The 51,049-nt window shown below is 45.2% G+C and overlaps 2 long non-coding RNA genes and 1 pseudogene across 2 annotated transcripts in view; all 3 read left to right on the top strand.

Annotated features, from left to right (window-relative positions):
• LOC116406552 overlaps positions 1–1,303 on the top strand; it is a 2,269-nt gene extending 966 nt beyond the window's left edge. The window contains exon 3 of the long non-coding RNA XR_004219559.1: positions 1,180–1,303. This is a non-coding gene — a long non-coding RNA (uncharacterized LOC116406552). The remainder of the gene's footprint in view (positions 1–1,179) is intronic.
• A 901-nt stretch (positions 1,304–2,204) lies between these two features.
• Positions 2,205–33,176, top strand: LOC116406783 (annotated as a pseudogene).
• A 4,597-nt stretch (positions 33,177–37,773) lies between these two features.
• Positions 37,774–39,053, top strand: LOC116406550. The gene is made up of 3 exons (XR_004219557.1): positions 37,774–37,827; positions 38,157–38,248; positions 38,995–39,053. It is a non-coding gene; the product is annotated as an uncharacterized LOC116406550 (long non-coding RNA).
• Positions 39,054–51,049: the final 11,996 nt, after the last annotated feature.

A 51,049-nucleotide genomic window follows, 5' to 3' on the forward strand; every position in this document is an offset into this window, starting at 1 on the left:
ATAGTGATATGTTAGTCTTGTGCCCCTTTATTCACATCCCCCTACAGCTGCATAAAATAAAACATAACGCACATTGGATGCAAACTGCTCTGGTACATTATCTACAGCAATAATGGTTGAGCTAACATGAACAAATGCATAAGAACATTTACTTAAATAAGTCACTTATATCCAGAGAGATGCTAAATCATAGTGAAGGAAAGACTAAAATGTGGGGTGCAAGATCTTGGCTAATGTAAATATTCCTTATTGGGGAGTCATAATGCACTTAGGAAGAAAAATTGTGTAATGGAAAGCATCATAGTAGTGAAGGGGTTGTTGGTATCACTTCATACCATATAAACAGACACACACATACACATTTCTGTCCCTTTACATCTAATTCCAGTGGCATAACTCCCATACAGCAGAATCTGTGACTGCCGGTAGGCCCATAGGAGAGGAGGGGAACCTGAATGGTTGTGGGGTTTGCTGTATGGTGCCACTGCTCCTTGCCGTTTGCCCCTTCACCAAAAAGAAATCAAAGTGTGAGACAATGGGCACGCCGGGAGGGGTGGTGTGGCAGAAGGTTGGGAACAAATGAGCAATGGTTTTCTCCTATACAATGCTTACTGTACATTAACATGAAAGTTCTGTCTGTTCTGTATTCAGAAGTGGCTTATTTTCATTCTGTAAAATCCTTAAGTGTCTGTGAGCAAAATTTAGTGCCAGGGCTGCCATTAGGGGCAATTTTATCCAATGAAACATGCCCCCTTTCTTAATGCTTCTTGTTCATGCCAGCTTTGGCCTGTTTTTAAACAAGTGTTGAATCAAGAGAGCCCTGCATATAATATTCTAGTATATCGATTAAGGTGTGCTACACGGTGGAGAAACAGCTTATTGTAGCCCCAGGTGTGCGCTGAACTCTCTGCCCGGGTAAACAATATCAATAGTGAAAATAGCAGCACTCCGGTTATTTTGAAAATAGTGACTTTTACTAAAGTGCAAAAAGCAACGTTTTGGGCTTCAATCCAGCCCTTTATCAAGCCTGGCTTGAGTGCTGCTGTTTTCACTATTGTATATAATATTCTCTTACTCCTCATTTTGTGTTGCCTTTCCTCTTCCTGTACTGCCTTCCCTCTCACCCTTTACTTTCCTACCCTATATTAGATAACAATATTAGTAACCATTGTCTTCCAGGGATTTAAAGCCTGATAATATTTTAATAAGCAAAGATGGCCACATCAAGATCGTGGATTTTGGACTGGTAGCAGAGGACGTTTCCAAGGGAATGAAGCTGAAGGCCGTCGTTGGAAACTTTAAATGCCGGGCTCCAGAGGTGAGAAATTCAGTTCTTACACAGTTACTAATGGGAATAGTGAGATGTGCCCTGACCTACCCCAGAGAGCCACCAAAGCAACTTACAGCCACAGGGTTGTATGTAGGAGGCCAATATGAGCAATAAATGGTTTTATTGACATTTGCCTTGCAGTGTATATGGGTATATGGTATACATTTTATAGATATTATATTCATAACTGTATAGTTCTACTAATTATATGCAAAGCTGCGTTATAAGTGTAGCCACTAAATTGCTAAAGTGCAGTGCCCAATAGCCTCCAATTAGTCAATTTCTTACCTCGTTATGGTCATAACACTGACAATATTATCCCACAATATAACCCCCCCAAAGCAACATAATTCTATACCTACTCTATAGAAGGAAGCCTGCGGGCAGGGACCTTATTGCCCAATGTAATAATATGTTTGTAAACTATGGACCCTTACGTACAGCGCTGCAGAAAGTGTTGGCACTTTATAAATAATTGTACTAATGATAATCAACCGCTCATTCTGATCTAATACAAGTAGAAAATGAATGCAAAATCCTGTGTGATTGCTATTGGCAACTGCACCTGTTCAAGTTAGTGCCTTTTGTTAGTGCCTATCACTGGGCATACGGAGTGGATTTTGGGCTTATACTATTCAAGTGGTATTGGCATTTTCTCTGCCAGTGTAACATTATCCTTAGAATAAATGCACAATGGGAGGATTTCAACCAGGGGAAATTGTCTGAAAGTGCACTCACTGTATGCTACTGAGCTAACTGGGATATGCCTACGCCATAGCACTTCAGCCTAAAAAATGTGCACTAGGCTGCTTTATGGCATATCCCAACTAAAATGCGCAATGTGGATAACATCAAGACTGCTGTTCACAGCCATGAATCTAGAGATGGCGTGGAAATGGTTAATTGTAAGATGAAGTAGGAACATGTTCCAATTTAGTAAATGATTTGCTCTTGCTTTTCTAGCTGTTTATGAGGGATCCATACGATGCAGGAGTTGACTGGTGGGCGTTCGGGATCATCCTGTGCCTGATGGCTACTGGTCAATTACCATTCGATGATCTATCTGGCATGAACTATCTGGCATATTTAGTGACCAGTACCAAGCCCCGCTATGCAAAAGGGCTTAGCAGAGACGCCAGGAGACTCCTGAACGAGGTGGGTATAAGCACAGATACAGCGATGTTTATAGGAAAGCCAAAATATTCTTGTTATGGGGCAGTCAGAGTGGAAACTGGAGTAAATGTTTATTTGCTGTCTTGGATATTGATGGCCCCACAGCAAGGTAACTGTAAGGCTGTAGCTTTATTCCCTGACCAAATGCAAAAGAGCAAACATGACTTATGTCTCCATTGATTTTTGGGTTAGCCACACATAATGGGTTAAACAGCCCAAATGTTTATTTTTAAAAATAAAATATGCTTTAATAGAACATTAATTGTTTTTAAAGCAGTATCAAACAGTATAGTACATAGGAGAGAATTAACCCTTTTGTGGGCCTTTGTGATGTACTGCCATGTATGTTGTCTGATTTCCCTAATATGCAACTGTTGTCTGGGCCTTTAGCTGCTAGAGAAGGATCCGGAGAAGCGTCTCGGCACAACAGGAGACATCAGGAGCCACCCCTTCTTCAGATCCATCAAGTGGGCAGAACTGGAGAGCCTGAAGGTGCCTTCGCCTTTTAAGCCAGAAGGAGTAAGTACAAGACTGCAGCTCCCGCTCCTACAGATCCCAAACTCCCAGAGCCTTTACTCTCTGTCCCTTACCCTAAGGCTTTAATTACTACATTACTGCCATTCAGTAGTTAGAACAGGCATACTCCGTGGGAGTCTATCCTACAGCTTTTATAGGGGGCAGCTAATGTTTCCCAAGCTGCAATATTCTGTAAGCCAAATTCAGTTTTCCCTTTATATTTACATTCAGGAAATGCAGCTGCTAAATAATGTAAGATCCCATATAAACAGATGTTATTATACAAGAAACAGATAAATGTATTTTATTCTTTCTCTATCCTGCAGTTTTCACCAGAGGAGTTGAAGGCAACATATACAGGGCCACTGCCATTTCTTGGAGAACCCCAAGAGCGAAGTTCCACCTTGATGATTCCAATGGTTCTTCCAGGAATTCTCATACTGTGAACTCCAGCTGGTAAGCTTAAACATCTGCCCACAACATCGGGCCCCTTACTCAGGCCCACAACATCGGGCCCCTTCATCAGCCCCCCAACATCGGCCCCTTTTTCAGGCCCCCAACATCGGGCCCCTTACTCAGGCCCCAACATCGGGCCCCTTCATCAGCCCCCCAACATCGGCCCCTTTCTCAGGCCCCCAACATCTGCCCCTCCTCAGGCCCCCAACATCGGGCCCCTTCATCAGCCCCCAACATCGGGCCCCTTCATCAGCCCCCCAACATCGGGCCCTTCCTCAGGCCCACAACATTGGCTCATTTCTCAGGCCCCCAACATCGGACCCTTTCTCAGGCCCACAACATCGGGCCCCTTCCTCAGGCCCCCAACATCGGGTCCCTTCATCAGCCACCCAACATCGGGCCCCTTCCTCAGGCCCACACCATCTGGCCCCTTCCCCAGGCCCACAACATTGGCCCCTTTCTCAGGCCCACAACATCGCCCCTTTCTCAGGCCCACAACATCGGGCCCTTTCCGCAGGCCCCCAACATCGAGCCCCTTCATCAGCCCCCCAACATCGGGCCCCTTCCTCAGGCCCACGCCATCGGGCCCCTTCCACAGGCCCACAACATCGGGCCCTTCCCCAGGCCCACAACATCGGGCCCCTTCCTCAGGCCCACAACATCGGGCCTCTTCCTCAGGCCCCCAACATCGGGCCCCTTCATCAGCCCCCCAAAATCGGGCCCCTTCCTCATGCCCCCAACATCGGGCCCCTTCCTCATGCCCCAACATCGGGCCCCTTCCTCAGGCCCCCAACATTGGTCCCTTCCTCAGGCCCCCAACATCGGGCCCCTTCCTCAGGCCCCCAACATCGGCCCCTTCCTCAGGCCCAACATCGGCCCCTTCCTCAGGCCCACAACATTGGGGGCCTGAGGAAGGGGCCCGATGTTGGGGGCCTGAGGAAGGGACCGATGTTGGGGGCCTGAGGAAGGGGCCGATGTTGGGCTGAGGAAGGGACCGATGTTGGGGCCTGAGGAAGGGGCCCGATGTTGGGGCATGAGGAAGGGGCCCGATGTTGGGGCATGAGGAAGGGGCCCGATTTTGGGGGGCTGATGAAGGGCCCGATGTTGGGGGCCTGAGGAAGAGGCCCGATGTTGTGGCCTGAGGAAGGGGCCCGATGTTGTGGGCCTGGGGAAGGGGCCCGATGTTGTGGGCCTGGGGAAGGGGCCCGATGGTGTGGGCCTGAGGAAGGGGCCCGATGTTGGGGGGCTGATGAAGGGGCTCGATGTTGGGGGCCTGCGGAAAGGGCCCGATTGTGGCCTGAGAAATCGATGTGGGCCTGAGAAAGGGGCCAATGTTGTGGGCCTGGGGAAGGGGCCAGATGGTGTGGGCCTGAGGAAGGGGCCCGATGTTGGGTGGCTGATGAAGGGGCCCGATGTTGGGGCCTGAGGAAGGGGCCCGATGTTGTGGGCCTGAGAAAGGGTCCGATGTTGGGGGCCTGAGAAATGAGCCAATGTTGTGGGCCTGAGGAAGGGGCCCGATGTTGGGGGGCTGATGAAGGGGCCCGATGTTGGGGGCCTGAGGAGCGGCCAGATGTTGGGGGCCTGAGAAAGGGGCCCCTTCCTCAGCCCTTCCTCAGGGGCATTGGGCCCCTTCCTCAGGCCCACAACATCGGGCCCCTTCTAAGGCCCCCAACATCGGCCCCTTCTAAGGCCCCCAACATCGGGCCTTTTCCTAAGCCCCAAACATCGGGCCCCCTCCTCAGGCCCCCAACATCGGCCCCTTCCTCAGGCCCAAAACATCGGGCCCCCTCCTCAGGCCCTTTGATTGGCTGTTGTTTGGGTCATCACAAATGTCGCTGTTTCATTTGGGGTGACCCATGATTATGTTATTCAAGTTTGGGGAGTGAAGCTGCAAAGCTGTAAGAGGCAGCAGTTTTGAAAATCTTCCCTGTCAAAGTCAATGGGAACATTGGGGGGTTGGGGGGGCGCCACAAAAAGACGGGGGGCGGGATTGCTTAGAAAAGCACAAGCAACTTGCTCCGCTATAGGGCAAAGAAGTGTGGGAGTTTGGGTGTTGTACCCCTAAAAACTGTAGGAGGAGTAGCGTTTAGAGTATGGGGGGGCGCTAAGATAATATAGAAAAACGGAAGAGAAGCCTGAAGTGGAAGAACAGTCGTGGTTCCAACCCAACAATAAAACTATAAGAAAGACTATTACGTTCGGGTTGTTTTTCTCTGAGAAAAGGTGCACGTCAAGGGTTAAAACTACATCTTTACAAGTCTTTAGAGGACATTTACAGACAAATATTGGGGTTCAATGAAGAACAAGAGGTCACCCCTTTAGTCTTGAGAAACTGAACATTCATTTGTAGCAGTGAAAATAGTTTTTGGCATTGAGGGCAGTGACAGTGTAGGGGCCCCCTGGGCTTTGTATTGCCTGGAAGAGTAGCTTCATGACTCTTCAATATATTATCAAGGCTACAATGATCTAACATTTAGTTTATATATTATATGTATGTGTATATATAATATATGCAATGCACACACAGGAGCCAAACGTCAGTCTTCTTTAATAAATCTGCAACTTTTTAAAATCCTGTGAGTGCTTTGTCTTTTTTCTTCTATTAATGTTGCTTGCAAATTGCAACCAGGCATTTGCTTTACGTTGAGAGTGCAACTATACTTGGTTTGGTGTGTATATATAATATACAGTGGGAACATAATTATTTGACCCTCTCACTGTTTTGTAAGTTTGTCAATGACAAAGAAATGAAAAGTCTCAGAACAGTATCATTTCAATGGTAGGTTTTATTTTAACAGTGGCAGATAGCACATCAAGAAGGAAAATCGAAAAATAACTTTAATAAAAGATAGCAACTGATTTGCATTTCATTGAGTGAAATAAGTTTTTGAACCCCTACCAACCATTAAGAGTTCTGGCTCCCACAGAGTGGTTAGACAACTTCTACTCAATTAGTCAACCGTCATAAAGGACACCTGTCTTAACTAGTCACCTGTATAAAAGCAACCTGTCACAGAATCAATCATCAGCAGCAGACTCCAATCTCCAAACATGGGGAAAGACCAAAGAGCTGTCCAGGATGTCAGAGACAAAATTGTAGACCTGCACATAGGCTGGAATGGGCTACAAAACCATTAGCAAGAAGCTGGGAGAGAAGGTGAACAACTGTTGGTGCGATTGTTCGAAAATGGAAGGAGCACAAAATGACCATCAATCGCCTCGCTCTGGGGCTCCACGCAAGATCTCACCTCGTGGGGTGTCACACTGATTCTGAGAAAGGTGAAAAGCATCCTAGAACTACACGGGAGGAGTTAGTTTAATGACCTCAAAATTAGCAGGGACCCAGTCACCAAGAAAACCATTGAAACACATTACACCCGCAATGGATTAAAATCCTGCAAGGGCTCGCAAGGTCCCCCTGCTCAAGAAGGACATGTGGCAGGCCGTCTGAAGTTTGCCAAATGAACACCTGAATGATTCTGTGAGTGACTGGGAGAAGGTGCTGTTGGTCTGATGAGACCAAATAGAGCTCTTTGGCATAACTCAACTTGCTTGTGTTTGGAGGAAGAAAAATGCTGCCTATGACCCCCAAAACCACCGTCCCACCGTCAAGCATGGGGGTGGAACATTTTGCTTTGGGGGTGTTTTTCCTGCTAAGGGCACAGGACAACTTATTCGCATTAACGGGAAAATGGACGGAGCCATGTATCGTGAAATCCTGACACGACAACCTCTTCCTCTGCCAGGAAACTGAAAATGGGTCGTGATGGGTGTTCCAGCACGACAATGACCGCAAAACATACAGCAAAGGCAACAAAGGAGTGGCTCAAGAAGAAGCACATTAAGGTCATGGAGTGGCCTAGTCAGTACTCCGGACCTTAATGCCAATAGAAAACCTATGGAGGGAGCTCAAGCTCAGAGTTGCACAGAGAAGCCTCGAAACCTTAGGGATTTAGAGATGATCTGCAAAGAGGAGTAGGGACCAACATTCCTCCTAAAATGTGCGCAACTTGGGTCATCAATTACAAGAAACGTCTGACCTTGTGCTTGCAACAAGGGTTTTTCCACTAAGTATTAAGTCTTTTTTGTTAGAGGGTTCAAAAACTTATTTACTCAATGAAATGCAAATCAGTTGCTATCTTTTATTTAAAGTTATTTTTTCGATTTCCTTTTGATGTGCTATCTGCCACTGTTAAAATAAACCTACCATTGCAACTGATACTGTTCTGAGACTTTCATTTCTTTGTCTATTGGACAAACTTACAAATCAGTGAGGGTCAAATATTATTTCCTCCACTGTATATATATAGAGGGTCATTTAGTGAAGACACATGGGGTCTGAGTAGCAGTACTTGTCTTAGCTACTAAACGCCACTAAAATACCTGCTATAGACAATTCTGAGAATGGCCTCTGCTTAAACACATGTATACAGGAGACAATTATCAGTAAATGATCAGTACAAGGTATGGGATCCGTTATCCAGAAACCCGTTATCAAGAAAACTCCAAATTAAGATAGCCCATAGACTCCATTTTAATCAAATAATTCAGAATTTTAAAATTGATTATCTTTTTTCCTGTAATAAAAAACAGTACCTTGTAACTTGATCCCACTAAGATTAATTAAATCCTTATTGGACACAAAGCATTCCTATGGGTTTAATTAATGTTTATATTGATTTTTGTAGAACTTAGATATGGAGATCTAAATTAATGGAAAGACCCTTATTCGGAATACCCTTGGTCCCAGCATTCTGGATATGGGTCCCTACCTGTATGGTCTGTTTTTGAAGCTGTGAACGTAGCTGCTACTAGTAGCTTTGTGTGTCTTTATGGCCTGACTCCTAATTCAGAGCACATAACACATAGCACTGGACTTAAAACATCTCTAATGAAAATGATGGTTATCGCACAACAACAGCAGTATCAATTTCTTCTCCTGCAATTTAATACCTGCAGTACTAAACTGCATATTGCTTTCTCAGGTTTCCCTTATTCATTTTTCTTTTTTTGTTTTTCAATTAGACAAACCAGTGTTCACCATTTTTGGTAGTGTCTAAAATAGCAAGTTCTTTACTACTTACTTGACGTGAGGTCTGGACTGGCATTCAGAATAGGCCCTTGCCGGCCCCCTACCAAGCCCACTATATAGTGTCTTCTATGGCAATCTTACAGCAGCCCTCTGGCATTTGCCAATAACCCACAGTCCTGCTTCAGTGTGCAGTATATTGGCAACTCACATATTCTGTTTGATTTTACTGCTTCTATTTACAGCCTTGTGTTATTCTTTTATGTCTTCTTTCCCTTAGGTGCAATTGATCACATTCAGTAACCACAAAAAGATGGCAAATTTCCATTAAAACCAGCTTGGACAAATCTCCTGAAGTCCCGCAGCTTTTTATAAATTAACTTGGCTAGTTTTCCTAGAGGTAATATGTATCCAATTTTACTAGTACAGGTATGGACCCATGATCCAGAATGCTCGGGACCTGGGGTTTTCTGGATTAACGGGTTCTATCCATAGTTTGATCCTACCTTAAGTTTGCTAACCCACTAGGATTGTTTTGGCCTTCCAATAAGGGGTAATTATATCTTAGCTGGGATCAAGTACAGGTACTGTTTTATTATTACAGAGAAAAAGGAACCATTTTTAAAAGTGTGAATTTTTTTTGTTTAAAATGCAGTCTATGGGAATGGTCTTCCCGATAAGGGTCCTTACCTGTACATGCATTAAATAAAATATAAAAGCTGTATGGCATGTTGTATGGGATGCCATAGCTGATAAAAGTGTAAGAAAATAGATTTAAGAACTGCTATATTAATGGGGGATGGAATATTGATAAGGACAGTTACATTTAAAGTCACTCGGGCTTATGTAGAATGAGTGCAGTTTGTCCCTATCTAGTAACTAAAGCAATTAAACACTCATCTTGTTTTTATTTCTAACACAAGCTATGCAGATTTTTACAAAAATAATATATAATAATATAATTTAACAAGGTTTACAGAATAAAAACAGCAGGACACAGAGGACCCTATGTCAGGACTTTACAAACTAAAGAGCAATTGAACATAATCTTGCTGGGAAAAAAAAATGCTTTTTGAAGGCTATAGGCTTCTTGGCAAGCCAAGGCAAATAAGTCATTTTGGGAGGGTCGCTGTTGGTTATTTTAAAGGTTACCTTTATTGCAAACAATTAAACTTCTCCATGTTCTATTATTCTAGAGTGCAACAGCAGCTGTGAATATTAAAGAGCCAGCCACATGAACTTGATGGAACAGTTATTTAGGGTTCCAGTTCCTCAGTAGTATTTAAACACTGCTAAAGCTATAAATCCATAGTTACATAGTAATGTTAGGTTAAAGAAAGACACACGTCCATCAGGTTCAACCTTAATGCCTATATATACCTGCCTAACTGCTAGTTGATCCAGAGGAAGGCAAGTTGATCAGTCAGTACGGTGATTCAGGGAGAGAATTCCCACAATTCACACAGTTCTCACAGTAAAAAACCGCATTTTCGAATATTTAGAACGGAACTATTGGAATGTTATGCCCATGTGTCCTGCTGGAAAGGGTCTACTGGTAAATAAAGCATTTGAGAGATTATTATATAATCCCCTTATTATTTATATATAGTTATCAATTACCCCTAAGCACCTCATCTCCCTCTGGACCTTCTGCTATCTCAATATCGGTTTGAGCTCTGGAGACCAAACTGCTCGCATATTCTAGATGGGGGCCTTACCAGCGCTTTGTAAAGTGGAAAGAACAACCCCCTCCTACTGCAAATTTAAATGGCCCTTTTAATCAGCTCAAGACCATTGTTTGCCCTTGCCACGCTGCCTGGATTGCTTGCTACAGCCATGTTTATTATCTACAAGGACTCCAAAGTCCTTCTCCATAATGGAGACTAGCGCAGTCCCATTAAGGGTTAAGAGGCTGACATATTTTTACATCCCGAGGCTGCATAACCTTACACTTATCCACATTAATCTCATCTGCCACTTAGCCCGCCAGATTACGCATTTGTCAAGATCCTGCTGCAAGGATGCCCACTCCTGGATAGAATTGACTGGGCTGAAAATCTTTGTGTCATCTGCAAAACCTGACCTATTTCTTATAATACCCTCCCCATAGTCATTAATGAACAAGTTAAATTAAAAGTTGACTCCACCAGAGAACCCTAAGGGGCCCCAACCTTATCCAAGTAGAGAATGTACCATTAACAACCCCTCTGTACCCGATCCTGTAGCCAGTTTCCTATCCATGTACAAACAACTTCACTAAGACAACAGACCTTAGTTTAAAAAGCAGTTATGGGGCACGTTACCTCAAACGCAAAAATCAAAATAGATCACATTTAACTGCACCCCCACTGTCCAACTTCTTACTAATCTCATCATAAAAAGCAATCATATTTGTCTGCATGACCTTTCCTTTGTAAATTCTTGTGCCAAACACAAAAAGAAGTGTGGGGTACAAGTGGATGTATCTGGTACTTCCACTAATATCACACATAATAAAAAGGTGAAATCCACATGCAATGCCAAAAGGTAACTGTGCAGGGTTGTTAGGGCCTTCTGTAGCTTCTCTCCATTCTTTCTTTGTGTGCGGGGTTCTGTGGGGTGGGGAAGGGTGAGTTCTCCCCTTTTTGTGGCTTCAGGTGCGGGTTGCTGTGGAAGGCTTGAGTATTGATCAATAGCAGCGTGTTATGTTTCTCCCTGTGTTTTTGGTGTAGCAATGCCTTACTTATGTTTCCCATTTTTCCGGTTTGGGTTGGTTATATAAGTATGTAAGGCCTTGTAGCCTGGGAGCTCTTGTGAGATGCATCTGTACCCTTTATGCCGAAACCACACCCCTTATTTTATTAAAAAATATAATTAAGCAATTACATCCTATGATGTGGTTGGGACGACTGTACCTGTTGTCAATAATGAAACTTAAGGGTCAGGCTTTTGGCCTGCTGTGTTTTGTTTGCAGGGGCTGAACGTAATGTGAGCTAGAAGGTCCCCCAAAACCTTGGCCATTGTTTGAATGGATGGGTGATTTCTGAGGCAAATATTACACACTGGGTGCCAGTTCTGTTAGACATATGGTGGCAAGTCCAGAGCCCCCCCTTTTTAACTTGAGGAAACTGGGACTTTCATTTACAGCAGCATTGTGGAGGTTTGTAGAAAGCCCTCTCGGGGATGTTGGAATGGCAAGTTTTATTAATGCCTTTAGTAGTGGCTTGGATTACATAAATAAAGCATAAAATCCATGGCTATTGTGATCATAAGACCTACAGTTAGTTTAATATGGTATCACCTATAATTTATAAATGTGAGTGTTTTAGCTAGGTCTGTGTAGGTAGGTGTATATATGTGCACTTGGGTCCTTTGGATTGGGTTAACTTGGTGGTCTTTCAAGCCCAAAATTAACAATGTGAATATATTTTAATGAAGAATGCTGTTGGATGGACTTCCCGCTGCATGTAAAACAAACATCCAGATATAGATATGCACCAGAGGGCATGATACAGATTATAAGATCCGCAATTTCTCCAGGCAGATCTATTTGCTACATTCAGCTCTCTCTGTCCAGTTGTAAAACTGAGACTTTTAATTTTTTTCCTTAACAAACAGGCTTCAATTGCTTGTGAAGATAAAGTTCTAAGGTACTGTAAGCCTAGTTACAGTGTGCCTCTTATATCGGGAGAAGGCAGCCTTTGGTGCTCCAGATTTTTCTGTACGTTCAGTCTCCGATTAATTTCCACTAGTTGAGTGGGCAGGGTATTGCTGGTATGTATACTCTCCTTAACACTATATTACTTGGTAACTCAACTACCATTATATATTTGTTAGGGTACGCGGGAAACAGAGAAAAATTACAAAACTTGCAAAACAACCACAAGGCCAAGGACTCCTACGCAAGGCTCGTACAGGGCAGTACAGGAAGTAAAAAATGCAAGGAGGGAGTGTCAGAAGACATAGTAAAACTGTTGGAAAAGCAGGTAATATAACAAGATTTATTGGTAGCCATTGATTGGTCGTTTATATACAAATTACGTTGCATCTACAGTTGTTCTTGTGAAATCATGGTCTAAAGCCTACAGGAAAATGGTTTTCTTTTTGTAGGGTTTATATTGGTTTGTTATTAAGTATATAGTAAAGTACAAAAATACTACTTTGTGCACAAACATGTCAGGGTTTATTTATGCTGTGTTTTCAGCTCTCTGCACTGAGATCCAGACCAACAATTAGGTGCAGTCATCCTGTTCTTACCGCTGCCTTAGGGGTCTTGACCTAGACGGTGCTCCTGTTAGGAGAAAACTGCACTGGACGGGGTATATTCAAGCGAGCCATCCTTCCTTTTGTTTCTGGTCTTCGTAATGCGCAGTAGAGTAAAAAGTCGACTTTAACAAAAAAAGCTGTCTTTTTTCTCAACTGCACTTGCGTCGGCCCCGGGATTCTAAAGAAAGAAGACAGGAGGAAGAAAACTCTCACTCACATATACCCCGGCTGTGCAGTTTCTACTAACAGGAGCACCAGCCGGGTATAAGGTAACCATTACAATCCACCCCCCCCCCCCAGTGATTATAGCCTTTTCTTCTCCTTTAAGGGCTCTGGCACAGCGGGGAGATTAGTCCGCCCGCGACAAATCTCCCCATGTTCGGGCGACTAATCTCCCCGGATTGGCATGCCCACTGGCGAAAATGTAAATCGCCGGTGGGATGGCATAACGTGGCGGCGCGATTCAGTGAGATCGCGCAAGTTTCTTCTCGAGGCAACTTGCGCGATCACACTGACAACTGGCGCGCCGCGTGTGCCATCTCCACCGCTACTTTACACTTTCGCCAGTGGTGCAGTGTGCAAGCTCGGGGGATAGTCGCCTGAGACACGGGAGATTTTGTCGCGGGCGACTAATCTCCGCCGTGTGCCAGAGCCCTAAAGCCTCCAAAGCACAACAATGACTTCTTCTTTTAATTAGTTGTATATCATTTGTAGAACTTTACTCAGTGATTTGCTCTGTAAAGATCTTTTGATAAACTTACTGGCACTGTACTGTATATCAATTATAACAACATATTTATAACATATACCCCTATTTTTTCTAGATACAACAAATGGGAGATGAAACTGAACTCGGAAACCCAGCTGGCCACCAAGACAAAAGAACTTTTGTCTAAAGATATTTACACTCTTGTTGCTTAACATGACTGATAAGAAGAATTTAAATGTAAGCATGTTTAAGCTTATGCTATTTGCAATAAAAGTATGTTTCGTAGTGAAACATCTCAGTTCCAGGCTCATTTATTACATAGTAAAATCGTACATTTGCCAAAAGCTTTATTCTGTTCATATGCACAGTACAGGTATGGAGAAATACACAAAAAAAATTCGGACAGAAAGGCCATCTTCCATAGACCATTTTAATCCAAATAGTTCACGTTTATTAAAAAAAATAATTTCTTTTTCTCTGTAAGTAATAAAAACACTATTTGTACTTAAATCCCAACAACGTGATAACTAATCCTTACTGAAGGCCAAACAGTCCTCCAGGTTTTAGCTTAGTGTTTCAATAATTTATTAAGTAGACTTAAAGTATAAGAGATCCAAATTATGGAAAGACCCCTTATCTGGAAAACCCTAGTCCGAGTATTATAAGATAACAAGTCCCACACCTGTACATGGTTTGATACATTATTGGGTATTTGTGTATTTGCCTGATAGTAGTTAGGTGTTAATGTCGGTGCAGCAGATACAGGGGGATGTTATTTGTGATGGAAAACTTGCTTTCTTTGAGATATAACTTGTTTGAATAACTGATGTTTTTACACTAAACAGTTGTTCACACCGTGTAGTGAATATAAATGAAATATGCTGGGTTTTATAATTGGGATAATAATAATTACAACTCCATGGAAATTATTTTACCTGTGTTTTAAACTTCAAAAGATCATGTGCCTACCATTGTCTCCATACACTAACACATTTCCCGTGCAAGAGAGTAAGAAAGGGACGTGAGCAGAGAAGGGAACACAGGGCACTTTGATCCCTGGAGTTCTTGCTATCGAGAGACCTACAGCGATCAAAGTGCCCTTGTTGCATTGCAGTTTAACAGTTTTTTGCCAACCTATAGAAAAAGTTATCCCACAAAACTCTATAGTTTCTTCCCTCTGCATAGCATTCCTCTAATGAGTCTTATCTGATATACAATATACATTGTGTACTACTACATTTACTGTCCTAGTGAATCAAAAAGTTGATTCTAGAGTAAATAAAGCACTTGGCATTGTTACAAACTCCTTTATGTTCCCTAAGCAAGAAAAATTAAATGGAATTTCACTTTGTTTCTGCGCACAGTGCTACTGCTTCCAGGAGGCAGGCGGGAGTATCTTGCCATAGCTTCTAGTTTATTAAAGAAATGGTGTCTTTTTTTAGCCTTGAAGATTGCAATTGTCTCTCTCACACTATGGGCACATTTTAAGGGGTGAAATTCAACTCAGGAAGCTTTGCCACATTTTGTGCAACTACATCAAGCGGTAGTTCGTGAGGATTATGCTTATTCACTAAAAGTGAACTTAGTGAAAGTGGCAATTAATTTTCTAATGTTCCACAGAACCAAAAGGAAGATTTACTCTCTTGTTTACAGTTCAACAACAAATGAAAAGCTATTTCTAACAATTGCAAAGCAGGGGTTACATTCTGAGTGCATTAATCCTGGACAAAACAGTATAGATATTTAATGGATTTAATGAACCACAAACATTAACAGGTTAAGATAATATTATTTATTTATAATTATTTGAGCATTTAAAAAAGAAAAATCTTTGTGGGAGGGCAGTCAGCATGTGTGAATGTCTTTTTGGAAAATTTATAAATGTGTAATTAAATGTTCCTTGAGCTTTTAGGTTAGAACATGAGTGTACAATATTCTTATTCTATTGTGCCAAAGGGTACAGTAGACCTTGGACAGTTTACATTCGTGTGCTTCTAGGCTGTCCCTCAGTTAAATGTTCTCATACAAGTCTTTGTATCGGCCTTCAACTGGTAAGAAAACAAGAATGTACATAGTAAGCGCAGATCACAAATGACATAGTGGGTTCAATAATATGACACAGGTTTTATAACAACAGGTTTTAAACCATATAAATAGGTGTTAGAATCTCTTAAATATTTTTAAAACAGACTGATAGAACCCTACATAATCCAGTCGCCACACTGCTTTCATTGTCTAATTGAACACAACTTTAAAAAGGTATAAAGTTGATGTGCCACAATTAGTGTAGGGGCTTGTCAGTCTCACACTAAATGGTCGTCTTAGGGAAATCGGCATTTGGTCTCCAGTGGATCTACCAGGCATGACTGCATGTTAGGGTTACCCTTTATGTGCAGCGTTGGTGAAATAGCCCATTGAAATTACCCAGTCCAGTTAAGCAAGCTATACATACGGGATTTTTTCCCAGTTTGATTGATGTGCAAATCCATAGGTTAACATTTTTCTGCTAAGTGTTCTGGATCAGTACGGTCTGCCATCCACTTTGTGTGGCCATATTGCTTTAAATACTTCAGCAGATTATCACATGGAATGATCTGAAAGCACATCTGCACCTTGGCTCAAATGCAGTCAGATTTAGTCTTTACTTTTGACGCCCATGCAGCTGACAATAGGCACCAGGGGCATCTTCTTCTAGTTAAGTGTTTGATGGAAAATTCTTAATAAAGTTTATAATTTTTAATTGTTCTTATAAAAAAGCCCCACTAAAAGGTTTAAGATAAGACGTATTTGATACGTGTCCATTTAAATGGGGTCAATGATATTTCACCAAGTTGTATAAGCATATTGTCTTGTAGCAGTGACAGTTGGGTTTTGGCAGTTGGAAATGTGTCACTCTAGACAGAGTAGCTTCAGAGACTGGAAGTGCTGCCAAGCGTCTCCCTAGAGAGAAGCAAGATTTTTTGTGAAATTTTTGAGGTTTTTTTTTGAGATCATTTTATCCGCATATGGATAAAGATCTCAGGCGGGAGAAAGGAGAGAGGATTCTGTAATGGAAAAGGAGGATTTGCGCAACAGAAGTCCTATATCAACCTGGAGAAGAGGAAAAGAGAAGTTTGAATGAGGACAGCAGCGAGACGGAAATTGCCTAAAAGATTCCAGATTTGGGCAGAACATTGGAACAAGGAAGATGACGGCCAAATAAAGAGCCAGTCTGTGATAGAGGAAGTACAAAAGCAAGAAAAGAGAGAGAGCTTGCAGCAATGATGAGGAACCAGCAGAAAGGTAAGGGAACAATAAATAACTGTAACATTTGTCTAGTAAAATATCCCATTTGTAGGCTTTATTGGTATTTTATCCCTCAGATTTACACAAGGTGGGTTCAACATATTATGAATAACATAAAGTAAGCACGCCCACATGGATGAGGGAGATGTTACTTAATGTGTTTTGTTGCATTTGGGTCTTACTGTGTCCAAACACCTAAATAACAAAATAACTGCAAATAGATAAACTTTCTTCTTATATGGCACTTATTAATTTGCACCTTGACAGTAACCCATGGCAACCAATCAAACTCAAATTAATTACTTCGATTGATTGTTTTAAGGTTTTACTGCTCAGGTGCAAAGGCAACAGTAAATTAGGGTTTTTAAACTTTATATATATGTCCAGTCCAGATAACAGAAAAGTACCAGAGCAGAACCTTAGTCATATGTAATATAAGGTATCAACTCATTGCAAATTCTTGGAAATTCAGTATAAAGCTGTGTAATATTAATTCTAGGTAAAGGCCGGAAAGTTAAGATATCCAGTGTATCCCAGCAATATGGTATATTAATCAATTTCTTTTCCCAGAGGAAGAACGGGATCTGAAGAAGCAACGTGTTGAGGCTGAAAAGCCCAATCCTTGTGTCATTTCAAACTACAGTTTCCACATATGAACTTGGGGCTGGATCTTTCGGCAAGGTAAGTGATCAGCTTCCCAGGGTTGCTATTTCATTTTGGCCTGTTTTTTTTGCAAAGACAAGATCCCAGCTACTGTAACCCCTTGTTTTGTGTTAGCTTCCTATGTGTACAGTAAAGCCTTGTTTGATTTCATGGGGCTCATTTTACTAAGTGCAAAAAGTGGTGCAGGCCTACACTGTAGCCACAGGTTTTGGTCTCCAGAGCAGCTCTGTATTATGAGGGGTAGGTTGGGTGTGTAACATGGGTAGCCTCTATTCGGCCCCCCTACTTGCACCAATAGCAGGTGTACGATGCTTCCTTGTGTCTGACAAGCAATGGGCTCTTGTGTCTGATTCATGGGTATTTCAATTGCTACTCGCATTACTACTGACAGTCACTTATTGGCTTTCCATTCCAATGAACTTTTCAGGGATAATCATTTTTCAAGTGCTCCCCAAAACATTTCCTGGATCTCATTGCATTTTTACAATATTGCACACTACTGCAATACCTTCTTATAGTGATCATATGAATCCGTGCACAACTTACTCAGTAGATAGAACCAGTCAAATTTAGAATATCATGGCAACATAATGGTAATTAAATGCAAGTCAAAATTTCCATTACAATTCTGAAAAAATGACAACAGTGCCATACGGCCTACGACAAATAAAGATGTGTGTAGAACTAAATTATGTCAGAAGCATTTGATCAGTGTGTCCCAATTAGACCTTCTTATCACTTCTCTCTCCTTCTGCCTTCTCAGGTAATGTTGGCATCATTACCACACAACGAAGCATGTTGCTGTGAAGATCATTAAGAAAGACGACCGTATTTGATCAGAAGCGGATAAAGGCAGAAGCTCGACCTCTCAAGATCACCGGAGAGTGTCCCTTTCTCTGCAAGGGGCTTGCAGCCTTTCAATCACAGTACAATATAGTGCCAATGTTACTATGCTTTGTTTAACTTTGTTTAGTGGGACACTTATTCTGCTACTATAGCCAATTACCTTGTACGTGTGTCCCCAGCCCAGCAAACCCCTGTGCATGTATGACACAACCGGACTAGTCAATAGTGCTCATGGCTGAAATTGCTTTGGCTAAAAGCAGGTGAACCTTTTGCAGTAATGGGGTGCTGCTCTCTATACTTATGGCGCTGTTGTTCATCCAACAGTGGGACTGAATAGAATGATGATCTTACAGGACTCAACATTACTCATTTTTATGCTCTTTTCATTTATCTATGTAACCAGCTGCATGCCTATCTGGTGATGGAGTGTGAGAGCAAGACCAGCCTTTGGGATCTGATACACAGTAAGGAGAACTCGGGATGGAGACGGTAATGTAAGTAACATACAAACTGCAATAGAGGGAGATGGTTCAGAGACAGATATCAGCCAGGTTACAGTTACACAAGGCTGAAAGGGGCATTAAGTTCACCCTTTGGGTCCAGCGAATAGCATGCAAATCCAGATTAAACTGCCTCACCACTGTATTAATTAAATACTAATATAGGAGTCAATATGGAGAAGCATGATTCAGTGCAGTCTGCAAAGGACTGTGGAGCTTATTTAACAATACTGGGCATTTCGCCAGTTTGGCTGCTATGGGTTAATAAACTGGGCAGAATTTGTCTAATAAATAAGACCCTGGATGTGTGTTATTCAATAGCAGAGATACACAACCCCATCCAGTTAGTGTTTGGGCCCCTTCAACTTTACTAAATCCAGAACGGTGTCTACCACAAGGCCCTGTACAGTTGCAGAAATGGTGCCCCTGTCCATAATATTATCCTCTTTGCAAAATTGGAATAGAGGGAATACAAATGGTTTTGTACCACAAACAGGGACTTTGGACTGGTAAAAACATTTTATAAAATAAAAAAGTAATGCTGTCAGTTTAGAAAGGACTTGTCATCAGAATAGTGTCCTGTTACAATTCTGTCTAGAGTTTAAAGTTGGCCACACGTACCCAGATTTCATCAGGTCATCTGGGATGTGTATCACTTGGGGGGGTCTTTATAATAGAACCAGTGTAGTAAAGGTAAATATAATGGTTAATACATATGCTTCTATTTTACAGCTTTTTTTCAGCAGAAACTGGTAGTAGGCCTCCAGTTCCTTCACAAAGAGGGATTGTACATCGGTAAGTAATATTGCTCTATCTCTGCTCTGACCCCAGAGGTAAGTAAATCCCGCTGTGTGTCTGCTTCCCCTGCACTGTATAATATAGTGATATGTAAGTCTTGTGCCCCTTTATTCACATCCCGCTACAGCTCCATAAAACAAAACATAATGCAACATTGGATGCCAAACTGCTCTGGTACATTATCTACAGCAATAATGGTTGAGCTAACATGAACAAATGCATCAGAACATTCACTTAAATATGTCACTTATATACAAAGAGAGATGGTAAACCATAGTGAAGGAAAGACTAAAATGTGGGTGCAAGATCTTGGCTAATGTAAATATTCCTTATTGGGGAGTCATAATGCACTTAAGAAGAAAATTGTGTAATGACTCTGGAAAAGCATCAAGTAGTAAAAAGGGTTGTTTGTATCACTTCATACCATATAAACAGACACACAATACACATTTCTGTCCCTTTACATCTAATTCCAGTGGCATAACTCCATACAGCAGAATCTGTGACTGCGGGTAGGCCCATAGGAGATGAGGAACCTGAATGGTTGTGGGTTTGCTGTATGGTGCCACTGCTCCTTTCCGTTTGCCCCTTCACCAAAAGAAATCAAAGTGTGAGACAATGGGCACGCCGGGAGGGGGTGGTGTGGCAGAAGGTTGGAACACAATGAGCAATGGTTTTCCTCTATACACTGCTTACTGTACATTAACATGAAAGTTCTGTCTGTTCTGTATTCAGAAGTGGCTCATTTTCATTCTGTAAATTTGCACCCTTAAGTTCTGTGAGCAAAATTTAGTGCCAGGGCTGCCATTAGGGAAATTTTATCCAATGAAACATGCCCCTTTCTTAATGCTTCTTGTTCATGCCAGCTTTGGCCTGTTTTTAAACAACTGTTGGATCAAGAGAGCCCTGCATATAATATTCTAGTATATCAATTAAGGTGTGCTACACGGTGGAGAAACAGCTTATTGTAGCCCCAGGTGTGCGCTGAACTCTCTGCCCGGGTAAAACAATATCAATATGTAAAAATAGCAGCAACTTCCGGTTATTTTGAAAAACAATATTAGTAACCATTGTCTTCCAGGGATTTAAAGCCTGATAATATTTTAATAAGCAAAGATGGCCACATCAAGATCGCGGATTTGGACTGGTAGCAGAGGACTTTCCAAGGGAATGAAGCTGAAGGCCGTCGTTGGAAACTTTAAATACGGGCTCAGAGGTGAGAAATTCAGTTTCTTACCCAGTTACTAATGGGAATAGTGAGATGTGCCCTGACCTACCCTGAGAGCCACAAAGCAACTTACAGCCTCAGGGTGTATGTAGGAGGCCAATATGTCGGAAGTTGCTAAATAGTTTTATTGATATTTGCCTTGCAGTGTATATGGGTTTATGGTATACATTTTATAGATATTATATTCATAACTGTATAGTTCTACTAATTATATGCAAAGCTGCATTATAAGTGTAGCCACTAAATTGCTAAGTGCAGTGGCCAATAGCCCTCCAATTAGTCAGTTTTTACCATCGTTATGGTCATAACACTGCAAATATTATCCCACAATATAACCCCCCCACAGCAACATAATTCTATACCTACTCTATAATGTAAAATATGTTTGTAAACTATGGACCCTTACGTACAGCGCTGCAGAAAGTGTTGGCATTTATAAATAATTGTACTAATGATAATCAACCGCTCATTCTGATCTAATACAAGTAGAAAATGAATGCAAAATCCTGTGTGGTTGCTATTGGCAACTGCACCTGTTCAAGTGAAGCTTTTGTTTGAAGGCATCCCAGTGCCTTTAAGTAGCGATGTAGTGCATCCACCTTACACTGGGCCATGGAGTGGTATTTGGGCTTAATAATGTTCAAGTGGTATTGGCATTTTCTCTGCCAGTGTAACATTATCCTTAGAATAAATGCACAATGGGAGGATTTCAACCAGGGGATATTGTCTGAAAGTGCACCCACTGTATGCTACTGAGCTAACTGGTATATGCCTAGCCACTAGCACTTCCGCCTAAAAAAAATGTGCACTAGGCTGCTTTATGGCATATCCCAACTAAAATGCGCAATGTGGATAACATCAAGACTGCTGTTCACAGCCATGATCTAGAGATGGCGTGGAAATGGTTAATTGTAAGATGAAGTAGGAACATGTTCCAATTTAGTAAATGATTTGCTCTTGCTTTTCTAGCTGTTTATGAGGGATCCATACGATGCAGGAGTTGACTGGTGGGCGTTCGGGATCATCCTGTGCTGATGGCTACTGGTCATTTCCATTCGAATGATCTATCTGGCATGAACTATCTGGCATATTTAGTGACCAGTACCAGCCCCGCTATGCAAAAGGGCTTAGGAGAGACGCCAGGAGACTCCTGAACGAGGTGGGTATAAGCACAGATACAGCGATGTTTATAGGAAAGCAAAATATTCTTGTTATGGGGCAGTTCAGAGTGGAACTGGAGTGAATGTTTATTTGCTGTCTTGGATATTGATGGCCCCACAGCAAGGTAACTGTAAGGCTGTAGCTTTATTCCCTGACCAAATGCAAAAGAGCAAACATGACTTATGTCTCCATTGATTTTTGGTTAGCCAACACATAATGGGTTAAAAAAGCCAAATGTTTATTTTTAAAAATAAATATGCTTTAATAGAACATTATTGTTTTTAAAGCAGTATCAAACAAGTAAGAGGTTTTTGCCTTCCTCAGAATCAAAAAAGCCAAGTGAGGGTTCATAGTGGGGGCTGACTACCCACTGCGGCTCCCAAGGAAGGGAATGTAACACACTTTTTCCCTATGCTAAGCTTAGCCTTTAGGCTGGCTTGCCATCAGCAATCTATTTGGGAGCCGTAGATGGTAGGGAACCCCAATTATGGACCTATCATTTTTTGTTATCAAATAAAGCTGTGATTTCACAGATTAAACCCAAAGCTGTTGTATGTGTCATTATTATGTGGTTTCAGGGGCTCAGGGTATTTATTTATACAGTAAGATTGAATAGCTGAACTTTAGCCAGTGTCTGCCTGGGGGCAATGAAAAGAGCAGGAAGAAGAATAAAGCTCCGTGGGCTGATATGTACCCCGGGCCAGTGCCGTTTTCTGCTAACAGGAACACTGGCCTGGAGTATCACGTATGGGATCTGTTATTCAGAAATCCATTATCCAGAAAGCTCCAAATTACAGATGATTAATCTTTGTTGGAGGCAAAACAATCCTACTGGCAAATATTTTTAGTAGACCTAAGATATGGTGATCCAAATTACGGAAAGATCCCTTATACAGAAAACCCCAGGTCCCAACCATTCTGGATAACAGGTCCCATGCCTGTATCAGGTAAGCGATTATAATCACTGGGGGGGCGCATAACATTTGGCAGCCCCTGTGATTTACCCTTTCCTTCTCCTTTAAACACGATTGGCAGGGTTGGCAGAGGGTGAAAGTGGGTTTGGTGTAGTAGGAAGAGTTCCTTCATTTGTAAGTGGTGAGTCTTATCAATGGATTATAATATATACCTTGTAATATGAATACATTTGACAGAAAAATGTCTGTGCCCTCCGGCTCCCTTCTCCCCGCTGTGCCCTCCGGCTCCCTTCTCCCCGCTGTTCCCTCCGGCTCCCTTCTCCCCGCTGTGCCCTCCGGCTCCCTTCTCCCCGCTGTTCCCTCCGGCTCCCTTCTCCCCGCTGTTCCCTCCGGCTCCCTTCTCCCCGCTGTGCCCTCCGGCTCCCTTCTCCCCGCTGTTCCCTCCGGCTCCCTTCTCCCCGCTGTGCCCTCCGGCTCCCTTCTCCCCGCTGTGCCCTCCGGCTCCCTTCTCCCCGCTGTTCCCTCCGGCTCCCTTCTCCCCGCTGTGCCCTCCGGCTCCCTTCTCCCCCGCTGTGCCCTCCGGCTCCCTGCTCCCCGCTGTTCCCTCCGGCTCCCTTCTCCCCGCTGTGCCCTCCGGCTCCCTGCTCCCCGCTGTTCCCTCCGGCTCCCTTCTCCCCGCTGTTCCCTCCGGCTCCCTTCTCCCCGCTGTGCCCTCCGGCTCCCTTCTCCCCGCTGTTCCCTCCGGCTCCCTTCTCCCCGCTGTGCCTCCGGCTCCCTTCTCCCCGCTGTTCCCTCCGGCTCCCTTCTCCCCGCTGTTCCCTCCGGCTCCCTTCTCCCCGCTGTTCCCTCCGGCTCCCTTCTCCCCGCTGTGCCCTCCGGCTCCCTTCTCCCCGCTGTGCCCTCCGGCTCCTTCTCCCCGCTGTGCCCTCCGGCTCCCTTCTCCCCGCTGTGCCCTCCGGCTCCCTGCTCCCGCTGTGGCCCTCCGGCTCCCTTCTCCCCGCTGTTCCCTCCGGCTCCCTGCTCCCCGCTGTTCCCTCCGGCTCCCTTCTCCCCGCTGTTCCCTCCGGCTCCCTGCTCCTCGCTGTGCCCTCCGGCTCCCTTCTCCCCGCTGTGCCCTCCGGCTCCCTGCTCCCCGCTGTTCCCTCCGGCTCCCTGCTCCCCGCTGTGCCCTCCGGCTCCCTTCTTGGGCTGTTAGTGGCCCAACCCACTTTTCCTATTTTTGAACTGGAAACTCCCAGTGACCAACTTCGCATAAAAATTTTGGGACTCTAAGCATTTTACACTTCACCATTGAAAGTAAATAGGTGAAATGTTATTGGCTGTGGTTGCTCCGCCCACTTTTTCTAACCTTGAACTGCAAATACCCAGTGACAAACTTTAGTCCCTGGAATTAACTACTTAAATAATGGTATCAGTTCAATTATGAACCAATGAAATTTAATGGATGGAAATGGATTGGCTCCGCCCACTTTTTCTAACCCTGAATACGTAGTTAGCCAGTGACTGGACTGTGCAAAGTTTGGGAACCCTGACATAAATAGTGTGAGAAAGGCAGCATTTTAAATTTAAACCAAAAAAATTCAATACGTGAAGTCTGATTGGCTGTTGGTGGCTCCACCCACTTTTTCTAACTTTGAGTACGAAGTCACCCAGTGTGCAAAGTTTGGGGACCCCGGCGTTATTACTGTGAGAATGGCAGCAGGTTGGATTTCTGCCATCAATAGGGAAAATCTCATTGGCTGTTCACAGCTCCGCCCATTTTTGGCATCCGACAATCATATTTTCATTCAGGCTGAGCCCATGATGGTGAGATTCAAGTTTGGGGAGTGTAGGCTCAAAGCTGTAAGATTGGCAGCAGTTCCAATTTCCCATTAAAGTCAATAGGTTAATTTGATTGGCTGTTGTTTGGGTCATCCAACAAATGTCGCTGTTTCATTTGGGGTGACCCCATGATTATGTTATTCAAGTTTGGGGAGTGAAGCTGCAAAGCTGTAAGAGCAGCAGTTTGAAAATCTTCCCTGTCAAAGTCAATGGGAACATTGGGGGGTTGGGGGGGCGCCACAAAAAGACGGGGGGCGGGATTGCTTAGAAAAGCACAAGCAACTTGCTCCGCTATAGGCAAAGAAGTGTGGGGAGTTTGGGTGTTGTACCCCTAAAACTGTAGGAGGAGTAGCGTTTAGAGTATGGGGGGGCGCTAAGAATAATAAGAAAAGCGGAAGAAGAAGCTGAAGTGGAAGAACAGTCGGTGGGTTCCAACCCAACATAATAAAACTATAAGAAAGACTATTACGTTCGGGTTGTTTTCTCTGAAGAAAAGGTGCACGTCAAGGGTTAAACTACATCTTTACAAGTACTTTAGAGGACATTACAGACAAATATTGGGGTTCAATGAAGAACAAGAGGTCACCCCTTTAGTCTTGAGAAACTGAACATTCATTTGTAGCAGTGAAAATAGTTTTTTGGCATTGAGGGCAGTGACAGTGTAGGGCGCCCCCCTGGGCTTGTATTGCCTGGAAGAGTAGCTTCAATGACTTCTTCAATATATTATCCAAGGCTACAATGATCTACATTTAGTTTATATATTATATGTATGTGTATATATATATATATGCAATGCACACACAGGAGACCAAACGTCAGTACTTCTTTAATAAATCTGCAACTTTTTAAAATCCTGTGAGTGCTTTGTCTTTTTTCTTCTATTAAATGTTGCTTGCAAATTGCACCCAGGCATTTGCTTTACGTTGAGAGTGCAACTATACTTGGTTTGTGTGTATATATATATATACAGTGGAGGAAATAATTATTTGACCCCTCACTGATTTTGTAAGTTTGTCCAATGACAAAGAAATGAAAAGTCTCAGAACAGTATCATTTCAATGGTAGGTTTATTTTAACAGTGGCAGATAGCACATCAAAAGGAAAATCGAAAAAATAACTTTAAATAAAAGATAGCAACTGATTTGCATTTCATTGAGTGAAATAAGTTTTTGAACCCCTACCAACCATTAAGAGTTCTGGCTCCCACAGAGTGGTTAGACACTTCTACTCAATTAGTCAACCTCATAAAGGACACCTGTCTTAACTAGTCACCTGTATAAAAGACACCTGTCCACAGAATCAATCAATCAAGCAGACTCCAAACTCTCCAACATGGGAAAGACCAAAGAGCTGTCCAAGGATGTCAGAGACAAAATTGTAGACCTGCACAAGGCTGGAATGGGCTACAAAACCATTAGCAAGAAGCTGGGAGAGAAGGTGACAACTGTTGGTGCGATTGTTCGAAAATGGAAGGAGCACAAAATGACCATCAATCGACCTCGCTCTGGGGCTCCACGCAAGATCTCACCTCGTGGGGTGTCAATGATTCTGAGAAAGGTGAAAAAGCATCCTAGAACTACACGGGAGGAGTTAGTTAATGACCTCAAATTAGCAGGGACCACAGTCACCAAGAAAACCATTGGAAACACATTACACCGCAATGGATTAAAATCCTGCAGGGCTCGCAAGGTCCCCCTGCTCAAGAAGGCACATGTGCAGGCCCGTCTGAAGTTTGCCAATGAACACCTGAATGATTCTGTGAGTGACTGGGAGAAGGTGCTGTGGTCTGATGAGACCAAAATAGAGCTCTTTGGCATTAACTCAACTCGCTGTGTTTGGAGGAAGAAAATGCTGCCTATGACCCCCAAAACACCGTCCCCACCGTCAAGCATGGGGGTGGAAACATTTTGCTTTGGGGGTGTTTTTTCTGCTAAGGGCACAGGACAACTTATTCGCATTAACGGGAAAATGGACGGAGCCATGTATCGTGAAATCCTGAACGGACAACCTCCTTCCCTCTGCCAGGAAACTGAAAATGGGTCGTGGATGGGTGTTCCAGCACGACAATGACCCAAAACATACAGCAAAGGCAACAAAGGAGTGGCTCAAGAAGAAGCACATTAAGGTCATGGAGTGGCCTAGTCAGTCTCCGGACCTTAATCCAATAGAAAACCTATGGAGGGAGCTCAAGCTCAGAGTTGCACAGAGACAGCCTCGAAACCTTAGGGATTTAGAGATGATCTGCAAAGAGGAGTGGGACCAACATTCCTCCTAAAATGTGCGCAAACTTGGTCATCAATTACAAGAAACGTCTGACCTCTGTGCTTGCAAACAAGGGTTTTTCCACTAAGTATTAAGTCTTTTTTTGTTAGAGGGTTCAAAAACTTATTTCACTCAATGAAATGCAAATCAGTTGCTATCTTTTATTTAAAGTTATTTTTTCGATTTTCCTTTTGATGTGCTATCTGCCACTGTTAAAAATAAACCTACCATTGAAATGATACTGTTCTGAGACTTTTCATTTCTTTGTCATTGGACAAACTTACAAAATCAGTGAGGGGTCAAATAATTATTTCCTCCACTGTATATATATAGAGGGGTCATTTAAGTGAAGACACATGGAGGTACTGAGTAGCAGCTACTTGTCTTAGCTACTAAACGCCATAAAATACCCTGCTATAGACAATTCTGAGAATGGCCTCTGCTTAAACACATGTATACAGGAGACAATTATCAGTAAATGATCAGTACAGGTATGGGATCCGTTATCCAGAAACCCGTTATCCAGAAAACTCCAAATTAAAGATAGCCCATAGACTCCATTTTAATCAAATAATTCAGAATTTTAAAATTGATTATCTTTTTCTCTGTAATAATAAAACAGTACCTTGTACTTGATCCCAACTAAGATATAATTAATCCTTATTGGACACAAAGCATTCCTATGGGGTTTAATTAATGTTTTATTGATTTTTTAGTAGACTTTAGATATGGAGATCTAAATTATGGAAAGACCCCTTATCCGGAATACCCTTGGTCCCAAGCATTCTGGATAATGGGTCCCATACCTGTATGGTCTGTTTTTGAAGCTGTGACAAGTAGCTGCTACTAGTAGCTTTGTGTGTCTTTATGGCCTGACTCCTAATCAAGAGCACATAACACATAGCACTGGACTTAAAACATCTCTAATGAAAAATGGATGGGTTTATCGCACAACAACAGCAGTTATCAATTTCTCCTGCAATTTAATACCTGCAGTTACTAAAACTGCATATTGCTTTCTCAGGTTTCCCTTATTCATTTTCTGTTTTGTTTTTCATTAGACAAACCAGTGTCACCATTTTGTAGTGTCTAAAAATAGCAAGTTCTTTACTACTTACTTGAGTGCAGGTCTGGACTGGCATTCAGAATAGGCCCTTGCCGGCCCCTACCAGCCCACTATATAGTGACTTTCTATGGCATCTTACAGCAGCCCCTCTGGCATTTGCCATAACCCACAGTCCTGCTTCAGTGTGCAGTATATTGGCAACTCACATATTCTGTTTGATTTTACCTGCTTCTATTTACCAGCCTTGGTGTTATTCTTTTATGTCTTCTTTCCCTTAGGTGCAATTGATCACATTACAGTAACCACAAAAGATGGCAAATTTCCATTAAACCAGCTTGGACAAATCTCCCTGAAGTCCCCGCAGCTTTTTATAATTAACTTGGCTAGTTTTCTAGAGGTAATATGTATCCAATTTTACTAGTACAGGTATGGGACCCATGATCCAGAATGCTCGGGACCTGGGGTTTTCTGGATAACGGGTCTATCCATAGTTCGATCCTACCTTAAGTTTGCTAAACCCACTAGGATTGTTTTGCCTCCAATAAGGGGTAATTATATCTTAGCTGGGATCAAGTACAGGTACTGTTTTATTATTACAGAGAAAAAGGAAACCATTTTTAAAAGTGTGAATTTTTTTTTTGTTTAAAATGCAGTCTATGGGAGATGGTCTTCCCGATAAGGGGTCCCTTACCTGTACATGCATTAATAAAAATATAAAAGCTGTATGGCATGTTGTATGGGATGCCATAGCTGATAAAAGTGTAAGAAACATAGATTTTAAGACTGCTATATTAATGGGGGATGGAATATTGATAAAGGAACAGTTACATTTAAAGTCACTCGGGCTTATGTAGAATGAGTGCAGTTTGTCCCTATCTAGTAACTAAAAGCAATTAAACACTCATTTGTTTTTATTTCTAACACAAGCTATGCAGATTTTTACAAAAATAGATATAATAATAATATAATTAACAAGGTTTACAGAATAAAAACAGCAGGACAAGAGGACCCTATGTCAGGACTTTACAAACTAAAGAGCAATTGAAACATAATCTTGCTGGGAAAAAAAATGCTTTTTGATAGGCTAATAGGCTTCTTGGCAAGCCAAGGCAAATAAGTCATTTTTGGGAGGGTCGCTGTTGGTTATTTTAAAAGGTTACCTTTATTGCAAAACTAATTAAACTTCTCCATGTTCTATTATTCTAGAGTGCAACAGCAGCTGTGAATATTAAGAGACAGCCACATGAACTTGATGGAACAGTTATTAGGGTTCCAGTTCCTCAGTAAGTATTTAAACACTGCCTAAAGCTATAAATCCATAGTAACATAGTAAGTTAGGTTAAAGAAAGACACACGTCCATCAGGTTCAACCTTAATGCCTATATATAACCTGCCTAACTGCTAGTTGATCCAGAGGAAGGCAAGTTGATCAGTCAGTACGGCTGATTCAGGGAGAGAATTCCACAATCTCACAGTTCTCACAGTAAAAAACCCTTTTCGAATATTTAGACGGAACCTATTGGAATGTATGCCCATGTGTCTGCTGGAAGGGTCTACTGGTAAATAAAGCATTTGAGAGATTATTATATAATCCCCTTATATATTTATATATAGTTATCATATACCCCTAAGCACCTCATCTCCTCTGGACCTTCTCTATCTCAATATCCGTTTGAGCTCTGGAGACCAAAAACTGCTCGGCATATTCTAGATGGGGCCTTACCAGCGCTTTGTAAAGTGGAAGAACAACCCCCTCCTACTGCAAATTTAATGGCCCTTTTAATACAGCTCAAGACCTTGTTTGCCCTTGCCACTGCTGCCTGGCATTGCTTGCTACAGCCATGTTTATTATCTACAAGGACTCCAAAGTCCTTCTCCATAATGGAGACTAGCGCAGTCCCATTAAGGGTATAAGAGGCTGCATATTTTTACATCCCAGGTGCATAACCTTACACTTATCCACATTAAATCTCATCTGCCACTTAGCCGCCCAGATTACCAATTTGTCAAGATCCTGCTGCAAGGATGCCACATCCTGGATAGAATTGACTGGGCTGAAGATCTTTGTGTCATCTGCAAACACTGACCTATTTCTTATAATACCCTCCCCATAGTCATTAATGAACAAGTTAAATAAAAGTTGACCCACCAGAGAACCCTAAGGGGCCCCAACCTTACTCCAAGTAGAGAATGTACCATTAACAACCACCCTCTGTACCCGATCCTGTAGCCAGTTTCCTATCCATGTACAAACAACTTCACTAAGACCAACAGACCTTAGTTTAAAAAGCAGTTATGGGGCACGTTACCAAACGCAAAATCCAAATAGATCACATTAACTGCACCCCCACTGTCCAACTTCTTACTAATCTCATCATAAAAAGCAATCATATTTGTCTGACATGACCTTTCCTTTGTAAATCTTGTGCCAAAACAAAAAGAAGTGTGGGGTACAAGTGGATGTATCTGGTACCTTCCCACTAATATCACATACAATAAAAAAGGTGAAAATCCACATGCAATGCCAAAAGGTACTGTGCAGGGTTGTTAGGGCCTTCTGTAGCTTCTCCATTCTTTCCTTTGTGTGCGGGGTCTGTGGGGTAGGGGAAGGGGTGAGTTCTCCCCTTTTTGTGGCTTCAGGTGCGGGTTGCTGTGGAAGGCTTGAGTATTGATCAATAGCAGCGTGTTATGTTTCTCCCTGTGTTCTTGGTGTAGCAATGCCTTACTTATGTTTCCCCATCTCTCCGGTTTGGGTTGGTTATATAAGTATGTAAGGCTTGTAGCCTGGGAGCTCTTGTGAGATGCATCTGTACCCACTTATGCCGAAACCACACCCCTTATTTTATTAAAAAATATAATAAGCAAATACATCCTATGATGTGGTTGGGACGACTGTACCTGTTGTCAAATAATGAAACCTTAAGGGTCAGGCTTTTGGCCTGCTGTGTTTTGTTTGCAGGGGCTGAAACGTAATGTGAGCTAGAAGGTCCCCCAAAAACCTTGGCCATTGTTTGAATGGATGGGTGATTTCTGAGGCAACATATTACACACTGGGTGCCCAGTTCTGTTAGAACATATGGTGGCCAAGTCCAGAGCCCCCCCCTTTTAACTTGAGGAACTGGACTTTCATTTACAGCAGCATTGTGGAGGTTGTAGAAAGCCCTCCTGGGGATGTTGGAATGGCAGTTTATTAATGCCTTTAGTAGTGGCTTGGATTACATAAATAAGCATAATATCCATGGCTATTGTGATCATAAGACCTACAGTTAGTTTAATATCGGTATCACTATAATTTATAAATGTGAGTGTTTAGCTAGGTCTGTGTAGGTAGGTGTATATATGTGCACTTGGGTTCCTTTGGATTGGTTAAACTTGGTGGTCTTTTGCCAGCCCAAATTAACAATGTGAAATATATTTAATGAAGAATGCTGTTGGATGGACTTCCCGCTGCATGTAAAACAAACATCCAGATATAGATATGCACCAGAGGCATGATACAGATTATAAGATCCCGGCATTTTCCAGCAGATCTATTTGCTACATTCAGCTCTCTCTGTCCAGTTGTAAAACTGAGCTTTTAATTTTTTTCCTTAACAAACAGGCTTCAATTGCTTGTGAAGATAAAAGTTCTAAGGTACTGTAAGCCTAGTTACAGTGTGCTCTTATATCGGGGAAGGCAGCCTTTGGTGCTCCAGATTTTTCTGTACTTCAGTCTCCAGATAATTCCCACTAGTTGAGTGGGCAGGGTATTGCTGGTATGTATACTCTCCTTAACACTATATTACTGGTAACCTCAACTACCATTTATATTTGTTAGGGTAACGCGGGAACACAGAGAAAAATTAACAAAACTTGCAAAACAACCAACAAGGCCAAGGACTCCCTACGCAAGGCTCGTACAGGGGCAGTACAGGAAGTAAAAAAATGCAAGGAGGGAGTGTCAGAAGACATAGTAAAACTGTTGGAAAAGCAGGTAATATAACAAGATTATTGGTAGCCATTTGATTGGTCGTTTATATACAAATTACGTTGCATCTACAGTTGTTCTGTGAAATCATGTCTAAAGCCTACAGGAAAATGGTTTCTTTTTGTAGGGTTTATATTTGTTTGTTATTAAGTATATAGTAAAGTACAAAAATACTACCTTTGTGCACAAACATGTCAGGGTTTATTTACTGCTGTGTTTCAGCTCTCTGCACTGAGATCCAGACCAACAATTAGGTGCAGCTCATCCCTGTTCTTACCGCCTGCCTTAGGGGTCCTGACCTAAGACGGTGCTCCTGTTAGGAGAAAACTGCACTGGACGGGGTATATTCAAGCGAGCCATCCTTCTTTTGTTCTGGTCTTCGTACATGCGCAGTAGAGTAAAAAGTCGACTTTAACAAAAAAAAGCTGTCTTTTTTCTCAACTGCACTTGCGTCGGCCCCGGGATTCTAAAGAAAGAAGACAGGAGGAAGAGAAACTCTCACTCACATATACCCCCGGCTGTGCAGTTTTCTACTAACAGGAGCACCAGCCGGGGTATAAGGTAACCAATTACAATCCACCCCCCCCCCCCCCAGTGATTTAGCCTTTTCTTCTCCTTTAAGGGCTCTGGCACACGGGGAGATTAGTCGCCCGCGACAAATCTCCCATGTCTCGGGCGACTAATCTCCCCGGATTGGCATCCCACTGGCGAAAATGTAAATCGCCGGTGGGATGGCATACGTGGCGGCGCGATTTCAGTGAGATCGCGCAAGTTTCTTCTCGAGGCAACTTGCGCGATCACACTGAAATCGCGCCGCCGCGTGTGCCATCCCACCGGCTACTTACACTTTCGCCAGTGGGGTGGCAGGTGATGGCAACTCGGGGAGATTAGTCGCCTGAGACACGGGAGATTTGTCGCGGGCGACTAATCTCCCCGTGTGCCAGAGCCCTAAAGCCTCCAAAGCACACAATGACTTCTCTTTAATTAGTTGTATATCATTTGTAGACTTTACTCAGTGATTTGCTCTGTAAAGATCTTTGATAAACTTACTGCACTGTACTGTATATCAATTATAACATATTTAATAACATATACCCCTATTTTTTCTAGATACAACAAATGGGAGATGACAACTGAACTCGACAAACAGCTGGCCACCAAGACAAAAGAACTTTTGTCTAAAGATATTTACACTCTTGTTGCTTAACATGACTGATAAGAAGAATTTAAATGTAAGCACTTTTAAGCTATGCTATTTTGCAATAAAAGTATGTTTCGTAGTGAAACATCTCAGTTCCCAAGGCTCATTTATTACATAGTAAAATCGTACATTTGCCAAAAGCTTTAATTCTGTTCATATGCACAGTACAGGTATGGGAGAAATACACAAAAAAATTCGGACAGAAAGGCCATCTTCCATAGACCATTTTAATCAAATAGTTCACGTTATTAAAAAAAAATAATTTCTTTTTTCTCTGTAGTAATAAAAACACTACTTTGTACTTAATCCCAACAACGTGATAACTAATCCTTACTGAAGGCCAAACAGTCCTCCAGGGTTTTACTTAGTGTTTCAATAATTTATTAGTAGACTTAAAGTATAGAGATCCAAATTATGGAAAGACCCCTTATCTGGAAAACCCCTAGTCCCGAGTATTATAGATAACAAGTCCCACACCTGTACATGGTTTGATACATTATTGGGTATTTGTGTATTTGCCTGATAGTAGTTAGGTGTTAATGTCGGTGCAGCAGATACAGGGGGATGTTATTGTGTGATGGAAAACTTGCTTCTTTGAGAGTATAACTTGTTTGATAACTGATGTTTTATACACTAAACAGTTGTTCACACCCGTGTAGCTGAAATAAACATGAATATGCTGGGGTTTTATAAATGTGGGATAATAATAATTACAACTCCATGGCAAATTATTTTACCTGTGTTTTAAAACTTCAAAAGATATGTGCCTACCATTGTCTCCCATACACTACACATTTCCCGTGCAAGAGAGTAAGAAGGGACGTGAGCAGAGAAGGGAACACAGGGCACTTGGATCACTGGAGTTCTTGCTATCGGAGAGACCTACAGCGATCAAAGTGCCCTTTGTGCCATTGCAGTTAACAGTTTTTTGCCAACCTATAGAACAAAGTTATCCCACAAACTCTATAGTTCTTTCCTCTGCCATAGCATTCTCTTAATGAGTCTTTATCTGATATACAATTACATTGTGTACTACTACATTTACTGTCCTAGTGATACAAAAAGTTGATTCTAGAGTAAATAAGCATTGCCATATGTTACAAACTCCTTTATGTTCCCTAAGCAAGAAAAATTAAATGGAATTTCACTTTGTTTCTGCGCAGTGCTACTGCTTCCAGGAGGCAAGGCGGGAGTATCTTGCCATAGCTTCTAGTTTATTAAAGAAATGTGTCTTTTTTAGCCTTGAGATTGCAATTGTACTCTCTACACTATGGGGCACATTTACTAAGGGGTGAAATTCAACTCAGGAAGCTTTGCCACATTTTGTGCAACTACATCAAGCGGTAGTTCGTGAGGATTATGCTTATTCACTAAAACGCTGAACTTAGTGAAAGTGGCCAATTAATTTTCTAAATGTCCACAGAACCAAAAGGAAGATTTACTCTCTTGTTACAGTTCAACAACAAAATGAATAAGCTATTTCTAACAAATTGCAAAGCAGGGGTTACATTTCTGAGTGCATTAATACCTGGACAAACAGTATAGATATGTTAATGGATTTAATGAACCACAAACAATTAACAGGTTAAGATAATATTATTTATTTATAATTATTTGAGCATTTAAAAAAGAAAAATCTTTGTGGGAGGGGCAGTCAGCATGTGTGAATTGTCTTTTTGGAAAATTTAATAAATGTGTAATAAATGTATCCTTGAGCTTTAGGTTAGAACATGGTGTACAATATTCTTATTCTATTGTGCCAAGGGTACAGTAGACCTTGGACAGTTTACATTCGTGTCTTCTAGGCTGTCCCTCAGTTAAATGTTCTCATACAGTCTTTGTATCGGCCTTCACTGGTAAGAAAACAAGACATGTACATAGTAAGCAGATCAACAAATGACATAGTGGGTTCAATATATGACACAGGTTTTATAACACAGGTTTTAAACCATATAAATAGGTGTTAGAATCTCTTAAATATTTTTAAAACCAGACTGATAGTAACCCTACATAATCCAGTCGCCACACTGCCTTTCATTGTCTAATTGAACACAACTTTAAAAAGGTATAAAGTTGATGTGCCAATTAGTGTAGGGCTTGTAGTCTCACACTAAATGGTGTCTTAGGGAAATCGCATTTGGTCTCCAGTGGATCTACCAGCATGACTGCATGTTAGGGTTACCCTTTATGTGCAGCGTTGGTGAAATAGCCATTGGAAATTACCCAGTCCAGTTAAGCAAGCTATACATACAGGGATTTTTTCCCAGTTTGATTGATGTGCAAATCCATAGGTTAACTTTTCTGCTAAGTGTTCTGGATCAGTACGGTCTGCCATCCACTTGTGTGGCCATATTGCTTTAATATTCAGCAGATTATCACATGGAATGATCTGACAAGCACATCTCACCTTGGCTCAAATGCAGTCAGATTTAGTCTTTACTTATTGACCCCATGCAGCTGACAATAGGCACCAAGGGGCATCTTCTTCTAGTTAATGTTTTGATGGAAAATTCTTAATAAAGTTTATACATTTTTAATTGTTCTTATAAGAAAAGCCCCACTAAAAGGTTTAAGATGAAAGACGTATTTGATAGTGTCCATTTAAATGGGGTCAAGTGGATATTTCACCAAGTTAGTATAGCATATTGTCTTGTACAGTGACAGTTGGGTTTTGGCAGTTGGAAATGTGTCACTCTAGACAGAGTAGCTTCAGAGACTGAAGTGCTGCCAAGCGTCTCCCTAGAGAGAAGCAAGATTTTTGTGAATTTTTGAGTTTTTTTGAGATCATTTTATCCCATATGGATAAAGGATCTCAGCGGGAGAAAGGAGAGAGGATTCCTGTAAGTGAAAAGGAGGAATTTGCCAACAGAAGTCCTCATATCAACCTGGAGAAGAGGAAAAGAGAAGTTGATGAGGACAGCAGCGAGACGGAATTGCCTAAAAGATTCAGATTTGGGCAGAACATTGGAACAGAGGAAGATGACGGCCAAATAAAGAGCCAGTCTGTGATAGAGGAAGACAAAAGCAAGAAAAGAGAGAGAAGCTGCAGCAATGATGAGGAACCAGCAGAAGGTAAGGCTGAACATAAAATAACTGTAACATTTGTCTAGTAAATATCCCATTGTAGGCTTTATTGGTATTTTATCCCTCAGATTACACAAGGTGGGTTCAACATATTATGAATAACATAAAGTAACACGCCCACATGGATGAGGGAGGATGTTACTTAATGTGTTTTGTTGCATTTGGTCTTACTGTGTCCAAACACATAAATAACACATAGACCTGCAAATAGATAAACTTTCTTCTTATATGGCACTTATTAATTTGCACCTTGACAGTAACCCATGGCAACCAATCAAACTCAAATTAATTACTGATTGATTGTTAAGGTTTTACTGCTCAGGTGCAAAAGGAGCAACAGTAAAATTAGGGTTTTTAAACTTCTATATATGTCAGTCCAGATAACAGAAAAGTACCAGACAGACCTTAGTCATATGTAATTAAGTATCAACTCATTGCAAATTCTTGGAAATTCAGTATAAAGCTGTGTAATATTAATTCTAGGTAAAGGCCGGAAAGTTAAGATATCCAGTGTATCCCAGCAATATGGTATATTAATCAAATTTCTCTTTCCCAGAGGAAGAACGGGATCTGAAGAAGCAACGTGTTGAAGCTGAAAGACCCAATCCTTGTGTCATTTCCAACTACAGTTTCCACATGGAACTTGGGGCTGGATCTTTCGGCAAGGTAAGTGATCAGCTTCCCAGGGTTGCTATTTCATTTTGGCCTGTTTTTTTTGCAAAGACAAGATCCCAGCTACTGTAACCCCTTGTTTTGTGTTAGCTTCCTATGTGTACAGTAAAGCCTTGTTTGATTTCATGGGGCTCATTTACTAAGTGCAAAAAAGTGGTGCAGGCCTACACTGTAGCCACAGGTTTTGGTCTCCAGAGCAGCTCTGTATTCATGAGGGGTAGGTTGGGTGTGTACATGGGTAGCCTCTATTCGGCCCCCCTACTTGCACCAATAGCAGGTGTACGATGCTTCCTTGTGTCTGACAGCAATGGGCTCTTGTGTCTGATTCATGGTATTTCAATTGCTACTCGCATTACTACTGACAGTCACTTATTGCTTTCCATTCCAATGAACTTTTCAGGGATAATCCATTTTCAAGTGCTCCCCAAAACATTTCCTGGATCTCATTGCATTTTTACAAATATTGCACACTACTGCAATACCTTCTTATAGTGATCATATGAATCCGTGCACAACTTACTCAGTATGATAGAACCAGTCAAATTTAGAATATCATGGCACATAATGGTAATTAAATGCAAGTCAAATTTCCATTACAATTCTGAAAAATGACAACAGTGCCATACGGCTACGACAAATACAGATGTGTGTAGAACCTAAATTATGTCAGAAGCATTTGATCAGTGTGTCCAATTAGACCTTCTTATCACTTCTCTCTTCCTTCTGCCTTTCTCAGGTAATGTTGGCATCATTACCCAACACAACGAAGCATGTTGCTGTGAAGATCATTAAGAAAGACGACCGTTATGATCAGAAGCGGATAAAGGCAGAAGCTCGAACACTCAAGATCACCGGAGAGTGTCCCTTTCTCTGCAAGGGGCTTGCAGCCTTTCAATCACAGGTACAATATAGTGCCAATGTTACTATGCCTTTGTTTAACTTTGTTTAGTGGGACATACCTTATTCTGCTACTATAGCCAATTACACTTGTACGTGTGTCCCAGCCCAGCAAACCCCTGTGCATGTATGACACACCGGACTAGTCAATAGTGCTCATGGCTGAAATTGCTTTGGCTAAAAGCAGGTGAACCTTTATGCAGTAATGGGGTGCTGCTACTTCTATACTTATGGCGCTGTTGTTCATCCAACAGTGGGACTGAATAGAATGATGATCTTACAGGACTCAACATTACTCATTTTTATGCTCTTTTCATTTATCTATGTAACCAGCTGCATGCCTATCTGGTGATGGAGTGTGAGAGCAAGACCAGCCTTTGGGATCTGATACACAGTAAGGAGAAACTCGGGATGGAGACGGTAATGTAAGTAACATACAAACTGCAATAGAGGGAGATGGTTCAGAGACAGATATCAGCCAGGTTACAGTTACACAAGGCTGAAAGGGGCATTAAGTTCACCCTTTGGGTCCAGCAGAATAGCATGCAAATCCAGATTAAACTGCCTCCACCACTGTATTAATTAAATACTAATATAGGAGTCAATATGGAGAGCATGATTCAGTGCAGTCTGCAAAGGACTGTGGAGCTTATTTAACAATACTGGGCATTTCGCCAGTTGGCTGCTATGGGTTAAATAAACTGGGCAGAATTTGTCTAATAAATAAGACCCTGGATGTGTGTTATTCAATAGCAGAGATACACAACCCCATCCAGTTAGTGTTTGGGCCCCTTCAACTTTACTAAATCCAGACAGGTGTCTACCACAAGGCCCCTGTACAGTTGCAGAAATGGTGCCCCTGTCCATAATATTATCCTCTTTGCAAAATTTGGAATAGAGGGAATACAAATGGTTTTTGTACCACAAACAGGGACTTTGGACTGGTAAAAACATTTTTATAAAATAAAAAAGTAATGCTGTCAGTTTAGAAAGGAACTTGTCATCAGATAGTGTCTGTTACAATTCTGTCTAGAGTTTAAAGTTGGCCACACGTACCCAGATTTCATCAGGTCATCTGGGTATGTGTATCACCTTGGGGGGGTCTTTAATAAATGAACCAGTGTAGTAAAGGTAAATATAATGGTTAATACATATGCTTCTATTTTTACAGCTTTTTTTCAGCAGAACTGGTAGTAGGCCTCCAGTTCCTTCACAACAGAGGGATTGTACATCGGTAAGTAATATTGCTCTATCTCTGCTCTGACCCCAGAGTAAGTAAATCCCGCTGTGTGTCTGCTTCCCCCCTGCACTGTATAATATAGTGATATGTAAGTCTTGTGCCCCTTTATTCACATCCCGCTACAGCTCCATAAAACAAAACATAATGCACATTGGATGCAAACTGCTCTGGTACATTATCTACAGCAATAATGGTTGAGCTAACATGAACAAATGCATCAGAACATTCACTTAAATATGTCACTTATATCCAAAGAGAGATGGTAAACCATAGTGAAGGAAAGACTAAAATGTGGGGTGCAAGATCTTGGCTAATGTAAATATTCCTTATTGGGGAGTCATAATGCACTTAAGAAGAAAAATTGTGTAATGACTCTGGAAAGCATCAAAGTAGTAAAAGGGTTGTTGGTATCACTTCATACCATATAAACAGACACACACATACACATTTCTGTCCCTTTACATCTAATTCCAGTGGCATAACTCCCATACAGCAGAATCTGTGACTGCGGGTAGGCCCATAGGAGATGAGGAACCTGAATGGTTGTGGGGTTTGCTGTATGGTGCCACTGCTCCTTTCCGTTTGCCCCTTCACCACAAAGAAATCAAAGTGTGAGACAATGGGCACGCCGGGAGGGGGTGGTGTGGCAGAAGGTTGGAAACAAATGAGCAATGGTTTTCTCCTATACACTGCTTACTGTACATTAACATGAAAGTTCTGTCTGTTCTGTATTCAGAAGTGGCTCATTTCATTCTGTAAAATCTCTGCACCCTTAAGTGTCTGTGAGCAAAATTTAGTGCCAGGGCTGCCATTAGGGGAAAATTTTATCCAATGAAACATGCCCCCTTTCTTAATGCTTCTTGTTCATGCCAGCTTTGGCCTGTTTTTAAACAACTGTTGGATCAAGAGAGCCCTGCATATAATATTCTAGTATATCAATTAAGGTGTGCTACACGGTGGAGAAACAGCTTATTGTAGCCCCAGGTGTGCGCTGAACTCTCTGCCCGGGTAAAACAATATCAATAGTAAAAATAGCAGCACTCCGGTTATTTTGAAAAACAATATTAGTAACCATTGTCTTCCAGGGATTTAAAGCCTGATAATATTTTAATAAGCAAAGATGGCCACATCAAGATCGCGGACTTTGGACTGGTAGCAGAGGACATTTCCAAGGGAATGAAGCTGAAGGCCGTCGTTGGAAACTTTAAATACCGGGCTCCAGAGGTGAGAAATTCAGTTCTTACACAGTTACTAATGGGAATAGTGAGATGTGCCCTGACCTACCCCTGAGAGCCACCAAAGCAACTTACAGCCTCAGGGGTGTATGTAGGAGGCCAATATGTCAGGAAGTTGCTAAATAGTTTTATTGATATTTGCCTTGCAGTGTATATGGGTTTATGGTATACATTTTATAGATATTATATTCATAACTGTATAGTTCTACTAATTATATGCAAAGCTGCATTATAAGTGTAGCCACTAAATTGCTAAAGTGCAGTGGCCAATAGCCTCCAATTAGTCAGTTTGTTACCTCGTTATGGTCATAACACTGCAAATATTATCCCACAATATAACCCCCCCACAGCAACATAATTCTATACCTACTCTATAATGTAACAATATGTTTGTAAACTATGGACCCTTACGTACAGCGCTGCAGAAAGTGTTGGCACTTTATAAATAATTGTACTAATGATAATCAACCGCTCATTCTGATCTAATACAAGTAGAAAATGAATGCAAAATCCTGTGTGGTTGCTATTGGCAACTGCACCTGTTCAAGTGAAGCCTTTGTTTGTAAAGGCATCCCAGTGTCTTTAAGTAGCGATGTCAGTGGCATCCACCTATCACTGGGCACATGGAGTGGATTTTGGGCTTATAATGTTCAAGTGGTATTGGCATTTTCTCTGCCAGTGTAACATTATCCTTAGAATAAATGCACAATGGGAGGATTTCAACCAGGGGATATTGTCTGAAAGTGCACCCACTGTATGCTACTGAGCTAACTGGTATATGCCTAAGCACTAGCACTTCCGCCTAAAAAAATGTGCACTAGGCTGCTTTATGGCATATCCCAACTAAAATGCGCAATGTGGATAACATCAAGACTGCTGTTCACAGCCATGAATCTAGAGATGGCGTGGAAATGGTTAATTGTAAGATGAAGTAGGAACATGTTCCAATTTAGTAAATGATTTGCTCTTGCTTTTCTAGCTGTTTATGAGGGATCCATACGATGCAGGAGTTGACTGGTGGGCGTTCGGGATCATCCTGTGCCTGATGGCTACTGGTCAATTACCATTCGATGATCTATCTGGCATGAACTATCTGGCATATTTAGTGACCAGTACCAAGCCCCGCTATGCAAAAGGGCTTAGCAGAGACGCCAGGAGACTCCTGAACGAGGTGGGTATAAGCACAGATACAGCGATGTTTATAGGAAAGCCAAAATATTCTTGTTATGGGGCAGTCAGAGTGGGAACTGGAGTGAATGTTTATTTGCTGTCTTGGATATTGATGGCCCCACAGCAAGGTAACTGTAAGGCTGTAGCTTTATTCCCTGACCAAATGCAAAAGAGCAAACATGACTTATGTCTCCATTGATTTTGGGTTAGCCAACACATAATGGGTTAAAAAGCCCAAATGTTTATTTTTAAAAATAAAATATGCTTTAATAGAACATTAATTGTTTTTAAAGCAGTATCAAACAGTATAGTACATAGGAGAGAATTAACCCTTTTGTGGGCCTTTGTGATGTACTGCCATGTATGTTGTCTGATTTCCCTAATATGCAACTGTTGTCTGGGCCTTTAGTTGCTAGAGAAGGATCCGGAGAAGCGTCTCGGCACAACAGGAGACATTAGGAGCCACCCCTTCTTCAGATCCATCAAGTGGGCAGAACTGGAGAGCCTGAAGGTGCCTTCGCCTTTTAAGCCAGAAGGAGTAAGTACAAGACTGCAGCTCCCGCTCCTACAGATCCCAAACTCCCAGAGCCTTTACTCTCTGTCCCTTACCCTAAGGCTTTAATTACTACATTAATGCCATTCAGTAGTTAGAACAAGGCATACTCCGTGGGAGTCTATCCTACAGCTTTTATAGGGGGCAGCTAATGTTTTCCCAAGCTGCAATATTCTGTAAGCCAAATTCAGTTTTCCCTTTATATTTACATTCAGGAAATGCAGCTGCTAAATAATGTAAGATCCCATATAAACAGATGTTATTATACAAGAAACAGATAAATGTATTTTATTCTTTCTCTATCCTGCAGTTTTCACCAGAGGAGTTGAAGGCAACATATACAGGGCCACTGCCATTCTTGGAGAACCCCAAGAGCGAAGTTCCACCTGATGATCCAATGGTTCTCCAGGAGTTCTCATACGTGAACTCCAGCTGGTAAGCTTAAACATCTGCCCACAACATCGGGCCCCTTACTCAGGCCCACAACATCGGGCCCCTTCATCAGCCCCCCAACATCGGCCCCTTTTTCAGGCCCCCAACATCGGGCCCCTTACTCAGGCCCCCAACATCGGGCCCCTTCATCAGCCCCCCAACATCGGCCCCTTTCTCAGGCCCCCAACATCTGGCCCCTCCTCAGGCCCCCAACATCGGGCCCCTTCATCAGCCCCCCAACATCGGGCCCCTTCCTCAGGCCCACAACATTGGCTCATTTCTCAGGCCCCCAACATCGGACCCTTTCTCAGGCCCACAACATCGGGCCCCTTCCTCAGGCCCCCAACATCGGGCCCCTTCATCAGCCACCCAACATCGGGCCCCTTCCTCAGGCCCACACCATCTGACCCCTTCCCCAGGCCCACAACATTGGCCCTTTCTCAGGCCCACAACATCGGCCCCTTTCTCAGGCCCACAACATCGGGCCCTTTCCGCAGGCCCCCAACATCGAGCCCCTTCATCAGCCCCCCAACATCGGGCCCTTTCCTCAGGCCCACGCCATCGGGCCCCTTCCACAGGCCCACAACATCGTGCCCCTTCCCCAGGCCCACAACATCGGGCCCCTTCCTCAGGCCCACAACATCGGGCCTCTTCCTCAGGCCCCCAAAATCGGGCCCCTTCCTCATGCCCCCAACATCGGGCCCCTTCCTCATGCCCCCAACATCGGGCCCCTTCCTCAGGCCCCCAACATTGGTCCCTTCCTCAGGCCCCCAACATCGGGCCCCTTCCTCAGGCCCCCAACATCGGGCCCCTTCCTCAGGCCCCCAATGTTGTGGGCCTGAGGAAGGGGCCGATGTTCTGGGCCTGAGGAAGGGGCCGATGTTCTGGGCCTGAGGAAGGGGCCCGATGTTGGGGGCATGAGGAAGGGGCCCGATGTTGGGGGCATGAGGAAGGGACCCGATTTTGGGGGGCTGATGAAGGGGCCCGATGTTGTGGGCCTGAGGAAGAGGCCCGATGTTGTGGGCCTGAGGAAGGGGCCCGATGTTGTTGGCCTGGGGAAGGGGCCCGATGTTGTGGGCCTGGGGAAGGGGCCCGATGGTGTGGGCCTGAGGAAGGGGCCCGATGTTGGGGGGCTGATGAAGGGGCTCGATGTTGGGGGCCTGCGGAAAGGGCCCGATGTTGTGGGCCTGAGAAAGGGGCCGATGTTGTGGGCCTGAGAAAGGGGCCAATGTTGTGGGCCTGGGGAAGGGGCCAGATGGTGTGGGCCTGAGGAAGGGGCCCGATGTTGGGTGGCTGATGAAGGGGCCCGATGTTGGGGGCCTGAGGAAGGGGCCCGATGTTGTGGGCCTGAGAAAGGGTCCGATGTTGGGGGCCTGAGAAATGAGCCAATGTTGTGGGCCTGAGGAAGGGGCCCGATGTTGGGGGGCTGATGAAGGGGCCCGATGTTGGGTCCCTGAGGAGGGGCCAGATGTTGGGGGCCTGAGAAAGGGGCCCCTTCCTCAGGGGCATTGGGCCCCTTCCTCAGGCCCACAACATCGGGCCCCTTCCTCAGGCCCCCAACATCGGCCCCTTCTAAGACCCCCAACATCGGGCCTTTTCCTAAGCCCCAAACATCGGGCCCCCTCCTCAGGCCCCCAACATCGGCCCCTTCCTCAGGCCCAAAACATCGGGCCCCCTCCTCAGGCCCAAAACATCGGCCCCTTCCTCAGGCCCCAAACATCGGGCCCCTTCCCCAGGCCCCCAAAATCGGGCCTTTTCCTAAGCCCCAAACATCGGGCCCCCTCCTCAGGCCCCCAACATCGGCCCCTTCCTCAGGCCCAAAACATCGGGCCCCCTCCTCAGGCCCACAACATCTGGCCCCTTCCTCAGGCCCACAACATCGGGCCCCTTCCCCAGGCCCCCAACATCGGGCCTTTTCCTAAGCCCCAAACATCGGGCCCCCTCCTCAGGCCCCCAACACCGGCCCCTTCCTCAGGCCCAGAACATCGGGCCCCCTCCTCAGGCCCAAAACATCGGCCCCCCTCCTCAGGCCCAAAACATCGGCCCCTTCCTCAGGCCCCCAACATCGGCCCCTTCCTCAGGCCCAAAACATCGGGCCCCTTCCTCAGGCACAAAACATCGGCCCCTTCCTCAGGCCCAGAACATCGGGCCCCTTCCTCAGGCCCAGAACATCGGCCCCTTCCTCAGGCCCACAACATCGGGCCCCTTCTAAGGCCCCCAACATCGGCCCCTTCTAAGGCCCCAACATCGGGCCTTTTCCTCAGCCCCAAACATCGGGCCCCTTCGTCAGGCCCCCAACATCGGGCCCCTTCCTCAGGCCCACAACACCGGGCCTTTTCCTCAGCCCCAAACATCGGGCCCCTTCCTCAGGCCCACAACATCGGCCCCTTCCTCAGGCCCCCAACATTGGCCCCTTCCTCAGGCTCACAACATCGGGCCCCTTCCTCAGGCCCCCGACATCTGGCCCCTTCTAAGGCCCCCAACATCGGGCCCCTTCCCCAGGCCCACAACATCGGGCCCTTTCCTCAGGCCCACAACATCGGGCCCCTTCCTCAGGCCCCCGGCATCTGGCCCCTTCTAAGGCCCCCAACATCGGGCCTTTTCCTAAGCCCCAAACATCGGGCCCCTTCCTCAGGCCCAAAACATCGGGCCCCCTCCTCAGGCTCAAAACATCGGCCCCTTCCTCAGGCCCCCAACATCGGCCCCTTCCTCAGGCCCAAAACATCGGGCCCCCTCCGCAGGCCCAAAAGATCGGCCCCTTCCTCAGGCCCAAAACATCGGCCCCTTCCTCAGGCCCAGAACATCTGCCCATTCCTCAGGCCCAGAACATCGGGCCCTTCCTCAGGCCCACAACATCGGGCCCCTTCCTCAAGCCCACAACATCAGGCCCCTTCTAAGGCCCCCAACATCGGCCCCTTCTAAGGCCCCAACATCGGGCCTTTTCCTCAGCCCCAAACATCGGGCCTTTTCCTCAGCCCCAAACATCGGGCCCTTTCCTCAGGCCCCCAACATCAGGCCCCTTCCTCAGGCCCCCAACATCAGGCCGCTTCTAAGGCCCCCAACATTGGGCCTTTTCCTAAGCCCCAAACATCGGGCCCCTTCCCCAGGCCCACAACATCGGGCCCCTTCCTCAGGCCCTCAACATCGGGCCCTTTCCTCAGGCCCACAACATCGGGCCCCTTCGTCAGGCCCCCAACATCGGGCCCCTTCCTCAGGCCCACAACATCGGGCCTTTTCCTAAGCCCCAAACATCGGGCCCCTTCCCCAGGCCCACAACATCGGGCCCCTTCCTCAAGCCCACAACATCGGGCCCCTTCTAAGGCCCCCAACATCGGCCCCTTCTAAGGCCCCAACATCGGGCCTTTTCCTCAACCCCAAACATCGGGCCCCTTCGTCAGGCCCCCAACATCGGGCCCCTTCCTCAGGCCCACGACATCGGGCCTTTTCCTCAGGCCCCCAACATCGGGCCCCTTCTAAGGCCCCCAACATCAGGCCCCTTCTAAGGCCCCCAACATCGGGCCTTTTCCTAAGCCCCAAACATCGGGCCCCTTCCTCAGGCCCCCAACATCGGGCCCCTTCTAAGGCCCCCAACATCAGGCCCCTTCTAAGGCCCCAAACATCGGGCCCCTTCCTCAGGCCACCAACATCTGGCCCCTTCTAAGGCCCCCAACATCGGGCCTTTTCCTAAGCCCCAAACATCGGGCCCCTTCCCCAGGCCCACAACATCGGGCCCCTTCCTCAGGCCCACAACATCGGGCCCTTTCCTCAGGCCCACAACATTGGCCCCTTCCTCAGGCCCCCAACATCGGGCCCCTTCCTCAGGCCCAAAACATCGGGCCCCTTCCTCAGGCCTCCAACATCGGCCCCTTCCTCAGGCCCCAAACATCGGGCCCCTTCCCCAGGCCCCCAAAATCGGGCCTTTTCCTAAGCCCCAAACATCGGGCCCCCTCCTCAGGCCCCCAACATCGGCCCCTTCCTCAGGCCCAAAACATCGGGCCCCCTCCTCAGGCCCACAACATCTGGCCCCTTCCCCAGGCCCCCAACATCGGGCCTTTTCCTAAGCCCCAAACATCTGGCCCCTTCTATGGCCCCCAACATCGGGCCTTTTCCTAAGCCCCAAACATCGGGCCCCCTCCTCAGGCCCCCAACACCAGCCCCTTCCTCAGGCCCAGAACATCGGGCCCCCTCCTCAGGCCCAAAACATCGGCCCCTTCCTCAGGCCCAGAACATCGGGCCCTTTTCTCAGGCCCAGATCATCGGGCCCCTTCCTCAGGCCCAGAACATCGGCCCCTTCCTCAGGCCCACAACATCGGGCCCCTTCTAAGGCCCCCAACATCGGCCCCTTCTAAGGCCCCAACATCGGGCCTTTTCCTCAGCCCCAAACATCGGGCCCCTTCGTCAGGCCCCCAACATCGGGCCCCTTCCTCAGGCCCACAACACCGGGCCTTTTCCTCAGCCCCAAACATCGGGCCCCTTCCTCAGGCCCACAACATCGGCCCCTTCCTCAGGCCCCCAACATTGGCCCCTTCCTCAGGCTCACAACATCGGGCCCCTTCCTCAGGCCCCCGACATCTGGCCCCTTCTAAGGCCCCCAACATCGGGCCCCTTCCCCAGGCCCACAACATCGGGCCCTTTCCTCAGGCCCCCAACATCGGGCCCCTTCCTCAGGCCCACAACATCGGGCCCCTTCCTCAAGCCCACAACATCAGGCCCCTTCTAAGGCCCCAACATCGGGCCTTTTCCTCAGCCCCAACATCGGGCCTTTTCCTCAGCCCCAAACATCGGGCCTTTTCCTCAGCCCCAAACATCGGGCCCCTTCCTCAGGCCCCCAACATCAGGCCCCTTCCTCAGGCCCCTTCTAAGGCCCCCAACATCGGGCCTTTTCCTAAGCCCCAAACATCGGGCCCCTTCCCCAGGCCCACAACATCGGGCCCCTTCCTCAGGCCCACAACATCGGGCCCTTTCCTCAGGCCCACAACATCGGGCCCTTTCCTCAGGCCCACAACATCGGGCCCCTTCGTCAGGCCCCCAACATCGGGCCCCTTCCTCAGGCCCACAACATCGGGCCTTTTCCTAAGCCCCAAACATCGGGCCCCTTCCCCAGGCCCACAACATCGGGCCCCTTCCTCAAGCCCACAACATCGGGCCCCTTCTAAGGCCCCCAACATCGGCCCCTTCTAAGGCCCCAACATCGGGCCTTTTCCTCAACCCCAAACATCAGGCCCCTTCTAAGGCCCCCAACATCGGGCCTTTTCCTAAGCCCCAAACATCGGGCCCCTTCCTCAGGCCCCCAACATCGGGCCCCTTCTAAGGCCCCCAACATCAGGCCCCTTCTAAGGCCCCCAACATCGTGCCTTTTCCTCAGCCCCAAACATCGGGCCCCTTCCTCAGGCCACCAACATCTGGCCCCTTCTAAGGCCCCCAACATCGGGCCTTTTCCTAAGCCCCAAACATCGGGCCCCTTCCCCAGGCCCACAACATCGGGCCCCTTCCTCAGGCCCACAACATCGGGCCCTTTCCTCAGGCCCACAACATTGGCCCCTTCCTCAGGCCCACAACATCGGGCCCTTTCCTCAGGCCCACAACATCGGGCCGCTTCCTCAGGCCCCCGACATCTGGCCCCTTCTAAGGCCCCCAACATCGGGCCTTTTCCTAAGCCCCAAACATTGGGCCCCCTCCTTAGGCCCCCTACATTGGCCCCTTCCTCAGGCCCCCGACATCTGGCCCCTTCTAAGGCCCCCAACATCGGGCCTTTTCCTCAGCCCCCAACATCGGGGCCCCTTCCTCAGGCCCCCAACTTCGGGCCCCTTCCTCAGGTCCACAACATCGGGCCCCTTCCTCAGGCCCCCAACATCGGGCCCTTCCTCAGGCCCCCAACATCGGGCCCCTAAATCAGCCCCCCAACATCGGGTCCTTTAATCAGCCCCCCAACATCGGGTCCTTTAATCAGCCCCCCAACATCAGGCCCCTTAATCAGCCCCCTAACATCGGTCCCCTTCGTCATGTCCCCAACATCAGGCCCACACCATCACCCCCTTGAGTCCAACCCACAGTATCTGACCCACCCCAACATTTTTCTGTACATACAGTACCACCGCTCTAGCCCATATCATAGCCCCCTGTTTTAAGCCCATATCATTCGCCCCCTGCCTCCAACCCACAACACTGAACTTCACCCTTCAACCTTCACTATCACCATCACAGCCTACCACATTGGCGCATTGATTCTGGGAGAGATCCGATTGCCGTTAAGGAGTCAGGAAGGAATTTTCCCTCTAATGAAGCAGATTGGCCCAAGCTTCCAGAGGTTTTTGCCTTCCTCAGAATCAAAAAGCCAAGTGAGGGTTCATAGTGGGGGCTGACTACCTACTGCGGCTCCCAAGGAAGGGAATGTAACACACTTTTCCCTATGCTAAGCTTAGCCTTTAGGCTGGCATTGCCATCAGCAATCTATTTGGGAGCCGTAGATGGTAGGGAACCCCAATTATGGACCTATCATTTTTTGTTATCAATAAAGCTGTGATTTCACAGATTAAACCCAAAACTGTTGTATGTGTCATTATTATGTGGTTTCAGGGGGCTCAGGGTATTTATTTATACAGTAAGATTGAATAGCTGAACTTTAGCCAGTGTCTGCCTGGGGGCAATGAAAAGAGCAGGAAGAAGAATAAAGCTCCGTGGGCTGATATGTACCCCGGGCCAGTGCCGTTTTCTGCTAACAGGAACACTGGCCTGGAGTATCACGTATGGGATCTGTTATTCAGAAATCCATTATCCAGAAAGCTCCAAATTACAGATGATTAATCTTTGTTGGAGGCAAAACAATCCTACTGGCAAATATTTTTAGTAGACCTAAGATATGGTGATCCAAATTACGGAAAGATCCCTTATACAGAAAACCCCAGGTCCCAACCATTCTGGATAACAGGTCCCATGCCTGTATCAGGTAAGCGATTATAATCACTGGGGGGGCGCATAAGATTTGGCAGCCCCTGTGATTTACCCTTTCCTTCTCCTTTAAACACGATTGGCAGGGTTGGCAGAGGGTGAAAGTGGGTTTGGTGTAGTAGGAAGAGTTCCTTCATTTGTAAGTGGTGAGTCTTATCAATGGATTATAATATATACCTTGTAATATGAATACATTTGACAGAAAAATGTCTGTGCCCTCCGGCTCCCTGCTCCCCGCTGTTCCCTCCGGCTCCCTTCTCCCCGCTGTGCCCTCCGGCTCCCTTCTCCCCGCTGTTCCCTCCGGCTCCCTTCTCCCCGCTGTGCCCTCCGGCTCCCTGCTCCCCGCTGTTCCCTCCGGCTCCCTTCTCCCCGCTGTGCCCTCCGGCTCCCTTCTCCCCGCTGTTCCCTCCGGCTCCCTGCTCCCCGCTGTTCCCTCCGGCTCCCTGCTCCCCGCTGTTCCCTCCGGCTCCCTGCTCCCCGCTGTTCCCTCCGGCTCCCTGCTCCCCGCTGTTCCCTCCGGCTCCCTGCTCCCCGCTGTTCCCTCCGGCTCCCTTCTCCCCGCTGTTCCCTCCGGCTCCCTGCTCCCCGCTGTTCCCTCCGGCTCCCTTCTCCCCGCTGTTCCCTCCGGCTCCCTTCTCCCCGCTGTGCCCTCCGGCTCCCTGCTCCCCGCTGTTCCCTCCGGCTCCCTTCTCCCCGCTGTTCCCTCCGGCTCCCTTCTCCCCGCTGTTCCCTCCGGCTCCCTTCTCCCCGCTGTTCCCTCCGGCTCCCTGCTCCCCGCTGTTCCCTCCGGCTCCCTTCTCCCCGCTGTTCCCTCCGGCTCCCTTCTCCCCGCTGTTCCCTCCGGCTCCCTGCTCCCCGCTGTTCCCTCCGGCTCCCTGCTCCCCGCTGTTCCCTCCGGCTCCCTTCTCCCCGCTGTGCCCTCCGGCTCCCTGCTCCCCGCTGTGCCCTCCGGCTCCCTGCTCCCCGCTGTGCCCTCCGGCTCCCTTCTCCCCGCTGTGCCCTCCGGCTCCCTTCTTGGGCTGTTAGTGGCCCAACCCACTTTTCCTATTTTTGAACTGGAAACTCCCAGTGACCAACTTCGCATAAAAATTTTGGGACTCTAAGCATTTTACACTTCACCATTGAAAGTAAATAGGTGAAATGTTATTGGCTGTGGTTGCTCCGCCCACTTTTTCTAACCTTGAACTGCAAATACCCAGTGACAAACTTTAGTCCCTGGAATTAACTACTTAAATAATGGTATCAGTTCAATTATGAACCAATGAAATTTAATGGGTGGAAATGGATTGGCTCCGCCCACTTTTTCTAACCCTGAATACGTAGTTAGCCAGTGACTGACTGTGCAAAGTTTGGGAACCCTGACATAAATAGTGTGAGAAAGGCAGCATTTTAAATTTAAACCAAAAAATTCAATACGTGAAGTCTGATTGGCTGTTGGTGGCTCCACCCACTTTTTCTAACTTTGAGTACGAAGTCACCCAGTGTGCAAAGTTTGGGGACCCCGGCGTTATTACTGTGAGAATGGCAGCAGGTTGGATTTCTGCCATCAATAGGGAAAATCTCATTGGCTGTTCACAGCTCCGCCCATTTTTGGCATCCGACAATCATATTTTCATTCAGGCTGAGCCCATGATGGTGAGATTCAAGT

The sequence above is a fragment of the Xenopus tropicalis genome, chromosome 8 (genome assembly GCF_000004195.4).
Source record: "Xenopus tropicalis strain Nigerian chromosome 8, UCB_Xtro_10.0, whole genome shotgun sequence".
NCBI classification, from domain to species: domain Eukaryota; kingdom Metazoa; phylum Chordata; class Amphibia; order Anura; family Pipidae; genus Xenopus; species Xenopus tropicalis.